A 72,089-nucleotide genomic window follows, 5' to 3' on the forward strand; every position below is an offset into this window, starting at 1 on the left:
GCCCGCCAACGCCGGAATAAGCAGCGGATGCGAGACTACAAGGCCAAACACCAGCAGACGTCCCAGCAACACCGCCTGGAAAAACCGGCACCAACAACAACCCCCTGGAAAAACCGGCACCAACAAAAACCCCCGCCCCAGACCAGTCACAGCCAGGGCCTGCGACATCAGACCTCGCCGTGGCCACGGTGCCGAAAGTGACAAACACTACAGGAGCAACCGGAACCACGGAACAATTAACAGCCGCGACCCCCCCAAACCACGGATATGGAAATATCCCCGGAAGAGGAGGTGGACCTGTTAGGAGAGACGGCCGCAGGCATGGCTGACACCGAGGACATGGAGGTCAGCCTCATTTACCTTAGTCCCCCCCCCCCCACGTCACCCCAAAACGACTAGACACCACCAGGGCCACGCCCGCTGAACACAGCCGGAAAGCTGGTGAACTGGATTGCAACACTGACTGGTTTTCGACGACCCGCACGAGACGAACTACGCACGTCCCCGCCAGTCGTTTTTTTCTTGTAACGGTTATTAATTAGTGTTCATAACCTTGTCTGTAATCGTTTTTATTGATGATACTTTCGTTTGGGTCAGTGACGCCACCGAATAAATAAAGTTAAAAATTGTATTCGAATCATTTGTTTCTATTTTATATATAATTGGTTACCTCAACACACCTCACCCACGCGGCACCCATTAGGTCCGCATCATATTTATATTTTATTTGTTACATTATGTTACATTATGATTGTGTCTTCTCCCAACAAGGTCCGCGCCTATGGGACACCTGTTTAAATATATAAATAAATAAATAAATATTAAAAACTACTTTGTAGAAAATACACGGTTTTGATTGAAAAATACAAAAAAAAACTAACTTTAACTTTTAAACTTCATTAAGTAATAAGAACTTCTTACTTATAGCCTATAGGTACGATTTGTTGATTAACTATAATTTTTTGTCGGGTGGAATTTACATGTACCTACCTTATTTTACCTGTAGTTAATTTCGGCCGGAATATACCATTTTTGGGCGGAATTTATATGCACCCTTACTACACATTAGCATCCTTTTACTAATCAAAATTACGAATATTTAATGTAGGTAAAAGTAAACAGTTTTGTAAACACAATAAATATTTGAGGCGCACTGACACGACGCGTTCATACCAGATGGCGATTGACGGTTATCGCTGAACGGTCCCCAAAGTCTGAAAGTCGAACGTGGTGTGTACCAATATTGCAGGTGTTGAGATATGCGTATAAAATCGAGTTCAAAATATTTGTTGTGGAACAAACCATGTCCATGTTAGGTCCAATTATGGTAGCCGGAAGCCGGTATGTACTCATGGCAGTAAACTATTTTAATAAAAGGTTTCCAACAAAATTTTTCACTTATAACGAAACAATTAAGTTTTAGCGTTAAGAAACAATATTTTTTTATGAGCATTTGAATACATGGTTTTTACGATTTTGTATATTTTTGTAGTAATTTATTGAATTCAATAAGAACTTAAATTATTTCCTTAGCTGGATGGCTTAAAAACATATCAAGTCTCAAGGCATTTATTATTTATTAACTCACTTACCACAGTAATCACGCGTGTTCGGCACCACTGACCTAGAACTAGGCTCACGCACCGTCTCCACTCAGAATCGATTTTTGTATCCAATGATTTATCATTGATTCAAATATAAAAAACCAAAATTACAGTGACATACTCAGCAAATACTATACAGCAGAGAGGTACCCACTTATCTAAACATTTTTTTCTTTATTTTGTCGTTAAAAAATAACATGTTTTTGCTTAAAATAGTTTTAAATTTACTTGTTTATATTCAATAAAACAGAAAATATTTGAAAGATCGGTGCTGCTAGTCTCAACTTTTAATTGTTGGATAACAATAAATTAATAATCGAGTAAATAGGTGTCTGTTTTTATACTTCAAAACATTTTGTGTTGGTGACTGAGGCACTAACGACTGATCTAGTAATGCGATAATATTTTTTAAAACTGATTTGAATTCGTTATTATGATTACTTGAGATTGGCCATTTCACTTTTTTCAATTTCACATCCATAAATTTAACATGAATATTTTGAATTCATTCATTTTGTTTACAATATTAAGTATGGCAAAGAGGTCTAAATATGTATCGTAATGGTTGTGATTTAAGTGTTGGAGTACTCACTACTCAACAATATTTTATAATATGCGGTAATTAATTTGATATTTTTATATTTTAATTTCATAATATATTTAACATAATCGTATAGGTCGGAGGAAATTAATATTATGCATAGTTAGGTGGTAATTGTATTGCACGAAAATGATAATTAACTATAAAAAGTTACAACAATAAAAATGTTAACTAAATAACTGGGTTAGTTACAAACAAAAATAATTAACATGTAGATATTTTAAAATTCCTATAATTTCACCCCCCCCCCCCCCCCCCCAACCAACATCACAAACGGATTACTCAAATTAAACTCTGTAAACGTTAAAATTAATTATTTGAGTATGTAAATCACAGTTTTTGAAAAATTTAAAAAATAATTTTTTTATAATGGAATTTGTAATAATTTATTTTTTAAATTATAGGCCATTCGCTAATTATTCATTTAACCTTTAACATTTACCTTTGAAGTATAAGTGTAAATATTTAAATATACCAAATTATCGAAATTACATCTTCTGATGTAAATTTGTTAATCTGAGATATGATTTCGTTTTGACTTCTGGTTATAACTGTTGGGTTTGTTAAATTGCCCAGTAGTAGTAAATTTAACGAATATTAAGGCATTAATAAGTCGCAAACGAAATACTCAAATTAAATTCTGTAAACGTTAAAATTATTTTTTTGAGTATGTTTATAGATTTTCGTTATCGAAAATAGGTATTGCCATTTGAAAATCGAAAGTTGATAGTGTTTTATCAAAAAAGGGTGCAAGTTAAAACTATCAAAATTTTAACACAGTGTAAAATAGTAAAACCTAGAAAGTTTTAAAAAAAATTATTTTGAAATTCCTAATATTTCCCGAGGTAGGTATTAACTGGTTCAAGATAAAAAAATCCTCATGTCTATATATAATTTGTGCACTGCCTGTTTACCTGCTCCAAATTTTCGTCATTATTCACATAATATAATAAATAGATTCAAACAATTAAAAATAAATTGGATTAATTCTATTGAATCGTTATCATAATAATATATTATATAGTCATATAATATAATGAATAGTTTAAGATTTTATAGTTTAAAAATAGTAAAGATACATATTATAGGCACGTTATATACAATATTATTATGTATATTTATAATATTATTACTTTTTAAACATTTTTCTGTGTAGTTTAAATTTTTAAATGTTTAAATATACAATTATATGCCATAGTACTATACACGAGTATTTTAAAAGTAGTCTTCATTGAATCCATAAATTGGTAAATAAGTTGTTCACTAGTTATAGTTATTACTTATTTTAACAATTAAATGCGGTAAAAAATAACGGTAACTGACAGTCTTGGGTAGTAGGTATTCCGAATAAAATATTTTGGAATTGGAATACCTTCTATAGACACCGTGCATCTGAACAGCCAGCGCTCGGAGTGGACTAAATACGTATTACTGTCGTGAGACAAATAGCGACCGGCGTATGCAGTTAGGTAGATCAGATGATGTTGTTGGCACTTTTGAAAATTTACCTTCTTTCGGTTTAAAATAAAATTTAATATTTTGATTTTTAAAAGATAAAAAAAAACCCAACGCTACAGTAAAATAATTTTTTTTTTCAAAACGCTACTTTTTTATAACTATAAAGAGCTGTAATATAATTTTTCCACCGAGCTCTGAACATACCGTGTTTTAAATAGTAACACGTGACTTGTGGTTACTACAAAAATTGTATTGTTTTACTTAGCTTGCCATGCCACCACAATATGATTATAATTATGACTTAATTGATAAACAATTATTGCACACATTTTAAAATTGTTATCAATTTTCAAAATTCAACTTATAAAATTAAATTTTGTAAACTGTAGTGTTGAAAAGTTCTAAAATGAGTGACTTGATTTTAAAGTACGGGTTTCAAACTATTTATTCAAATGTTAAATTTAATGACAAAAAAGCTTTGAACTTGGTTAAAAGTAACCATGTTATAAATGTTCAAGAAATTAAATCTTCAGATGGTCAGTTAAATTTCATTTCTGGACATGTTATTCGGCAAACATCTGTTATGTCTATGCCTTACAAAGTAAAAATTGAGGTAGGTACTATGTAATCACTTAGTAAGCATGTATACAAATTAGGGTATAGGTATTATAGCACTTAATTAGCTCAGTGTGAATTTATGTATTATTTTGTTTTTAGTTAGATGAAACTAGAACTATAAGGAATGCATTCTGTGAATGTGCAGCAGGTGCAGGTGAAAGATGCAAACACATTGGTGCTCTTTTTCATTTTATAAATAATGAAGAAAGTTATTCACAGACTGATTTCCCTCAAACATGGGGAAAGCCTTCAAAAGCAGGAGAAGAAAAATATAAAAAAGGGAAAAGGATATCAGATCTATTTCCTGTAAAGAAACAAAAACTTAACATTATGGAAGTCGATGATAAACATTTGTTTGAAAATCATGAATTATTAGATTTATATTGTCCACTAAGTATAAATTTAAAAATTGAAATGCATACAGAAGTAGATTTAATTTGTGAAAAAACCTTAAAATATATTATAGATGAAGTAGATAAAAAAATAATTTTTGAAACAAATAATCCATACTTAAACACCATAATTTTGAGGCAAAAATTATTTTCCATAATTAAAAGCCCATGTAATTTTCCTTTAAATTTTTGAGTTATCTGAATTTTACTTTAACTTAATTTTTGTTACAGAAGACAAAATAAAAACTATTTTTAATCAAACGATAGATCAATCAGATCAATTTTGGTTGAATAACAGAAAGTTTCGAATCTCAGCTAGCACAAAAGTGCATAAAATTAAAACTTTAAAAATTTTAACACACGAAAGACAGATTTCACTTGCAAAATCCTTATTAGATAGTAAACCTTTAATTGGAAAAGCTGCTAAAAATGTAAAATATGGCCATCAAACTGAAAACAAAGCTTTTGAGGCATATTCAAAGATGGTTGGGTTTGAAGTTATTAAATGTGGACTAGTAGTGCATGTTGATAAACATTGGCTTTGTGCTTCGCCAGACGGAATTGTAATAATCAATAATAGACCAAACAAAGTGCTAGAAATAAAATGTCCAATAACATGTCAGGATAAAAGTATAATTGACCCTGTAACTAACATACCTAATGTTAATTACTTGAAACTAATTAATGGTGAAATTACATTAAAAAAAAGTCACTCATATTATTCTCAATGTCAAATATTAATGTATGTTACTGGATTAGATGAATGTGATCTTTTTGTGTATAACTTATTGAGTCCTGTTTTGTTGACTATTACCAAAGATGAAGATTATTTATTGAATACTTTACCAAAAGTAGAAAATTTTTATTTTTCATATTATTTACCAGCTTCTTTTTTAAATGAAAAGCAAAAACCAAAATAGTGGTGCCCTTTGACTGCTAATTTGTATATTAAGTCTAAGTTTTTGAAGTTGTAAACTATTGTTAGAAATAAGCAAACAATTATATTCATTCAAATTTCTTAATATATTATTCTCTCTATAATATCATCAGTTTGTTTTACATTTTTATTATTTTTACATTTGTATATCTTAATTATACCTAAAAACTAATTCAAAAGAAAATATAATATTATAAGTATAAAAAAAAAAAAAAAAATTTGAATTGTCATTTATAAGCATTATTTCATGTTTCTAAGATGTAAATACAATCACTGTTTTATTATAGGTGATTGCATATTAATTAAAACACAACACATATGAACTATATTATCAATATTAGGTAAAAGGTCAATAGTTATTTTATTAAGAATTCCAAAAGTTTTCATTTTAGCGAATATTCTTTCAATATGAATTCTGACACTAGCTATATTGTGTGTCTCAAGAACTTCATCCTCAGTGAACCTACCGTTGTGAAGAAATGGAGGCATTATCACAATTGAATTCTGCCTTTCACAATCTGTTATGATTCCTGGAAACCCTTTATCAGCTAAAATCTCATCACCCAGTTCTAGTAATGACAGAAAACCACAATCGGTGGTAATAAAAGTATCACTAGACCTACCACCATAACATTTTGACAAAAAGTTTATCATACCACTGGGTGTTATACTTACTAAAAACTTAATTGTATAACAACTCTTGTACCTTGAATATAAATAGACTCTTTGCTCTGCAGTAGAAGGTTGCTCAACTCTTATTTCAGTGCAGTCTATTATACACCTACAATTTGGGTAATTAATTTCGAAAGCTTTTGGTAATAGTGATTGAACAGTTCTTTTACTTGGCCAAAAAATAAAATCTTTTGTTTGTACACTTAATATTGAAAGAGTATCTGAAAAAACTCTAGCTACAGTGGTTCTGTGTATACCAAAAAACACAGCTAAAGCTGAATAAGTGATCCCCAATTTAATTTTCATCAAGAATAATAATAAGCAATTTTCTTTGGTAATTAAGGAACGATTATTATTAGGCATAAACTTGAGTAAGATATTAAATATTTTAAATGTTGTGCCTGTTAAATCTTTTAAAGAATTTTCATTTTTAACAGACTGAAACCCATGGAACGCCTCACAGTATAAACATGATAAATTATTACTTGAGTCAACGCCACTACTTTTATCAATTAATTTTGGTTTACAATCAGAATTTAAACTATTTGAAACAGAAGGTATTGATGCTTGTGTAGACAAATTCTTACCATCAAAACAACAAGAAAATACAAAATCCTGAGTATCATTTACATCAAATGCAGCTTGAGAACCTTTATCTATTTTATAAATAATTGGTTGGTCTAAGAACTGTTCAACAGGATTTTCAATGAGCTCATTGTCCATGTGAGTAATTGTAAAATTTCTGTTCAAATGTCGTTTGTACCTATCCTCTTTTTGTACAGAATTACATTTTTGTTTTTTATAATTTTCTGGAAATATTGATGGATTATATGATGGACTTAAAGGATGATTAGATTTCTTTTTTCCAATAAAATGTTCTGAACAAATTGAACTTCGTAGTTTAGGCCACCATAGTTTTCCCTTGTCACTAAAATCAAAGAAAATTAAATCAGTGTTTTAGTATACAAGTGTGACACTATTAAGCAAATTTAAAAATATCCGAGATAAAAAAAGTACTTACTCAAGTCGATTTACAGCTTTAACCCATTGCAATTTGCGTTCTTTTTCGTATGACCTATTCGGGAAATTGTAGAACACAACATCTGATGTATTTGAATATGTTGAATTGCAATTAACGACACAGCAGTTATGGTTTGATTTTCGCACATTACTCATGCTTAGACAATGTATTAGAAATTAATTTATTGTAATAATTTAATGTAATAATTTATTATTATAAGTTATTAAATTGTGTCAATTGTGATTGTTAACATGATACATTTTATAAATTCATCATTCATTAATCATTATTATTTAATTAAATTCACAATCAAGGTAGATCCACAACAATGATAATATAATATAGTTAATGATAATAAAAAATACATCACATTATTATTTATTCGTATTAAATTACATTACAACTATAATCATGAAACAAATATTAGGAAATTAAATATGCAGAATTCGAATAATTCGATTAATCATTCAAACTTTCAATTTATCCAAAAGATTTTGAAATAAAACATATTTTATAAATAATTCCCCATAAAACCAGTAGAACAGTCTCACGACAGTAGTGTTGGTCTTCTCCACTAGAGCTCGTCATTTTTCAGCAGCTGCACGGTGTCTATAAGTATGACAATGATAATTAACTATAAAATGTTACAACAGTAAAAATGTTAACTAAATAAGTGGGTTAGTTAAAAACAAAAATAATTAACTAGTTAAGTTAATGCCCACCTTTGCATCATGTATAGCAGTGCTTTTCAACCTTTTTTGTTATAGAGCCCCCTAAATTTAATGTAAAACTGTCAAGGCTCCCTTCCATGGATGTAAAAGCAAAAAATAAATAAAAAAAGGTCATCAGTATTATTTTTTTCAATGATATACTAATATACTATACTTACATGCACTTATTTCACAATTTCACACAAATAAATTATTAAAATGTATAGGTGTATAAAACTTAAAAACATATATTATAAACAAAAAAAGAATTGGTAATAATAACTATAAAGAAATACAAAAATATTCAGTAATAATGTTGATTTGATTTCAAACAAAGGCTAGGTTAATAATAATAATAAATAATAATAATAAAAAATGTGAATTAATTTTATTAATGTGACGGTTGGGCTTGCATATTTTCGCATAACATATTTATGTCAGGTGTGATATTCGAAACTGAAATACGCAAGTTTGATTCTAAAGACTGTTGTGAAATGCAGGATCTATGTTTGTTTTTTATAATTTGAAGTTGTGAAAATGCAGTTTCACAAAGATATGTTGATGCGAAAGGTATTAATATAAGTAAAGCCGCTTTTGAAATTACAGGATACTCTTGCTGTCGTCTTAACCAAAATTCGGTAAGTTCTTTTTCATTAAACTCGGTTTCAAGAGTTGAGTCTTCTCTAATTTCAATTAATTGCTCTTTTGCGGCCCATGAAATATGATCGTATTTCAAAGAAATAGAAAATGGTTTGTTTACCCAATCGTCTTCATTATTTTTATTTAAATTTGGAAAATATTCAGATAAAAATTTTAGTACTGAAGACAAATGATCAGTTATTATACTTGAAACTGAAGTTGTCATTGAAAGCTCATTAACGGTAAGAAAATCGTGTAAGCTCGTAAACATTGAGGAATCTCCATTTTTAAATGCGTTTAACCAAGAAGACAATTTTTGTTTAAATGCTTGAAGTTTTGAGGTAAGTATTAAAATGTTGGTACTCTTACCTTGAAGAGATAGATTTAATTCATTAACTTTATCAAAAAAATCTGCTAAATATGAAGTTAAACACATCCATTTTTCATTACTTAAAAGTGCAGATAAATCGGGTTTAATATCACGAAGAAATATGCGGAGCTCATCACTTTGTTCTATAACTCTTTTCAAAACTTTTCCACGGGATAGCCAACGTACGTCTGTATGGAATAGTAATGTATTATGGTTGGATCCCATATCTTCACATAAAATTTTAAAAAGTCGAGAATTTAGGGCACGGGTTTTCACAAAATTGACCATTGATACTACGTCATTCATAATTGAATTCAGTTCACAGCCAATTTTTCGAAAAGTTAAATGTTCTCTATGTATAATGCAATGAACAAATCTTATATCAGGACTAACTTTCATCACTTCTGCTTTAAACCCTGATATTCTACCAGTCATTGCTGCTGCTCCATCTTTACATACACCAACACATTTGGTCCAGTCTAATTCGTTTATAATAAAAAAATCATTTACTTTTTTAAATATATCTATGCCTTTTGTTGTCTCGGAAAGAGTTTCACAAAAAAGTAAATCTTCATTTATTTCTAGATTATATTGATATCTCACAAATACCATTAACTGGGCATTATTTGTAAGATCTGTCGATTCATCGAGTTATATTGCAAAAGTGTCACTATTTTTAATTTCTTAACTTTCCCGATGTAATAACAATTTTATTATTATTTAATAACAGTAATCTAACATTAGACTTTATCGACAATGATTAATCATATGGTTGGTTATAATGGTAATATTATAACTGAATAACCGAAAATATTTTAAATAAAAAAAATATTTCAAGGCCCCCCAATCATATAGCCACGGCCCCCTAGGGGGCCGCAGCTCCCAGGTTGAGAAGCACTGATGTATAGTATAGAATTATATATTAACATTTAGTGAAAATCTCAAGGATCTCAAGGTTAATCGTTGTTGAAAATATAAAAATTTGCTTGTTTTATATATTTTAAATTGTTGTTGGATTGTTGCTAGCTTTCTGCGGATAATATTATGTAGAACACACGATAATATTCAAACTGTGTGTGTACAACTGTAAATTATTTATTTATTTTGTATGCATTAGGTACCTTCGTCCTACATACCGCAAACCAAAATTGTAGTTTTTTACCATTTGCAATTTACCATTGTAGTTTTTTACCGTTACAAATAACCATTACATTTTGGTACTTTTACATGTTGAACATTTTGTGGTTATTATATTCTATTTATGTGTGTGATTACAAATTTTAAAATGTCCAGTAAACACCTACTTAGATCTCATAAGTAATTTAAACATTTCACTTTTTCCAACTTCACCCCCCCCCCTCACAAGATCTATAAGCTTAGCTTCAATATTTTGAAATTTCTGAATTTTCAAACGAATTCAGATCAGTTTTTTGAAATATTATCGCATTATTAAATCGATTGGTAGGATAGAACAAACAAAAAAGCGGGAGCGGTAAGTCGTTGCGGGGGTGGAGGTCAGGGGACAGGTGTTGCGTAAAATTGTTGTTTACTTTATGTTCTAAACGCGCAATAGCTTACTTATAAGTAGAGCTGTAAATCACAGTTTTTGAAAAATTTGAAAAATAATTTTTTTGTAATTGAATTTGTAATAATTTATTTTTTAAATTATAGGCCATTCGCTAATTATTCATTTAACCTTTAACATTTACCTTTGAAGTATAAGTGTAAATATTTAAATATACCAAATTATCGAAATTACATCTTCTGATGTCAGTTTAAAACGAATGCAAACATTTCCAAACGATAAGAACTAGTTAACAAAAATTCAAACGCACTAACTACCATGACTTATAAAAACAACTTAATTGAAATAATGAATAAATTAGATATTATGTATTTTAAATGTTAATATAATTTAACTTTTAAGCACGGTCTTAGATTAAAAGCTTTTTAAGTTTTAACTGTCATATAAAAATTATGAAGTATGAAGTGACAACCATTATCAATTATCAGGTTATCAATAAATAACCACATGTTATGAAACATTTCGTAAACATCACGGATGTGTTTGGCTGGGAGTAGTGATGAAATATTAATGTCCAATTCGCGTGACCTTTGTACTTATAAGATATTATCAATTATGATCGTTACGACTTATGAATATTGTTAATCTGAGATATGATTTCGTTTTGACTTCTGGTTTTAACTGTTGGGTTTGTTAAATTGCCCAGTAGTAGTAAATTTAACCAATATAAGGGCATTAATAAGTCGCAAACGAAATACTCAAATTAAATTCTGTAAACGTTAAAATTATTTTTTTTGAGTACGTTTTTAGATTTTCGTTATCGAAAATAGGTATTGCCATTTGAAAATCGAAAGTTGATAGTGTTTTATCAAAAAAGGGTGCAAGTTAAAACTATCAAAATTTTAACACAGTGTAAAATAGTAAAACCTAGAAAGTTTAAAAAAAAAATTATTTTAAAATTCCTAATATTTCCCGAGGTATTAACTGGTTCAAGATAAAAAAATCCTCATGTCTATATATAATTCGTGCATTGCCTGTTTACCTGATCTGGCGAAACCACAGCCAAGGGCTTGTGAGTTTCGCTGGGCGTCGCAGGGTTGACAGACTGCGGCGCTCGCCGAAGGCCGGGGCGTCCTCGTCGCGGTAGATGGGTACTGACTTTTAAGTTTGCTAACACCGAGCCCTGTCCGATTTACGGCTTGTTAAATGAACCTGCCGGTGACACGAGACTGCGGTTAGGGCGATGGGCTGACGCGAGTGGGCTGACGGGGCAGGGCGGCTGGGCCTCGGCGGCGCTCCCCTAACGGGGCGCGCTGCCGGGGGGCTGCCGGTCGGTACCATCGATTCAGACTCGTCGGGACTCGACCAAGTCGTGCCCGGGCGATCATCGGCCAAGTCCCCGGAGCCCCCTCGCGGGACCCAGGGGACAAACAGCCATCGTAGCAAATACTTGTATGCCCCAGGTCTCCCGCGGTAGGACTCGCTCCGATCTCGGTAGACTGGGGAGACCCGGTGGAAATCCGGTGCGAGGGAAGCACGCTGCGCGCAGTGCAACCCACGCGGAGCGGGCGACATCGCGCCTCGCCCCGACAGCCGACCTCTCAGGTATTCAAAGACCGAGTCGGCGAGTCGACAAGACGCAGCGCGACCGGGTCGCTCACGGACGACCGGCCTGAGCAAACGAGCGGGGTAAGCCCGCGACGAATGTCTCGGGCTAGGCGTCCGACGAACGCACTTAACGGGGCCGACGACGGCGGGCGTGGAGTGGTGAACCTCGCCCGACGGAGACGGTTCCACGCTGTCACAGCGTACAACAGTTAGCTAACGAAGCGGGCTAAGTCGGAGGCGCGGCTGGGATATCGGCCGTACTCCGATTACAATAGCACCGGCAACCCGTCGCCGAAAAGCGAACTCGGAGGCGGTCCGCTACATCCATCCGATACAATCCGCAAGCTCTCTGAACGACTGTAAGCTGAGCACGGGAAGACTGTTACCCCGAGGAGAAAATATCGCTTGGTTGGCGTCGATTCCCGAGCTAGCGTCGAGCGCAACTGGTCCCCCGAGGACCCGCGAACTTCGTTCGTCGTCAAATCACTATTTGCCGTCGTAAGACTGAGACCGCAAGGAAGCCCGCGGTAATCCACATTTGCGGCGGGCGGGCAGAAGGCATCTTAGCATCGACCGGAGGAAGCGGCGTGGCGCCGGCGGGCTTGGCCGTCAACGAAACCTTACTGGCTAAAGAAACTGCTGGGACGGTGGAGCGGGCTGCCGGGGCCGACGGCGCGCCCGTGGAACCCTGAACGATGCGCATATCATGCGCTACCCGGAACTCCGTGGGCGACGGAGTGCGGGCTAAGTCTCGGGGCGCGGGCTGGAGTCCGGCCCGGGGCGCCGGGGACTCCCGCCACGAGAGCACCAACGACGCGAGCCGTTGCGAAAACTGACACAGCTCTCGCGGAGGGACGAGCCCCGGTGTCGGCAGGGTCCGGACTCCGGGCCGCGCGCTGCGGGTCACCGGCTTGGCCGCACGCGGATCACGGATACGCACGAGAAGATCCATCGGAGGACCTACCCGACCGCAAGCACGGGGAGCGCCGCCACGGGCTCACCTCGGTGGGCCAGACGGCGCTTTCCACGGCGGACCGGCCGGGGGGGACCCGACGATGCTCTGGGTGCCGGTCCCGCCCTCACCAAGACGGACCACGTTGATAACTTGCTGGTCAATCTTGCCCGAACCGCGGCCGGTGACACAGGATCTTAACGGAGCAAGCCTACAGGTTCCAAGTCCCAGGCACTATAACTGTGGTACCTTCTGGGGCAGACCGCACTGGGGAATGCCCGACAAATGTGTCGGGGTTGCCCATGACCTCCGGGAAGTTCCACACCGCACTCATCTTCTAAAGCGGCCAGACCCAGCTAGACTTAGAAGCGAATACTAGGTTAGCGAAAGGTCCCGGAGTAAGAGTGGAAGGCGTGTGGGCGTCCGCAAAAGGCCGTGCCCTTGGGCGCCCACGCGATAAGCTCGTCCTCGGTGGTACGGAACTGTGGACGGGCGAAAGAGGGCCGCGGCATCGAGACCGCTTTCGACGAGCTCCGCGTGGTAGCGGGGCTGGGTGGAGACGCGGGACTGAACAGGTCCCCCGTCTTCCCTCGGGTGATCCCCCGTCCCAATCTCTCGACGCCAGTGGAGGGCGCATCTCCGAACCGACTCACCCGGTGATATGGTGAGAACTCGGCGCCTTGGTCGCGCGCCGTTTAAAGCAGACTACTAATCTTATGACACACGATGGTACAGAATAGAGACACCCCGTCGGGCCGAGGTCCGGTAGGTGGGAATTCGGATTTCGGGATCCCACCACCAACATGTATAAGACTTAGTTCTTCAGAGGCGGAGCCGAGCAGCCCGTCAACAGATAACCCCCTATCCGGCCGAGACGCTGGTGTCACTCCGGTCGATGCCACCGTGCCGGACCCACCACCTCGTAAAAAGAATGGCAAATGGAGGAGAGGGCGGAAAACGCCAGTACGAGTCAGACCTCAAAAAGAAAGGGTCGACCCTGGCATAGGTCAATTGGCCCTCGAAAGCGATAACATAACAGACAGCCCCGAGGATCAGCCAGCTTGAACTGAAAACGGTGAGGCGCAAGGAACGGCTATGTCAGTTGACTGCATAATTAACACGGACACTAGCAGGCTTGCGGCCCTAGGGAAAGACGAGACGCTAATTAAAGTAATGCACGAAATCGAGCAATTATTGGTAAGCAAGACTATAGATATCTGTTTAATACAAGAGCCCTCAACCGATGGCAAAGGGGTCCACCTACTAGACAGGAGGCCCTTCAAGGTAATAGCTAGCGGCAGCGAACCTAATTCCGCTGTCGTAATAGTGAACCAAGCCATAAGCGTCCTGGTCCAAAGACAGATAAGTACCTCGCACAATGCCGTGGCCACGATCGCTAGGGACGATGTCCAGCTCACGCTGATATCTTCCTATTTCCAGTTCTCGGAGCCCACTCAGGAGTGCGTCGACGCCCTGGACTCTATTATGGACGGACTGGACGGCGGCGTACTTGTGGGTGCCGACGTGAACGCGAGGTCCACGGTTTGGCACGACGACCGCCGGACAAGCGAGGTGACATAGTGGTGGACTTCATCAGTCAAAGGAACCTAAGAGTTCATAACCGTCCGGGCGTACCGACGTTCAGGAACCGCGGGTCGGCGAGCCTGAATGTGACTCTGTCGTCAAACAACGTCAGAGTCGTGGACTGGTCCGCCACTCACGACCTGACGTCGAGCGACCACGCCCTAATTCGTTTCGACATCGTTACGCGGAAGAACGCGCACGTCTGTCCAGAATAGAACGCTCGAGGCTATAACTACAGCCAGACGAACTGGACCAAATTCTGTAAGACCTTAGGAGACCTGAGAGACGGTAGGAAAAGGGACCTCGAATGCCCGGACGTCGAAAGTTGTACGATAGCGCTTTCAGACGTACTGAGGGAAGCATGAAAAAAGCACATGAGAAACCCGAAGGAAAGCAGGCACAGACCCCCTCCGTGGTGGAACGATACCCTGGGCCGAGAACTGGACACCCTCGGCCGTTGGAAGGTTAGGCTCAGAAACGCTACCAACACACTGGTGCGTTGGGCTACACGCGCCAAGTTTAGAAAGCTGAAGGCGGCCCACAAGAAACATTGTTTCCAAGCCAGGCGGACAGCCTGGCGTGAGTTCGTTACGGAAACGGGGAACAGAGAACCCTGGGGCCCCGTCTTCAAATGGCTGAAAACTGGCGGCGCTAGACCCTCTGAGAGCCTTCCAACAGCCGTTCGCAAAAGCGACGGCACGTTCACCACGTCTCTGAGGGAAACCGGGGAGAGACTGATGGATACCCTGGTTCCCAGCGACAGTTACAATAACGAGAGTCCTGAGCAAATAGTGGCCAGGACGGAGACGGGAGTGAGGGTCGGCTACTTCGGTAAATGGTCTGAGGACCCCGGGCATATCGAACCCTGCAGTGTTGAAGAGGTCAAAAGGGCCATATGGCGGATGGCACCTAAAAAGTCCCCAGGCATGGACGGTATAACGGCCAAAGTCCTAAGGCAGGCCTGGCCAGCGCTCGCGGAGAACAGAACACAAGCGTTTAACAACTGCCTTCAAGCAAAAAGGTTCCCGAGCGCATGGAAGACGGCCAGGCTGGTCGTGATCAGGAAATCACCGGACAAGGACCCATCCGAGGCCAAGTCATACCGTCCTATAAGTCTCCTCCTAGTACTCTCTAAGGCGCTAGAGCACGTCATAGTAGAGAGAATCCGACGCGACACAGATGCGCACATGTCGAAAAGACAGTTCGGATTCACTAGGAACCTCTCGACAATCGATGCAATCCAACACGTACTCAACTGGTCGAAGGCTAGGACGGAAAAATACGTCTACGTGATCTTCCTGGACATCTCGGGCGCGTTCGACTGCCTCTGGTGGCCGTAACTGGTGATGGACATGGAGGCCGCTGGCTGCAGCGACGACCTCATGGAGCTCACTAAGAATTACCTCGATGGTCGCCTAACAGAAATGAGAATTGGCGACCAAGTCATACGGAAAACCCTTACCAAGGGGTGCCCGCAGGGCAGCGAATACGGCTCTGACCTGTGGAAATACGCAGTAAATCCACTCCTGTCAGAGGTGCTGCCCATAGGTACGGAACTTTTCGCGTACGCAGATGATCTGGCACTGCTAATCTCGGGCAAAAATAGAGCCGAGCTGACCACGAGGGCAAACGCACTTCTCGAGAGAGCATCGCTAAACAAATCAGCGCAAACTCACCTTCTCAGCGACTAAGTCGCAGACGTTGTGGTTGAAAGGATCACTCTCCAAACCACTAGTCCTCCTTCTTGGAGCCGACAGGATTAAGCCAACCAAGTCAGCGAAATACCTCGGCGTGACATTTGACAAAGGCTCAAATTTCAGCGACCACCTGGCGAAAAAAGCGAAAAGCACAAGAGCCCTGTTTGGCCGCCTGCATGGAGTCGCAAAGACCACCTGGGGACTGAGATCTGGAGCACCGCTCCAGGGGGTCGATTCTTGAATCTCGGTATAGCATTGTCGTGTACGACAAATCACGTTTGTCACATGAAATATGTTTTTGTCTATTCTTCAATGTGTATACGAAAAAATAATACGAAAAAGTTGTGTGAAAAAATATCGTGGGGGTATGCGTGCCACGACTTTTTCATATCACTCGACTTTTGTTATTATCATCGTTTATCTTCACCCAAATTGTTAATTAGTACATATTTTGTTGAAGTTCATGTTTAAAAATGCATAATTTCAACGATCTTGCAGCTTTATATATTTTGAATATGGTTGATGAAGAAGCGGCATATAACCCAAGATATGGGTTTACAGTTAAGTATGACCCATTTACACAATGTGATCGTTTATTTTTAAAAAATTATAGATTAAGCAAAGATTTAGTTAAACAGCTAATAGCTTTAATTACACCTTACATTGAACCAGAAAGAAGATCGTCATCTATAAAACTCTCTGAAAATGTAATAGTAAAAAATTGTAAATAAATGTAGGTATTCATTGAATGTGAAAAAATCTACTATGTTCGCCCAAGTGAAGTACATATAAAGGAACTTAATACATTAGGAACAATATGTCAACTAACAATGCATTATTATAATATAATACTTCTAAATTTATTTATGAAAATATTGATGATAAGCACTTGGCATTTCCATGTACTTGTGTGGTATTTAAGGTAGTGTTCATAAATTTTTTAATTCATACCTAAACTGAAGATCACAAAAAAATGAAATTGATAATCACTTGAGTGACATAGCTAATATTAATTACTCACTCAGTACCACAGAGTACAGTATTTGAACCGTTATTATTTATAATTTATATTAATGGCTTTCTCAACCAGTGTATTCAGGGAAAATTAATCTACTTTGCAGACAATACGGTTATTTTAGTAAAAAATTAAAACCTAAATGATTTATATAAAATGGCAGAGAATAGTTCAGTTAACAAAGCCTGGACAATTGCTCATAAACAATTAACATGGAAAAAACTAAATATATTCACTTAAAAAAAAAAAAAATACTTAGCTATCGGACAAAAATATATTGTTCATTAGGCTGTCCCTTATTTAACTATAGATCATAGAACAACAGTCATAGTTATTCCACAGATTATATAAAATAATTTAATAACAATTATAATTAAAAGTTTAATATAATCTGTGGTTATTCTACCTTATCTAAGTCTAATGTCATTGTTCCTAAAAATGAGAAAAGTTTCTGGACAACAATGTCTTAAATACAAGCTTATACAGTTATACAATTTCGTTTTAATATGATTCAAATATAAATAACTTAAGAAATCTCTATTAAAAAAAATTATATTAATACTTTATTATAGTAAGTTGATTTTAATTAATTTAATTAAGTTGATCTGTCGAATCAATTTATAATATAGTTAAAATTTGTACTTATCTAACAATATTATTACCTTATGGAAGTCTCTCCTCTAGCACAGCTATTGGCTTTTGAGGAGATCCATCTGCAGTTGTTAAATTTAATTATTTATACATAATACTTTTACAGGTGTTTTTAGCATTAAACTTTTTTGCAACGGGATGCTATCAAACACCAATTGGTAACAATAGGTATGTGGCTGTATCACAACCCACTGTTTTCAGAGCTATTAATTGTGTGGTTGAGGCATTGAACCACCCTAGAATATTAAATGAATGGGTTAAATTCCCTAACAATATGCAAAAGATCAAGCAAATTAGGAATGAGTAAGATAAATTATTATATAAAACCTTAATAACAATTTTCAATCAAAAATTAGTTTTGCCTACCAATCTCAGGATTTTACTTCTTTATTTTTTCAGGTTTTTTATTAACACTTTGTTTCCAGGAGTTGTGGGCTGCATTGATTGCACACATATTGCAATTGTACCTCCTAACAACCAGAATGCAGAAATACCCGAGTATATTTATGTAAACAGAAAAGGTTACCACTCATTAAATGTACAATTGGTAAATGTGTTAAGATTTAGTCAATAGTCAGGCATGTAGCCAAGACCCCATGGACCTTCTGGACATGTGCCTGATTGAAATAACTTACTAGCACACCTAGTTAAATTCTAATTAATAGTTAATACCTAATTATTTTATTTTATTTAACAGATTTGTGATTCTAAACTTTATATTTTGAGTGTGAATGCAAAATTTCCTGGCAGTACAGCAGATTCTCATATATGGAATTCATCTACAGATATAAAAAATGTCTTAGAGGAATTGTATAGACGTGAACACAAAGGCATATACTTACTGGGTAAAATAATATTATTCATAAGAAACAAATTCAATTTGAAGTGTTGGAATCAGCTTGATATTTAAAAAAACTAATATGATGTAGGAGATTCAGGATACGCCCTAAGACCTTGGCTTTTAACACCATATTCTGAAACAGCAACCAACGAAGAAGAAAAATACAACAAAATGCAGATGTCAACAAGAAGTATAATTGAGAGGTGTAATGGTGTATTAAAGGCTCGGTTCAGGTGAGTTTATAAAGCATGTAATACCTTTATGTTATTTTTAAATTGCTAGTTAATTTTATAGGTGTTTATTGAAGCATAGGGTATTACACTATGCGCCAACAAAATCAGGAAAAATTGTAAATGCCTGTGTTATTTTACACAATATGTGCATATTGGCTAAAATTCCAGTTCCAGACATGAATGATGAAAATGTGGAAGAAATTGATTTTGGAATTATAAATAATGATTATCCTGAAGATGGCACTCGAAGAAGGAATCCTGAATTAGTTGAAAGTAGAAGAATAAGAGACAATATAGCAAGATGTTTGTACAATAGGTAGTTAGGAACAGAAAACCTATATTTTTTATATCATTAACAACATTATAAAACTATTAAGATAAAAAAATATATCATAATTACCTATTTGTAGTAATTTTATAAAATAACATGTAACGAAAACATTCAAACTTAATAAAAATTAATATTAAAAAAAAAAAATTTGATTTTTTAGGAACTTCCTTTACATAAATAATACAAACAAACTAGTATAAACTAGTAGTAATTAAAAAAATCATAAATATATATTTTAAATTATATACTATTTAAAAAATCATAACTAGTCTTTTAGTTACTAAATTAAACCATTTTTATAGCATACATTACAATTTATGTTGTTTAGCAGCAGCTATATTTTCTAATGCTACTGTTTGCCTTTCTAAGAGGGCAATTTTTTGTTCATAGTATTTTTCTTTTAGCTTTAGTTTTTGATCTCCAATTTAACAAATGTCTCTACCAAGAGCTAGACTATTGGTTAAACGTTTTGCAGTAGATAATGTTTCGAACTTTTTTTTATCACCTATAAGAATAATAGTAAACTTTGTTATAAAAATAAATGAAAATAATTGTTATATATTATTAAAGGTGAGTAATTTGTGATTGAGTTGATTCAATGACTTTTTTAGATCAATTGATTGAAGTGAATAACTGTGCTATGTTTAGTGACTCAATGATTCATTGATATTTTTCATGTACCTACTATCATATTTAATAGAATTAGTATACTATGTATTATGTCATGTCATAAATACCATCAATGCCAGTAGGTATACACCACATTATATCTCATTGCACTACATTGTATTAAGTAAAATATCAAACTAATTGGGTAAAATTATAGTACCTAATAGTACTACCTAGTACCTAAACATTGTTGCCACACTCTATAGATTATAAGTTAATACACATAAAACAATAAAAAATAATTAAATATGTATTACATAATTAATTTAAAAACTAACATCAACAGCTTCTAGGTAGGACCAAAAAAAAAATGTATTTATTTATTGCCCATTTTATTTATTTGGTATATTATATTATTTATATTAGATAGTTTTCAGTTAAACTATAATTTATATATAATTATTCTTTAAAAAAGCAAAAAAATTAAATTGGTAATAAACTAATACATACATTTTTTTCCCACTGTATCAATGGTTACAGGCGTTATAGCACAGTTATTTTCCTCTACAGGCTGCATGGTAGGTATAGTATACATACTAATTTCTTCATCCACACTTACACATTCAATTTGTATCGGTAATTCTAAAAAAAAAGTATTCCAATCATTTCTATCTTTCTACATAAGTAGGCAGTTATAGATAATAAAAATTGACCAATTTAAATTTAAAAATACTAACTGCTTATGTCACCATACTCAAAATTAGTAACTGACATTGAAATTGTCTTATCTCCATCAATTTTGATAGGATTAACAAGATCAAGAATTTGGTTGTCGATTGGAGTAAGTGTTTGCGATATTTGTGGTCCTCCTCCTGTACCATTTACATGTCTGTTTACCATAGCTTTTTTACTTCTAACCTTACTACGAGAATCTTGCCAAGTCTTAAGATAAAATACAATAAGAATAAGGTATAAATTATTTCCTATAGTTAGATTTATGTAGAAGTAATTTAAATTATTTCTTACTCTTTTCCATTGACTCCAATCCTTGACACAGCCGGGAATTGCATTTAAAGTGTCGGCGATTGCCATCCATCTGCTACGAGCATGTTTAAATGTGAAAGTGCTTGTAAACTTCCCAGAAATCAATTGTGAATCTTTTTTCAGAAGTTCGATGAGCATCTCTTTTTGTGTTTTCGAACAATATATTTTTTTGGAGTCTTCCATTATAAAAACAAATTATTGTACCTACTTTATAAACTTGTTAGTTGTACTTGTAAGTTGTAACTTTGTTTAAAAGTAAGTATAAGTTTACATCATATATATAAACTTATAAAACTATAGAATTATAAAAACTTTAGTAACCATACTATGTTTGTAACTACGAATTACAATACATCGATAACAATCAAAATAGGTACTGCCATACCGGTGGTGTTATCACAATTATTATTTATTATAATCATGATATCGTTAGTAACCAACTTGGTTCATGTGAAAAATATTTCGTATGTGACAAAATAATTTCGTTTCACAATCATATGTCGTGTGTAGTTCAAGAATAGGCATTTCAGATGTCGTACGACATAACAGTACGGAAAATGTCTCAAGAGTGATTTTCCTAACGAGATTCAAGAATCGACCCCCAGATCTACAAAACAGTATTCATACCACAGATGAGCTACGCGGCCTCGGTGTGGGCCATGGACTGCATGTCCCTGGCGCACTACCGGGGCAGAGCAAACTCCGCCCAGAGACTACCACTGCGGGCGATAACAGGTGCATATAACACGACGTCGACGGTGGCGCTGCAGGTACCCCCACCCCCCCTGGACCTGAAACTAAAGGAAATGGCTAAAACCGAGACGGACAGGATCCTGGTAAGAAACGGTGCTATGATGGCTGTAGAGGCTGGCCACAACCTGTCAAACTATACGAGTGAAACCATTGACCTCTGGCAGCAACGATGGGTCGCCGTGGACAAGGGAAGGTGGACTAATGCCTGGTTCCCTAGCGTCCGCAATCGGTTGGAGCACACATGGTGCGTCATGGATTATTACACGTCGCAACTGATGACGGGCCACGGGGACTCTAACGGTAAACTCTACATGTTCAACCTGAGAGGCGACGCAGCTTGCGGTTGCGGGTCTCCAAACCAGACCGCCGAGCATCTGCTGTTTGAATACCCTCTTACTGACCAGGAAAGAACTAAACTGGAGCTCACGGCGCGAACGGCCAATGCGGACTGGCCGTGTGAGCCCGAATTCATGACCAGATCCGAGGTCTTGTTCCAGGCGGTTACACGCAACACTGAGCCGCTCTGAGAAAGGACGAGCCCGTTAGACGCGACTCGGCGTTAAAGTAAGATTCCGACGCGGGGCATCTGGCAAACAGAAACCAGAGGCCAGAGGGAAGAGGGATACCTCTCTAATCCGCTCGGGGCACACTCGTCCGAGTAACATATCAGCGCCGCGGAAAGCGACGTGAAAAAATGTTGCGACACACCGGTGGAGGTTACTAAGCGGGGAATATAATGGAAGGGCTGGACCAAAGCAACCGCGGGCAGGCACCTCGAACCTCACCCTGTCCGTGGACCACCAGCCACATGCCGGTACATTTCCCGCCCAACTCCGACCGAGAGTACACGGGCCCGGCCAACTCGTGAACGAACACGTGCAAGATGGAAGTCCGGCTGGGGGACACCCACCGACAAGCACCCAAACCCGAGCAATCGGTACGGACACGGCATCCGGCAAAAGAAAACCGTACCACTCAAAAAAAGGTCGCATTCCGCGGGTCGATGAGGAGAGCCCCACTGAAAACCCGACATTGCTAACGCCCGAACGGTATCAGTGCCCATCGAGCTTTGTGGCGTGCGTCCGGCCGACGCGCGCGTGTACCTCGCGTGCTCGCGCTCGCTGGCCGCGCGTTCGCGACATATGTGGATGGCCACGCGGGGGTTGTCGGGAGTAGCGCCTTAGTAGATGGGGAGCTATTTGACTGGGTCAAATCCAGCGCTCGCCGACGTGGATCAACGAGACCCAACGATCTACCTCATACGAGAGTAGCCGGCGGGGGACCGTCAGCTTGTCGCCAGGGCGCCCTGACGTAAACCCGTCGGAGGGACGTGACCGCGTCGTCCAAAGGCGTGAAGGAGCCGCCCTCGCGATAAATGGCTAAAGGTGTAACAACCCCCGAGGGAATGGTCTTATACTCCCAGATGGTGTTAAATTTGAATTCAATGATATAGTATCATTGTATAAGAAAAACGATTCTGAGCGAAAACGGTCAGTCAGCCTATGATATTACCAAGTATATTTGATGATATTATTGTGAATAAAGTAAATTATACATAACCTATTTACGTGGAACCTTGTTTTCAATTTTCAATCCTTAGCTATAAAAGTTGAACATTTTATAAATTTTTAACTACAAAATAATTATTAAATTGTAAATTTGATAAAATTTGTAAAAAATTGAACTTTAAATGCTTGTAAAAAAAAAATTGTGCATGTGTATTTTAAATATTTTTCAACTGGTGTTAGAATGATATATCAGAAGTCTTATATTAAATTTTCACGTTTTTTACCAAACAAATAAAATTTAATTGATATTCATAGAAAAAAAAACTAAGAAAATTATAATGTAATAAATAAACTAATTATAACACAAGCACGGCATACTATATACATGGGCGATTGAAAACTCTTCCAATTTTAATGACATGTTACTCTCCTTAAGGGAAAATCTTCCCAGTTTAGTCCAATACTACCTGATGAGAACATTTAAACTCTTCTGGGTCTACCCTAGTACTACCTGATGGGACCATATAACCTCTCTCGGGTCTACTTCAGTACTACTAAACTAAGGGAGCATGGGGCTCCCATCGGTCCCACACAGCATTTTAATATTTCCCGACTATGGTAAAAATATTTTCAGGAAAATAATATAGTTGTCAAAATATTTGAAAAAGTTGCGTAAATAATAAGGAAATATTTTATTCATATTTTTTGGCCAAGAAGTTCACATTTGAAAAATATTTTGTAAAAAACATTAACAAAACATTTTAATTAGATTTTTTCAAAAAACATTTTCATGGAAACATTATAAAAATTGACTGATTGAATAAAAAGTTGTTTAGAAAATTAAATTTTACAAATAAAACCATATTGCGATGAGGTCTTATTTAAATTATTTTTTATATCTAATTTTATTAATTCTTGGTTTAGTATCTAATATATGTACCTATGTACCTATGTAGTACCTATGTATTATAAAATATTATAGTTGGTATATAATATAATAATATCGTACTTACCATTGGAACTTTGATTATCACCTGACAAGTTTGGAGGCAAGTATGTATTGTCCTCATCCGTGTCATCAAATTCACTGAACGAACTTAAATCGTCATCAGACGCTTCCAACAATTCCCTAACAACACTTTCATCACCAGACTGAACCTTTTTACACGCGAATTCATTTTTAAATGTTAAAATTCAAACACTGCAACTGTCAGTTAAAATAAGTAAGCACGCCCGCGGCCGTATGGCGATTGACACTGAATCGTATTATCTGAGCGCCGTGTGACCGCCGGCGGTCGTATAATTATTATTACATATTAATAATCTACGTATAAAAATAAATATTTTGGTATTAAATTCGTATTTTTAGACCTACTTATTCAAGAGATAACAGTTCGAGCGTTTTCGTAATTCCACGCTGAATAACCGATGGCGTAATAATAATAAACAACAGTACGACCGCCGGCGGCTGTATGGCGGTCAACGTGTTAAGTCAACATTAATAATCTACGTATAAAAATAAATATTTTGGTATTAAATTCGTATTTTTAGACCTACTTATTCAAGAGATAACAGTTCAAGCGTTTTCGTAATTCCACGCTGAATAACCGATGGCGTAATAATAATAAACAACAGTACGACCGCCGGCGGCTGTATGGCGGTCAACGTGTTAAGTCAACATTTTTGTGCAGCCATATAGTCCAATATTTTGTTATCATGAGAATAAAATATTTATACAATATTATAAGTCAATTATTCATTACTCAAGCACTCCAAAATATTCACAAAATATTATCATTTCCCAAATGCGTTGTTATAACTAATAACGTTTTCCACATTGACAATTTCAATTTTTTCGCATAATGGAGTGACAAGTAAGAAATTTGTGGCTACAGAAATTAAACAAATGGGAATATTATGTATGATATAAAATAAAATTACAGTATAAACAAAAAACATATATTCGTATTATAATACACGTGAAAAATACCTCTTGTACAGAAGGTAAAGAATCGACTTTTAGTTTTTGTGATTAAACCCAATCCTTCTCTATACTTACCTCTTTAGAAAATCTATGTAACATAATCATTTTATGGATCCTAGGGACTTAGATATTAGGACAAAACAACTTGATAATGGTAATAATGATAATAGTTATAATGAAATAAAGTACAATGTTTATTAAGAAAACATACAATGTGAAATAATACTAATGAAGAATATTGTATTATACTGGGTGATTCACAAAAAAAGTCAATTTATTATATAAAATCAATGTTGCTGTGAGCAATGATATTTTAGTATTTATAATGTACAATTTAAAATGATAATCATAATCTCTGCAGTGTAGCCAGTTCACAGACACCTAGGTATATAATACGAACTAAATAAGATAACAAAAAATAAATATAGTACGTGATAATTGGTAGACAAAAATATTTATAATAAAAAACGATTCTAATTAGCTCTGGTTAATAATCAACTATTATGTAAGGATATTTTTATAATGTTAACCTAAAAGTCAAGTTTCAGATACCTACAGGAGAAGTCAAATACCAGTATAGTGGAGTTAACCAACCTAACTTAGCCAACAGTATTCAAATTATATAATTAAATATAGATTAAGGTTACTGTATTAAAACTATGATATTAATTATGGGATAAATGTTTATATCTTTTATTTTTATTTATTTTTAATATTATATTAAATTATTTCGGGTATTTGTATCATTAGACATACTCATATTGTCGATTATAACTATTAAATAGAAAAATTATTAAGTAACAAAATAAAAAATAAAATATAATCAAATGTATAGAGTGTAATACAAACACTATTTGGATAAATAAAAAGTATTGGCCTCTGGCATAGTAGAAATACTTGCAAGCAAATACTTATAATACACAAATAGTCTGCACTTTGTTAATAAAGAAATATTGTTTTGGAGGAACATCCAGTTAAAATAGAGTTTAATAATGATAATTGACAATATGGGGAATATTAGTTAAGAATAGAGATAGTAGAGTTTACTATAGTATAGTATATAGGATGTGAAAAATAAAATTTATTGTTGTAAAATATAATAAAAAAATGTAAGTTTTCAAACATATCAACTAACCAATCCATGAAGAAGCATTGTTCAATCACAAAAAAAACTTCAATCAACAGTCCACCTTCACCATATTCAATCAATCCAGTCGGACAAGGGATAAAAACAATGTTTATATTCAAAATTTCTTTTGTATTTTTTGTATTTTTTGTATTTTTTTATTCTTTTTCTTAAGGGAGGGGGTAATGTAACAATTATAAATATAAATATGCTACATGACACCTAGGTATTAATACGAACTCTACCGTATGTATGATTAACTACTGACCGATACATTAATATTAAAACACACACATAATTGTAAGGCCCATGGCCAACACACACAATGTATTAGTAAGTTAGTTCGTTGTGCACCTTAGACCTCAATACACACTACGATTACCGGACTCCGTATGACTACGATATAGTTACATAGTATAATAGAACAGAGTTGATATATTTGTGAGTATTAATATTTGTAAGTGTTTAGTATAGACAATAAAACATAATTATAACTGAAAAGGAATCCTAGTAATTTAAATATATTTAAGATCCTGATATCTACATATCCTGCCCCTGGCTACGGTATTTATATCTATAGGATCCCACGATTCTCCCTGGATATCTTATATTTAACTGGTCGTTCCCCCGACCACGTTACATATTGGTGGAGGCACCGAAGCCTGTAATAATTACAGTTATATTTGGTTCCTAGGATTTTGTTTCAGTTTTAATAAATTTATAATTTTGCATAGTTTAAAAATTTTTTTTTTTTCTTTTTTTTCTTTAGTAAAAATTTAAGTGATTAATACTGACAGTAGGTTTTAATAGGAATTTTAAGTTTTAAGAGAGACAATTGAATTTAAAGGAAAGAATTATTATAAATGAAATAAAGTTTTGAATAAAGGAAATGTAAGTGGTTAATACAGACAATAGGTTTTAAGAGGAATTTTAAGTTTTAAGAGAGACAATTGAATTTAAAAAAAAAATTTAATTTTAAGTGAGATAAAGTTTTGAATAAAGGAATTTTAAGCAATTAATACTGACTATAGGTTATAAGAGAAATTTTAAGTTTTAAGAAAGATAAACGAATGTGAAATAAATAAATTTAATTATAAACCAGAAAAGTTTGAAAGAACGTGTTTTGAGTGATAATATTAAGCATAGATTTTAAGTATTAAGGTAACAATATATTAGTATATATGTTAGAATATACGAATTGTTTATAATTTAAACATACACAAAAAATAGGTTAGGAAAGTTAACCATAGTTAATCTATTTAGAACGGGTCTTTTTTTTTATTAATAGTGGTAGATAAATAATGGAATGTGGTATTTAAAAAACAACGATAATAATCTTACTATAAATTTAAATACAGAAAATATTAAGTTGGTGTCTCAGAGTTTTAATTTATTGAAAGCCGATAGAGAAGAATTATTAGAATTTCTTAACAATTTAACGTTACAACAAGTACAGATTTTATTTAATGCTAGTAACGCAATTTGAGTAGAACATTTTGAAGGTAGGTAACATAAAAAATTTAAACGACAAAAAATTAGATATTTTTGAATCTTCCTTATCACAAGAAGAACAACCTAACCTAACCTAACCTACCCTAACCTTTTTCAGTGGTAAACTAGGACAATTACCATACATAAAGAAAGATAGGTTGCAAACTATTTTACACGAACGATTCGGCATTGTAACAGACGGTCATACTCAGGAACAATTAATAGATTTAGCAGGTAATATCATACGGAAAAATATTAAAATAAATAACGAATCAATAGATACATTAACTAATAACGTAACAGAAAACTCAGTAGTCATAAAAAATTCAGAAAACAAAGACGACCAAGGCAGTTTAAATCTTAACGACAAAACATTTATTCTAGACAAAATATTAGATAGTAACTATTTAGATATAAATCAAACAAATTGCATAGAACCAACTAAAATAATTAATAATTATAACAATAAAAACGAACTAAAATCAAAACTGGAATTTAAAACAATGATCCATCAACCACAAACTTTTTCGGGAAAAATGGGAGAGGACGTTGATTCTTTTATAGAAAATTTTGACTTAGCTGCAATAATAAATAACTGGGGCGAAACAAAAGAAATTACGTTGTTACCATTATATTTGAAAGACTCGGCATCAAAATTTTTTAAATTAATAAAAACCAAAACACCAAACATAAACTGGGAACAGACTAAGCAACAAATAAAGGAGAAATTTACTAATATTGGGAATGATAAATTACTTAGAATACAATTAAACCAAAGAAAGTTAATGGACAACGAAACTTTATATGAATTTATAATAAATATGATGGAACTTTGCTATAAAATTAATCCAAACATGATGGAGGAAGAAATTTGCGAGAAAATATTGGCGGGTTTACCAGATGAAATATACAATAAAATAGAAATTTTAGACAACACATACATAACGAAAATTACAGAAAATTTAAAAAGATACGAATTAGCAAAAATGGTTAGAAAAACAGACGAAAAACAAAATTGAAATGTAGATAAATTAAATTAAGAGATAAATATTCTAAAAAAACACATTCAACAATTAACCACAGATATAAGGGAAAAACCGGTACAAAATCAAACACCAAATTATCCCAATGGAGCTGCTAATAAAAATAGCGAAATTTATGATCAACAATTTCCAAATCAATATTTTTCACCGCCCAGTAAACATTTATACGAATATAAAACGTATAATATACGTATACATTAAACTAACCCTACGTATATTATACGTACATATTTAGTTTAAGAATAGTTTAACTGTGGCATATTTTTGGGTCAAAAGACAGATATTTCACGAATATTATACGTTTAATAAACATTAAGTTTATTGATCGTATAACCTACGTATAGATTTGACGTATATGTTTCGTATAAAATCAGTATATATATATAAATATAACACGTATATTTTCCGTGTAAAACTGGTATAAATACAAACATTTCTTACATATATTTTCGGTGTAAAACTGGTATAGATACAAATATTTACCACGTATATTTTTCGTTTAAAAGAGGTATAGATCCAAATATTTAACAGGTATATTTTCCGTGTAAAAATGGTATAGATTCAAATATTTACCACGTATATTTGCCATATAAAACTGGTATAGATACAAAATGTATATTACCCATACCAAATCTGAAATTATGTAATCAATATTATATTAAATAATGTTGTATACATTATATATAGTAAAATATTATACAGTATTGTATATCATGTCTGATACACATAGGTATTAAAATAGAAGGGATTCTAATAAATAAATAAATAATTACGTATTAAGTATTTCACTGTATATTGCAATACAGTAAATGTATTAAAATCAAAAACTTAAAAAACTTATTCCATACCTATATGGATATGTCTACATATTATATATAAAAGAAAAAAAAAAAACAATATTATGTATCACTTTCTCCTTGGTGCTTGTTTTAACCAATCACTAATTTGGTTTTTTATGAGTGGTACAGGTTCATCAGGAAATAAGTGTTTCACACTATCTATAACAGAATTGTATATAGAGATGAAAAATGTATAATAAGTTGAATAGATTTTATAATTTTGGCATCGATCAATCATCTGATCAGTATATAGTATTAATTTAATAATATAAATTAATTAACTTACCAATTAAAATAGTGTACAAGTCCATTTTAACAAATGCTAACTTTATGCCCCTTTTGCCATCGACATTTAAAAGTTCAGCTACTCTATTGTCCATTAATATTTTTAGCATTTGATAAGTAGTACGCTTGGAATCAAATGATTTCCCATTTCTGCGAAGTACTTGAGCCTATTTGATAATTAAACTGTTCAATAAAATAATAATGTTATAAACTGTTTAACTCAAGATACATTAAAGATCATCCAATTCATAATTTTATTATCATCCATACGATTCGAATTCAGAAATCACAATCACTCGCATACGTGCACGACTATATTTCCCCATCCACCACTCCACTAGGTTAGGTTAGTTTCCTGTAGGTTAGACGAAAAAAAAAAAACAAAAAAAAAAATAAAGGTCATGATCCATTATGACTCATTACTTCATCGTTCACAGAGTGTAGATGAAGTAATCTTTATTTTTTTTTTTGTTTTTTTTTTTTCGTCTAACCTACAGGAAACTAACCTAACCTAGTGGAGGGGTGGAGGGGGAAATATAGTCGTGCCCGTATGCGAGTGATTGTGATTTCTGAATTCGAATCGTATGGATGATAATTATGAATTGGATGATCTTTAATGTATCTTGAGTTAAACAGTTTAAGTATGAAATCATCATATTATGTATAACGGTTTATGATGATAATGATAATAATTATGTTTTTTTAATAAAATTACGATATTTGTAAATGGATTTAGTATGAAAATAGTTTATATTTGAGGTATAAATATGCTGATGTTTATGAGAACTAGAGAAATATAATATTTCTCACGTGGATGCATCTAATATGATTTTTGATACGAATATGAAGTTTGTATATATTTTCATTGAAAATATGATATTATTATACAAATATGTGTACCTATCAATTATTTAGAGTAAAGTCGAATACAATAAAAGCTATATTTATATCAGCATTGTAGACTGTTGAAATTATACATTTTTGCGAGATTTTTAATATTTACGTATCGTCTTATTCAGATAGTTTTATCAAGATCTGAATAGTGTCTATTTGTGTTTGAGTATAAATATGTTTATATTTGTGATCAGTATGTATACGTACGATCGAATATAAAAATATAATATTATATTATTATTTTATACCTATATAAAACCAAACTATGACTAATTATTTAATATCTACTAGAGATGGCAAGATATATCCTAACTTGTGATGGTAACATACATGTGTTTTACATTATTAGTGAAGTAAATAGGTGAACGGGTATGGTTTCAGCATAAATACCCTCATGTATTTAGCGATAATTGGAGACAAATATATGATTTCTATGTTACATTGATGGAAAATCATAAAAATATAGTGGTCTTGACCGACGTGTTATAGATTTGTGTACTTCAAGACAGGTATAGTGATGAAAATCAGTGTAGATTGTAATGAGAGTATAGGTATATTATATTATATAGCTGACGAGTGAGGCTCTATGAATACAGTTTTTATGATGTTTAAATAAAAATAATAACTTTTAGCAAAAGTATCTATGAAAATACCGGTTTTTACAGGTAATGTATTAGTTATATATACCTATTTTTATAGTGAGAATATGATAATTGAACACATTTTTATTGAATTTATGAAATGTTTACATGTTTTAACATAATATAATGAATGTGTCATAAAACTTGATATATATATATATATATATCTAATGCGATATGATTGATGGAATGATTTGCAGACTATAGTTATATGTAATTATTAAGATTTTCGATATTTTAAACATGTCCTTGACATAGAAATTATATTTGTATAAGATTTTATCGACATTAATATACCTAATATAATGATTTGGGGGAAATTAGGGTATTTTTATCAATTTTCACTAGAAAAAAAAAATATATATATATATATTTCCAAGCTTGTGATGGTAATATACACGCGATTTCATGATTATTTTACAAAGTATGCATATAGAATACCTAATACATGAAAAGTATCAGTGATAAGCATCCATGTAGTATAGATATAACTGTATAAATAATAAATTCCTATTATTTTGTATAAAATAAATGCTGGGCCATCTGTGTAAGATATGCGTTAACAATAATTGAAATATATATGGTTTACTATATGATATCATAAGTGAAAGATTATCACAGCTGGACGTAGGTACATTTTATTTTGTTTTTGCTAATATGTGATGAAAATAACTATATAATATTATCTTTCTTATTATCGAATACCATGGAATTTAAATATGATTTTGTAGGTATTATATTGCATTTAATTGTAGTATTAGTATGCACAGTGACGTAGTGATATATTTCATGTATCTACTGTAAATATATTATAATAATTAATAAATGTTTAAGAATTCAGGTATTAAATAAAATAGGTATATATCGAAAGTATTTTATATAAATTATTATTTGAAATAATCAATTGAGTCTATATGTATGCATGAATGCTGTTTAAGTAAATATGTATGCAAATGTATGTACGTGTATATGTGTGTGTATGTATGTATGTATGTATTAACTATTTATATTATAGTGCAACGATATGTTTCGGATGTTGAGACTTGTAATAATGACTCGTTATAGTGATGGTCATGCATTTAGATACATTTAATAACTAAACTGTATATATGCCTTTGATGGTAATTAGACATGGGTATGATATTTTTTATAATATTACATATATTTAATGAAATTATGATATTTTTGTCCATTTTTTACTAAAATATTGTGATGTTTCCATAATATGCTTTATTGCAATTTTGATATTTTTACTTATTTTAGCAAGATTTCTGTATTTACACACAGACAGCTATGTTTTTTTTTTTTTTTTTTATCAAAATCAGTACATTTTAATGTATATTCACATTGTTGAGTATATTTTTAGGTTTCTACATAAATTCTACCTACGTATTTAACGAAAAAATGAGTAAATTATAATATATGATCAGGTACTATATTGCATTTAATTGTTGTATATTGGATATCGTTGCATCAGTATGCACGGCGACGTTGTGATATATTTCATGTACCTATCTAATGTAAATATATAATAATTAATATATGTTAAAGAATCCAGGTATTGAATAAATTATATACCGAAAATATTTTATGTGAATTATTATTTGAAATAATTGAGTCTATGTATGTATGTATGTATGTATGTATATATGTATGCATGTATGAATACTATTTAAATATATAAGAATATCAAATATGTAAGGATATAGGTATACAAGTGTGTGCTTACTATGTAAGTAATATATGTGTATGCCTATATTATGTAGATGACTTATTGATGTGTACCTATATATATATGAATGTTTATATGTATATATAGTTATGTTAACTATAAAATATGTTTAGGCGTTTGTAATATCGAATATGTATATATGATTTAATGTGGGTTTTCATAATATCATACTAGGTATCGCGTATTCATGTAGGCAACTATAGAACTAAGTGATGGGCCGATAATAGTTGTTAGTATTATTTTTTTTTTTACTTATTAATATATATATTATAATTCTCACTACACTTGACGAATAATAATAACAATAATAACATTTAAAGAGATTTATTTTTTCTCGTATATACCTATAATCCATGTATGTATATATAAGCTATGATTTTAGTCTAATGTAATTTCATACAATATTTCAATGTACCTATGTATAATTGATTAAAAATATAAGTATCTGCAATATTATTCAGGATAGGTTAGCCTGATAGTATTGTGTATATAAACATACAATAACAAGAATGTATGTATGTTCCCACATGTATGCACATTGTAGCATGAGCCTGTATGGAAAATTACTAATAATATGAAAATTTTTAATTGTTAAATTGATAAAGATGTTGGTATGATAGGTACTACAGATGTGAAGTTAATTATTGTATATTTCTAAATTTAGGTAATAAACCGCATAAAGTATCAGCTGCTGAAATGAGAGATATTGTTAATAGTTCTTAATTTTCCGATATTATAACTTATACAATAATATATGGCGGTAGTGTTATATACCTGAATGTATGCACACGGTAAAATAAAAATATTATACAAGTTGTAACGTCACGGAATTTTCAGCCTCATAAATTATGATAACCATCCCTGAACATACCTATTGCTAACGTTGTTGACAAGTCAACGCACCGTTATTCTTATAACCATTAGTAATAAAAGTAGATATCGCGCGCTAATGCACAAACGACCGCAGTGTTATGCAATAAATGCTCCCCGACCCCCCCGTCATCATGCAGTGTCCGTCGCCGACGTGTCGCGGTTGCCCGTCACCCGTCGCCTCCGGCGCTTTCGTCGCGTCCGCCGGTACGGCCCGCAGACAATACTGTACTCCCACGATAATATGTACAATCCCGCAAAACGACGACACTGATCCACCCTACTACCACGACAAAAGCTAAAACACCAGCAACGGCCGGACGATCAGCTCACCATCTCATCGCTGGCTATTAAATTCTTTTCTGTCTGTCGACTGGTCACCACTTAAGGCACTTATCGTCTGCCGACACAACTTATCGTCTGCCGACACAGTTTTCGTCCGCCGATACAATTTTCGTCTGCCGACACAGTCTGTCTGCCGATTCCACCTGGCATCGACCCGGATCCGTCTTAAAAGAGTCAACCACGCTGTCCACAACAAAATGATGGGCTAAGACTAACCACGAGGGCCCGGGCGACGGCCGGAGCGGACACGTCAACCACGTCAACCACGCAGTCAACCAGTCGTAATATGTCATATCTTTCCCCTTATTCCCCCCCTTTACCAGCACGTGGGCCACACGTTATGCGAAATTCACGTTCGTATAACGTGTGTGCCGGAGGAGGCGTCGCAAGACAATTCCCTACAAAATGTATTCCCCCTGTTTCCCGACTAATGTAAACCCCGCACGCTTTCCCGGTAACCCTGTGAGGACATACCATGATTAATATGGCGTGTCGCCTCCCGTGGGCCGGGGAAGTATGCGCCAAACTTATATATTTATTGTATTTGCCATGTGCCATTATATACTTATTGTATTTGCCATGTGCCCTTATATTATTATTTTATAACCGACATGTAAAATATACCCACATAATTACCCTAATACTATTATTATTTATTTTAATTAACTCATATTCCTTTTTCTCTCCCAACATAAATCCTCTACATTCATTTGTAGTTGCGTGTATCAAAGCCTGTGAGTTCCACCGACTTGACCCTCGGGTCTCACGCGGTGCGGCTCACAGGTCATGACGAAAGTGTTCCCCTTTCGTCATGGGTGGTTTTCGGAGCTCAAAAAAGCGACGAACTCTCACATATGGCGACCGTGACAGGACTTGTCCTAAAATTCCCCTTATAATTCATAAACTGTTTTTTTTTTCTCTCTCTCTTCTCTTTGCCCCGTAAAAATAACTAAAATTTAAATAATAAAATCTCTTCAAAAATGGCAAAATTCATTTATAAAAACTTAATAATTAACAAAATAAATATGGCAAACACATGGCAAATTTTCATCTATTTCCATCTCCAAATCTAAAAGTCCCCTATAATAATTAAACATCTTAAATCAATCCCTCACGTCCCTCTTAGCAACTTTCCCCCAAACCCACACATTTTTTCAATTAAAATTAATTTTTTTTTTCTCTATTACTCTTGTGCAAGAGAAAGGTAAAATTAAAATTCTCACTTTACCTGTGGTAAGAAAAAAAAAAATATATTGTAACAACTAAATATGGCAAAATGATGCCCTACCAAGGTAAAATTAAATTATTATTATTTTTATTATGTTTCCCCCCATACACAATTGTTATCCAACATGCTTTTTACAGAAATTGTTCCTGCGGGTGTGTGCTGGTTCTGGATGCGGCTGAGGCGTTTGTCGGTGACGGCTTGGCGGATAGCTGCGGCATCGAAGTTCCGGACACTGCAACGACCCGTCTATCTCCCTTTGGTATGATTTTAATATTTTTCCCCTTGTAAACCCCCCCTGTTATGTTCCCTGGACCCGTTTTTTCCTCCCATGCATAACACTGTTAGGTTCGTTTCTGCTTAGGGCGCGATAACTCTTGTTTTTTCCCCAGACCACATGGTCAATTTTATATTATTATTACTTATATTTTGTCAAGACCCCATGGTCAAAAAATTATATACATTAACTTAAATCTATTGGTTGTCATGCGTGAAACCACATTATTATTATAAATTAAATTAAAATATATTATTCTTGGTAGGCACAAAAATCCATTACTGAAAACTTATTATAAACTAAATTGTCATATTCTCTATTAAAATAATAAATTAAATATTAATACAAAAAAAAAAAAAATCTAATTATTTCTTTTCTCTTGCAAAAAAGCTCATAAAATTCAATTACCAAGAAGATTAAGTTGTTTCCCCTCTATTAAATTGTTTATTTTACCAAAAAATCACTAAGTTATTTCCCTACAAAAAAAAATTTTATTATATTGCTTTCACTGTATAAATTAAATATTAAAATTGTTTCCCTTAAAAAAAAAAAAAAAAAATATTAAGATGTTTCCCTATAAATTACTAAAGTGCTTCCCTATTATGATTAATTAAAATTCTCCCCTATAGTATTCCCTATTCTTATTGTAACTCCCTCAAATTATGTAAAACGACTAAGACTGTGCTTGTAGTGGAAGGTGTGTGTAGGCAGCTCCAGTCCACCAGGGCCCCTGTTCAATTTAACATAGTATCATAAACTAATATTCTAATTTTCTTTTTCTTGTTATTATAACAGTGAGGCTGATTATCACTATATTTTATTTTATTACAACTAAATTAACTGTCTGAGGACATCCCAGCTGTTATTATATAATATTATAGTAATATAAATTGAATTTATTTCTCATTCCAGTTAAATATTAATATTAAATCATTATTATTAATCGGTACCGTTAGGTCATAATTATTATCAAGTTGCTTTGGGCAAACCAAATTAAATTATTTATTTCATTTTATTTTTTTTTCTCTCTTTAGTGAGTGTTACATATTTCTTTCCTAGCTAGGGAGTCACCTTGCTGTATAGTGCTTTATGTGCTTGGACCAGTTGTGTTGCCCCCTCTTTGGGTTAAGACTTGTGTCACTATATATATAACTTTGTTTTTTTTTCTCCCTCAGTTGAGGTCCTTATTATAATTAGTTTCTTTATTATTCTGTACTAATACTTTATTATAACTATTGTCGTTGCAATAGTACCTATATTATTTCCCCTCTGGGAGCAATAGTACTATTATTTAGCCACATTATATATTTTTTATTTGATTAGTATATCCTAAGCTGTCTCCCTGATTATTAATATTCACTCAGTGAACCTGATTGTACAAATTTTAATATTTAAAACTTATTTCATTTTCCCCTCATGCAAAGTGCCGGCAAGAGAACCACCCGACAACCTAACCGGTATAACCCTTCAGTAAATTATTCATCTCCTCTCTTACCCCCCACCGATTTCGATTTAACCATGTCCGTCGACGGAGAATGTGATGTCTCATTGACTCAAAAGATCCCCCCCACTCTCGACTCCCTAGACAATAGGCTCAGAGATATGTTTGACAATTTTGCCCTCCAGTTTGACGCTATGTCTAAGAGGCTAGTAGCTTTTGATACCCGTGTTGAGGAGTTGTGTACCCGTGTAGATGATGGTGATGCTGAGATGCGGACAAATTTCCAGCAACTTCAGGCAAATGTCAACCGTGATTTTATAAATATTCAGAACGATCTCTCTCATCAACAACTCTGCTGTCAGGAAACCCAGAAAACCAACGCCCTCACATATCACAGAATCCAAGAAACTGTCAAAACCCTCACTAGTAGAGTAAGCCTGGTCGAAGGTCAATCTGCTCGTCTAGCTGCCCTGGAAAATGTTGTTCGGAACCCTATCTCTGTCCCTAAACCCCTTTCTACAACCTCGTACCCCCTAGCCTGTTCTCAAGCCACAGCCAATATCTCCCAACCCCCTGTACAAACCGTCAATAATAATAGTACCACTATGCCTCAAACTTCAAGTCAAAATATTCAACCCCTCTTACAACACTCTTTTAATAATGCTCAGCCTTTTACTCAAAATTCATTTAACAATCTGTTCACCTCAACTACAATTACAAATTCCCTTCCCACACAACCGGCTGCCCCGTATCATACTTCAGTTTATTCGGCCCCTCAACACCAGAGTACATTTTCAAACCCCCCCTCTATCTCTGCTCATGGTACTCACTCCCTCTCCAATATATCTGGTATCAATTTGGATTCAACCAAGTTGCCCACGTATAACGGACAGTTAACACCCATTCACCCCGAAGAGTTCTTGGAACAAGCCGAACAATATTTTTTGACACAACCCCCCGTTCCCGACCAGTTCAAGATCAACTATGTGAAGGCGAAATTCGTAGATGATGCTCAGCTATGGTATCACACGTTACTTCCCCCACCATCGGTTTATAGTGAATTTCTTTTATTATTTCGAAACCATTTCTGGTCCACAAACCAGCAACGTGCCATCCGCAACGAGTTCTACCGACCATACCACCATAGTGATAACATCTCCCTCCAGAAGCATGCAATGGACTGGATAAATAAAGTTAGGTTCTTACAACCCCCGATTGATCAACCCGAAATGGTCGACCAGATTCTGTCGCACTACGCTTTCCATATAGCAGTCGCTCTCCGTGGTTTGCGCATTACCACCACCAATGATCTCATACAACAGCTTTCTCATTTTCAACAAGCCCACTCCAATCGAAACCTTCAGTCCCATCAAAATCAAGCCTCTTCCCCTCAGCAGAATTCATATCACCAGTCTTCAAGTTCACAACGCTACAATCAATACCCTCCCCGTCAAAACAATTACTCTCCTCGTTTCAATAATTACAATAGGTCTCAAACAGATAACACCCAAAATCAATCGTCACCCCCATCACCCGACCAGGCCACTTCCCCTTCGGGAAACTAGCGTTGACCAGACCCAAGAGGACGTGTCCTGTGTCCCCTAACAATAGTCCTCAAATTTCGATACTCACACACCCCTTAAATATAGATCAGGAAATCGTTCCCCCTCCAAATTATCGTCCCGAAATCCCCTTAAAACTTTTCAAAACTCACTATAATGCTCTTTTAGACTCCGGTGCTTCGGTATCTGCAGTCTCCGAAGAACTGTATCAAAACTTAATCTCTGACCCTTCACAAAATAAAGTCCCCCTCTTTCCCCTTAACGGCATACTCCTCACAACAGCACTAAATAATAAGTCAATAAAAATAAAATCTCAAATCTATTTAAACTTTTCAATTCAAAACTATGAAACCTTCGGTATTTTTCTTGTGGTCCCCCATCTCTCTACCCCTCTTATTTTGGGAACTGATTGGTTGGTGGAAAATGGGGTGACTATAGACTATAGTACTAAGGAAATTTCTCTCCCCTCACTCAAAAATAAAATACCTTTTAAATTAATTGTAGATCATGACCCCAATAGCCTGGTAAATTCACTTAAAAATATTAATATCTCCGAAGACCTCCCTCTACTCTCTGAATTCCCCTCAAACTTAAAATACAACTCTCTCCCTTTCAAAACAGAAAAAAATATCGCTCTCAATGACTTTCCCCTTAATATTTCTCAACAAAGTTTAATGACCTCACTCTTACAAGATTTCCAAGACATATTTCAAGACAAACCCGGCCTTCATAAATTCTTTTCTTATAAATTTAATGTCAAACCCCATGATCCCTATAAAATAAAACCGTATCCAGTCCCTTTCTCTTGACGCCCGGCGGTACAACAAGAGATTGATAAAATGATTCAATGGGGGGTGATCGAACGATCAGACTCACCATATAATAATCCTTTGGTCACTGTCATCAAGACCGACGGCTCGATACGTTTATGTTTAGATGCCCGTAAATTAAATACGATTATTCTCCCCACTCGAGACGCTTCTCCACCCATTGATGATATCCTAGCCAAATTTAATAATAAATCTTTTTTCTCCTCCCTCGATTTCTCTTCTGGATATTGGCAGATTCCCCTTGACCCCTCGGTACGACAGTACACCAGTTTTTTGTATGACGGCAGGTCGTACCAGTTCTGCGTTGTCCCGTTTGGTCTGAACATTTCTAATGCCGCTTTCGGCAAAGGACTTGAAGCCGCCTTAAATAATTATTCAATACCCTGTCCATCCCCAAATGACATTCATACTTATGTTGATGATATTCTCCTCTCATCCCCTTCATTTGAAGATCACCTCAACACCCTTGAGTGGATTTTTCACAAAATTGCCCAAGCAGGTCTCACACTTAAATATAAAAAATGCCATTTCAATAAAAAAAAAATTAAATTCCTCGGACATTTCATATCCCCCAAAGGTATGATAATGGACCCGGACAAAGTTAAAGCCCTTCAAAATTTTCCCGAACCCCGTAATAAAAAGGACCTCCAATCATTTTTTGGCTTCTGCAACTTCTATCGTAAATTCTCACAAAATCATTCTTCTCTCTTACACCCCCTCTCACATTTAATTTGTAAAGACACTCCCTGGACATTCACAGAACAAAATAAAATCGATTTTCAAAAAATTAAAACTGCTTTCTCCCTTCAAATATCTCTCACTCACCCAAATTTCAATGCCCCTTTCTGTATTCAAACCGATGCTTCCTATGTAGGACTCGGCGCCGAATTATTCCAAATTGACAACGACGGCCAAAGGAACACCCTTTCATTTGCCAGTAGGTCACTTTGTGGGGCCGAAAGAAACTATACGGTGACCGAGCTGGAGCTGTTGGGGATTCTCTTTGCTTGCCAAAAATTCAGAATCTATATCCTAGGACACCCCATTAAAATATTCACCGACCATAAAGCATTAACATTCTTATTCTCCTGTAAATTAAAAAATAATCGTCTGACCCGTTGGACTCTTGCCCTCCAAGAGTTCAATCTCCAAATCCATCATTGCCCCGGTAAAGATAACCCTATCGACACCCTCTCTCGTCACCCCCTCGGTCGAGATGACCAACCCCTTAAAGACTCCCCTGTCATTCTCCATTACACTCTGCCACCCCCCATTCCCCCCGACATAATCCCTCTCTTTCAAAATATCTCATTCGAACAACAACAAATTTAAAGTACAATCTCTATTCAAATTTAATATCAAAAGTCAGTTTCAGTTTAATAATCCAATAACTTAACCTACAGTTTTTTTTTATTAATCAAATCAAGGATATTCGTATCCCCATCAGGTGATCCGAATTGTCCCCGGGACTCCATAGCAAATGGGGGGTTAAAATGCGGTATACCCTGCCTGACACGGTGTATCCACCGTGAGCGAGACTCCGCTCAGCACAACTGTGTAACACAGTTGTACGAATGATATTCGTAGGTCCGGGTCATTTAATTCGTTTACTTCCGCGTTCTCCCCCCCTTTTCCCCTTACTACCCCGCCTATTTCTGTCTCTTGTAAATCTTCTTTCGAATTCGTTGTCCCCCCAGCTCGGTAGGGCCCCCGTCGTACAGGGAGTACTGATACTACTCTCTGTCCGGCAAAGAGTCTGAGACACTCTTCTTTTAATTTGACCAGTGTTGTGGTGACGCTCCGTCCCAGTGAGTGTCCGGGCTTGGTTGGCCTGGTGTGGTTGCCGTTGGGGCTTAGCGGGTAGTCTCCTACGCGTTCACATACGGCTGGCGTAAAACCCAGCTGTCCCTGTGCGCGTTTAAGTAGGGGGCCCCGGGCCACACTTACCACCATTGACCCGCGGCCCGATGATCTGGAGGGTGACTTCCCGTAAGGGGGTAAAGGAGCCACCAGACCTCGCCTCTTGACCGCTCTTTCACCACAACATGCAGGAACATTCTTGATAGCCCCCCCTTAATAATGATAGGTCCCACCATGGCTTGCCATGTGTGTAAAGTAAAATGTCCAGAGTAACTCACGCAGTGCAAGACCCTCGTTGTCTTGCCTGTACACAACAGTTTTATTTTTATTTTTTTTGTCTTCTCCCTTCTACACTAAGTCCCCATAGTGTAGTCGTACCTATTTCTGTCGTGACCCCAGTAAAGGCATAGACAGATCTAGAGTCCCTATGTTCCCGATTCCCCTGTTAGTTTTTTTTTGTCATGTGTAATACATTATTATATATTGGTAGTATCATCATCCCTGGACTAGTCCGGTCATTATAATTGGTAGGTTTTTTTTATATATTGTGGTATACACTCCCGTGTAGGTCTTATATTATACACTGATAGTGTTGCAACTTTATTATATTACATTGTGATAGCTCAAATCTATTATTATGATGCCAGTACCCTAATTAATTATGTATCACTTTATTATTATTTAATTGATATTCATTACTATATACTATATCCCTGTTTCAAACTATAACATTCCCTAAGTATTATTTGTCTATGGTCCCCAGAAAATCCCCTGCCTTTCTCTTACAACAAGTGGTTTTCAGTTCCGACTTACGTAACAACTTCAACAACTTGTTGGGGGGGTTATGTAACGTCACGGAATTTTCAGCCTCATAAATTATGATAACCATCCCTGAACATACCTATTGCTAACGTTGTTGACAAGTCAACGCACCGTTATTCTTATAACCATTAGTAATAAAAGTAGATATCGCGCGCTAATGCACAAACGACCGCAGTGTTATGCAATAAATGCTCCCCGACCCCCCCGTCATCATGCAGTGTCCGTCGCCGACGTGTCGCGGTTGCCCGTCACCCGTCGCCTCCGGCGCCTCCGGCGCTTTCGTCGCGTCCGCCGGTACGGCCCGCAGACAATACTGTACTCCCACGATAATATGTACAATCCCGCAAAACGACGACACTGATCCACCCTACTACCACGACAAAAGCTAAAACACCAGCAACGGCCGGACGATCAGCTCACCATCTCATCGCTGGCTATTAAATTCTTTTCTGTCTGTCGACTGGTCACCACTTAAGGCACTTATCGTCTGCCGACACAACTTATCGTCTGCCGACACAGTTTTCGTCCGCCGATACAATTTTCGTCTGCCGACACAGTCTGTCTGCCGATTCCACCTGGCATCGACCCGGATCCGTCTTAAAAGAGTCAACCACGCTGTCCACAACAAAATGATGGGCTAAGACTAACCACGAGGGCCCGGGCGACGGCCGGAGCGGACACGTCAACCACGTCAACCACGCAGTCAACCAGTCGTAATATGTCATATCTTTCCCCTTATTCCCCCCCTTTACCAGCACGTGGGCCACACGTTATGCGAAATTCACGTTCGTATAACGTGTGTGCCGGAGGAGGCGTCGCAAGACAATTCCCTACAAAATGTATTCCCCCTGTTTCCCGACTAATGTAAACCCCGCACGCTTTCCCGGTAACCCTGTGAGGACATACCATGATTAATATGGCGTGTCGCCTCCCGTGGGCCGGGGAAGTATGCGCCAAACTTATATATTTATTGTATTTGCCATGTGCCATTATATACTTATTGTATTTGCCATGTGCCCTTATATTATTATTTTATAACCGACATGTAAAATATACCCACATAATTACCCTAATACTATTATTATTTATTTTAATTAACTCATATTCCTTTTTCTCTCCCAACATAAATCCTCTACATTCATTTGTAGTTGCGTGTATCAAAGCCTGTGAGTTCCACCGACTTGACCCTCGGGTCTCACGCGGTGCGGCTCACAGGTCATGACGAAAGTGTTCCCCTTTCGTCATGGGTGGTTTTCGGAGCTCAAAAAAGCGACGAACTCTCACAAAGTGATATGACTGTTGTACGTATGTGCTGATAAAATATACGCATCGGTCACTTGAGTGATATGTAAGTTGTTGATGTGCAAGCACACATGCGTTTTCTCATATGTAAGCGTGAAAAAATATGTTTTGCTCGAGTCGGGAGGGTTTCGTTGGTGGTGACTGTGACTGGTAATGGTGTGTGTTTTTCCCGTGTACATGCATGAATTAATATATATATATATATATGTCGGTCAGGTTATTGATAATATGTGAGTTGTTGTATGCGCGTTCGTGTATGTGTTTTCTCATGCACAGGTATGAAAAATATAGAACTCGAGATCAGAGGATCAAGGGATCAAGAATAAGTGATAGGTAATGATTAAGGATTAGTGATCAAGAGGGGTATATGTGTAATAATAATATGGTAGGTGTGATACATAATGTAAAAAATAAATATTACACAAGTGATATGGCTTTTACATGTATGTTTTTCTCATTCGTTCTTAAAATATATCAATTGTTGATTAACAATAGTTAAGGTTTTATTAGCATACAAACATGTCAATGCATGACTAGTCTTGATGAATGTTGTTTTTCTCAGATGTATTACATAACAATTGATCAAGACGTTGTTTGATACATAATGTATTCGTTGGTTCGAAAGTATAAAGGAGATATGAAAATTAATATACCGTTGGATATATAATATGGATGAGGCATCATATAAGTTTTTATATATTATTACCTAGAAGATGTTGAAATACCGAGAAATATATCTTTGGCCTATAGTATTGTAACGTCTCCTCTTCACCTGGGCTCTTCCCCGTTCCGGTGTCGTTCTGTTTATATTAACGAGGTCTCGGAGACTCGACCTCGGTGTGTGATATTATTACTAGGGATCAGGGTTACCTTATGTGAAGCAAGTACTCAACGTAATGTATATATATATATCTGTTATTGATGTATTATTATTATTTACTACAAGTTACAATATTGAAATATACTTATAAATTATACTCCGGGCTACCGATCGGGCCATGGTGTGTCGTGGGTGCCGATGTCCAAATGTGGGTTGAGCTGGTCGTCCGCAGGTCCTCTTCAGGTCGTTGTCAGTCCTCGAGTTCCTCTATCGACCACCGACTATGACTCCTCATTCTTGACCATCCAACTATCAACCGCCGACTCTATTCTATCGACTACTTCACTGTAGCCTCTACCATAACTGACTCCCGCCAGGCGTCCAGGTCGGTTATTTACACGATGTGAGCTAAACATCGCGTCAGCATAATATATATTTCATACATATATACACATTTGTCATTACTAACACTCAGCATATTAGCCGTGCTCAACGTAGGGAGTAATGTACGATGTCGATGACGATAATCGTTACATGTACCCCTTGTCCATTTAAATCTGGACCCCAGATTTGGGAAGTCAAGCAACGGTAGCTGTGTTAGTGGTAATGTTGTATTTTCTGATTTCATGTTCATTGTTCATCCAGTAGCAAAGAATAACGGTACTCAAACCTCCTTTGACTGTATTTTCTTGCTTGGACTGTGAAACATGAATTTTTTAGGTATACAAACACCAAGCCACCAAGGCAATGGTCATGCGTATATAATAATATTAATAATATACGCTCATTGTATATTATTGCTTGATAACTTCTGGATAGTGGAGTGGATTGTCGTTGGCTCTTTCGTCCTTGAATACAGACACCCACGGCTGTCTTCCATTAAGGTATTTACCATAAAGGTATTGTCTAAAATGAGTGCAACCAAAAAACAAAGCTGATGCCTCTAGTTCTAACGCTGAATAATTTTTTTGTGCTGGTAACAATTTTTTTGCACCGAAAGATACCGGATGAATATTACCGTCGTCATCCCTTTGCTGTAAAATAACACCTAAACCCAATAAAGACGCGTCCGTTACTAAAATAGTGTCAGCATCTTCGTTGTAATGCATTAGTACTGGTGGCGCTATTAATTTACTTTTTAATTCATTAAACGCATTTTCATGATTTTTTTCCATTTTATGGTATCTCTTTTTGTTTTGAAATTACCTTTCGTTAACTCGGTCAGAGGAAAAGTGATTTTACTAAAATTTGGGATGTACCATCGAAAATAATTTGCCAATCCCAAAAAGCTACGTAATTGATTTATGTTAGTCGGAGAATTTACTTGTGTAATTGCTTTAAGCCCTTCGTCTGTTGGGCGGATACCTTTGTTATCAATTATATTTCCTAGAATTTTTAACTCCGTGTATCCAAATTTACATTTTGACAATTTTAATTTTAAATTAAATTGCTTAAATCTTTCCAGAGTTGATTCTAAAGAATATAAGTGATCGTCAAAAGTTTTCCCAAAACATGTGCAATCATGAATATAATTTACGTTAATTTTATAATTTAAATTTGTCATAATTGTATTCATAGCTTCCTGATATTTGCTTGGGCCATTGCAAATTCCCATCGGCATACGTTTAAATTGATATTTCCTGGTTGTTGTACAAAACGCTGTTAGCTCTTTAGCTTTTTCACTTAATTTAAGTTGATGGAAACCTGACATAGCGTCCATACATGAAAAAAATTTATTTCCCGCCAGACAGTCGTAAATACTTTGAATAACCAGAAGTGGAAAAGATTCTTTAATAGTTATGTCATTTAATTTTCTATAATCTAATACCATTCTATATTGTGCTGGTGATTTTTCTTTCTGTGAACCTTGTGGTTTGCCTTTGGGTACTAAAAAAATTGGAAATGAGTATGGTGAAATCGATGGTTCAATTATACCTGCTTTGAGCATTTCTTGTGTTTGTTCTTCGATTTCATCCCTCTCAAACTTACTCAATTTAAAATTTGGGAGATTTATTGGAATATTTTTGGTTAAAAAAATGTCTACTGGTTTAGTTTTTGAATCTCCTAAGTCCCATTTAGATTTTGAGAAAACTGACTCGTATTTTTGCAGCAAGGACAATAATTTACTTTTCTGTGTTTTGTCTAGATTTGGATTAATATCAAATTCAATTTTACTATTTTCGTCGTAATCGTCTGGTAAATTTCGATCGATCTTTTTAAATGTCGTATAAGGTTTTATATTTCTATCTTGGCAAGGAATATTTGGATTGTTTGAATTTAATAAAATGTGTTTTAAAATTTATAAACCTAATCAATTATTACCTGTAATAGATGATAATAATAATAATAAACATACAATAATTGAATAAATTGTTAAAAAAAACATTGACACGTTATTTTAATTATTATGGTACACTAGTCATATCATATATTATAAATATTAAATATATTATTTAAATTTCAAAATCCTTGTTTAGAAATAGTGTTACCTATATAGTTATGACTGAATAATGACGATTAAGCAAATGGTTAACAAAAAAAAATATTGTACATGAATTGTAATGGATGATAAAATAGTATGAACGATTAATATTTAATATGATAAATATTACACAAATTATGCACTAATATATAGTATTAGATGTAATATTAAAAATTTACCAAGTAATTTTCAGTCGCTGAGCCATTATTCACCATATTATTGTCTATTCAATTGGTACATTAATTATATTATATTATCTCCGTGTAGCCCTCTACCTCTGGTTCTGTTAACCATTTCCCTTGGCCCTCTCTCTCCTCTACAATATAATTTTATTTTAGTAATAATTGTATGAATTACCAAATATCCTACGAGAGCCCCTATTAAATACAATCCATAAATGTATAAATCCTGATAGTTATTGGTTACGACGTTTTCTAATTCTTTGTCTATATCATTTACAATTTCGTCTAATTTTTGGGCGGATTGGTGTAAATTTTTTAATTCTGGCATTTGAAAGTTAATCTTTTTTAAATTTGTTTTTGAATTCTGTATTTTGTCTATTTTCAAACCTAATTCAGAAACATTTAATAAGGATATGTCTGGATTTATATTAACTGATATATTTATATTTTTGATTTCCTCTCCTGATGACTTAAGTATCACTGTTGGTGTATATAACGAGCATGAATATGGTAACCTAATAGTCCCTGTCCCTTTTAAAATATGAAACGTTGTTGACGTAGAACAAACTAAGATGGTTTGTATTTCCGTAGCTACCCAATATAAAAATGTGTTTTTTGTTTTTAGTTTTTCAAAGTAAGCATTATTATGATAGATATGGTGCACAGTACATTGTTTCGGAAGTACAGTATTATTCGTCAATTTGAGAAGCTGTATTTCGCACAACGGGTATGATCCCAAATAAACCGGCATATCTAAAGCACAATATTTTATAGTAACCCCTAGAGTGCATTTATTGTATTCAATATCAGAATATGATATAAAATGTTGGTTATCAGATGAAATTGCTAGATATGGATTATTGGGCTGGATAAATATAAATTGTAAATTTGTAAGTTCTATTGGCATAGGCCATATCTGAAATAAAGTATAAATCTCTGGAGTACATATAGGAAAATTTATAATAAAAATTAATTGAAAATTTGAAAATTTAGTAGTCACTTTTATAAGTTTCATAAAACCTTCCAGTGATGAATTAGTGTCAATATTTATTGGTAAGACTTGATTTACAGGTAATTCTCGCTGTATATTTTCCAAAATTGTTTTCAACTGAATGCTATTAAGAACTAGTGGGTGTAGTGTATTTTGATGTGCTAGTAGTAAAGCATCTAATAATTCTTCTATTTCAAGGGAAAAACTTGTCAAAATGAAATTAAAATTTGTTAAGTAATTAATTAATTGCTGATTTACTTGAAGCTCTATTAGATCATTTTTCCTAACATTAATTTTATCTACCAAATCGTTATATTCTCGTTGTAGTTTTATGAAATTTTGTGAAATTGTTGATGATACATTCGATATCTGATTTAATGATGATTGAACTAATTTTACTTGCGACTTCATAGTAACTAAAGTATTTTTATTATTTTTTTTATTCGTATTTAATTCTTGTTGTATTTGTTGAAAATCGTTGTCTCCCACGACTCCGAAAGCCCAGTTTTCAAATTCTCCTATTGCATTTATTAAACCCCTCTTTATTCTTACACCATCCTGTAAAGACATAAGTGTTGTATATCGTTTCAATAGTTCCGTCTTAGTTATTTTTAACGTTGAATTAAAGTTACTGCATATATTTGAAACATTATGTTTGTTGACGGAACATAATCTATCATTGTAGTTCATTAAATTATTAATTTCATCAAATTTCTCAACAAAAACGGAAATATTTACATGTGTTAGTAAGTTAAATTCACTCGAATATACTCTCATTTTATAAATTGGTTCATAATAAATACCCGATCCATGTCCTTGGTAGTTGTCGATAATCGTCTCTTCTGTTTGCAACGTATCTGGTATTATCACGCTTAATGCTAGAACAACTGTAACTATTGCGAACATTTTACAATTTATTAAATTATAAAAATTAAAATGAAATGATTAATTATAATATAGTATAAAGATTGCCGATTAAATATTATTAATGTAAAATATTAAATTACAATTGACACATTGTTTATTGACTGTCGTAGTCACGCTCTAGGTGTGTTATAATATCATTCGCTAATGTATACGCTATATATATATCCCTACTTATAATATTAATAATATTATAATATATGCCCATGAATGAAATTGTGCTGAATTATTATTTATGTTATTCACTCATTGACCTATATTTATTCAGCTAAAATGCCAAACTGTTGAAAATTACGTTATATACCTACACTATAATATTATATTAAAATCTATCGTTAGGAAATGAAGTGATGAACACACACATTTTTTTTTTTTTTACAAACAACTTAGCTTTGTTAATATTGCTAAACAATATTAAGAAATTAAGTAGTTGTGAAATATATTATGGTGGTCACTCGACAGTAATATTATTTACAACGTGGTAAATAATATATTGTGAGATCACTTGCAAATTGTCTTTATATTTTAATATTTTTAATTACATTTAATATTGTGTGGGGACCCTAGCTTATATCTATCCGAAAATGTATTTTTTCTTGTATTAATCTTTACTGTCGTGAGGTAGATTTTGGTCGACTTTTTGAAATGCCGTATAAGGTTTTATATTTCTATCTTGGCAAAGAATATTTGGATTGTTTGAATTTAATAAAATGTGTTTTACTTCGCGAACTTTGGTCAATGGACAATTAGCGCGTTTCAAGTCGTTTTCATTGTTTATTACCTCGGTTTCGGGTAACTTGATTGCTTCTAACATTTTCCTTTCCCTTAGCAAAGCACGAGAAGTATGAAGAGAACGAAAATCATGCGTAAAAGTAACTTGTGTAATTTCTAGGTCGGGATTATCATTATTTTTGTCATAAAATCCTGGTGTCCAATGATCATTTAAAAAAAAAACTACTAGAAATTTCCTACCTGGTTTATAAAACCCTAAACCTGCAGTTTTTTTAGAATTTTCGTAATTTGGGCATATGATTATTAAATTGAAATTATAAAAATCAGCTACTGCTGCTATACGTCCTCACCGTCTAACCAAATTGGTTTTTCATGTAAATTTAAATCAAGTAAATGGGAAATGGTTTCTGCTGTTACATAAATATTTTCGTGCGCCAGCATTACTGTCAACGCATATATTGCACAAAATCCGTCTTCCGGGACCTCAATCAACTTACTACTACATCTAACAATTTCACGTAACGTTGGCTGAATTAATATTAAATTTCTCATTTTTTCAATTTTGTTGTCATTATCCGTATCCTTATTTAATGTAGTTTCATCAACTATTTTTTCAATTTTCAATTTAATATTATCTGACGTTCTACGTTTTTGATCGAATTCCAAAACAACTAAACCTTTATACCTGTTAAAACTATCTGTTTATTAACAAAATTTATTTTGGCTTGATATAATTCTAAAAAGTCTGTACCTATTAAACTAGGTCCAACTAAGTTCCTAACTACCATGCATTTAATAGGGAATTTAATATTTTCGAATACAACAACTGTATTAATAATACCAAGTAGTTCTAAATCGGAGCCGTTTGCCGTAATTAGCTTTACGCAATCGATTGCCTTTGGAGTGATTCCTACTGGTAAATTGTCAGCATTAATTATAGACGCAGTGGCCCCTGTGTCTATTACAAAATTATGTTCTACGTTTTCAATTTTGCCTACTACCTCAAGTCTTTGACCTGGTTCGAATGCTGCCGGAAGCGAGATCGGATTACACGTCGTTATACATTTTTGTGTCGTATTGTCATTATTTTTTTGCTGTTCAACAGTTACTGAATTTTTACTTAGGAATTTGTGATGAATATTATGGTCACTCATGACTGCTACTTTTTTTTCATTGAATAAACTATCTATATTATAATCGTCTATGTCAGTGTTTTTATTAATATCAATTTCATTATGCTTATCGTTAATTTTTAAGTTTTTTAATTGTTTTGGAATTGGAAATAAGGTTTCGTCATTTTTATATTTTTTCGCTATTATTGTTTCCAACAATGTTGTACTAGAAATGGTATCGTTAGAATTTTTTTGCTGGCACAGAGGGAGTCTAACCACTCTCTCTTGCCTTAATAGTTTTTTTGATTATTATGAAAATATGTTTTATTCAAATTACGTGTATCATTATCAGGCACCTGACCGATAGCGTGCTGATTCATCACGTTATTTACGTCTACATTATTTTGAATGATACCATTTGTAGCATGCGATGGATTTTGATAATTTTGGCCTACGTTTTGTTCGTTAAAATTTGCACCTTGATTACTATTAAACACATTATTTTTATAATATTGCTGACTTTTTTGGTTAGGCCTATTTTTATACCTATCATTCCACTTTGGTTGTGTATAGCCATTATTACTATTAAAATGATTTGGAGGGTTATATGTATTTTTTCGATGGAAGTGTTTATTAGGATCTATATATTGATTCGGTCTAATTTCATTATTTGTGTTGTAATTATTATTTGGATAAAAAGTATTATTTGGGTGATAATTTTGATTATTAACAAAATTGTTTGGAATAAATGAATCATTTGCATTATACATTTGATTATTAAAATTGTTGTTTGGATTAAATCAATTATTTGAATTCTGTTTTTGATTACTATAACCATTATTGTTATTATTCCATGGGTCGTAATTGCACATATTATTATTGAATGCATTGTTTGGATTATTTTGAAGATTGTAATATGGGCTAGGACTATTCACATGCATATTATTATTAAATTTCTTTTTCTGGTTAAAATTTCTATTACCATTGTTAATATTATTTAATTTAGATTTTAAAAATTCATTTTCTTTCCTAAGAGTGTCAATATCTACAGAACTTATATTTTGAAAATCTGTGTGCATCAATTTCGAATTTTCTATTTTCTTTAAATTAATTTCCAAGTTGTCTAAAGTGTCATTATTCATAATAGTTACGGTGTTATAATATTCTGGTGTTAGTGCCTCTAATATTATATCGATTTTCTCGGTCTCAGGAATGGTGAAATTTGTTTGACTGATTAAGTATAAAGTATCTGCTAAGAACTCCGATATTGTTTCTGTCGATTTTAATTTTTTATTTCGTAACTTGTTTCTTAACATACGATTCCTAGCCGGCGATGCAAATTTTTCCTTAAATATTTGTTCTATTTCATCAAAAGTCGGATTTAAGTTATTAATTTGTAATATCTTGTATAATTTATAAGCGGAATGTTTTAAATATAATGGCAAGTAAGTTGATTTTATTTGCGGAGACCACTCATTAGCAGTAGCTACCACGTTAAAGTACTCGAAAAATTCTAAAACGCATTCATCGCCCGAACCGTTGAAAATATTAGGTACAAATTGTTGAGGTCTTGCCATTTTATTTTTCGTGTTTAATTTAATTATATTATCAATTTTTGAACTCGCGTCCAATTTATTATTTTGATTTACCTCTACAGATTCAAATTTTAAATTATTCGGTTGCTCAGTATTTTTAATTGGTGAAAGTGATTGGTCTATTAAGAGATTTTGTAACTGTTGGGCCACGTCTTTAGGTCCAACCGTATCGGTACCCTTATTTTCTAACTCTACCTGTGAGCCTGGTTCGCTAATATTTTTTTCACAATGATTTTTCTGGCTATTATTGAAATCTAATGATAACTTATTTTCAGTAAAGGTAAGATCTGCAGTACTATCGTTATAATTATCTTTATCTTCAGTATCAAGAAGTCCAACTCTAAAAGTTTTTATTGCTGATTTCGCGAGATCCCTTAAGTGTAAGAGGGTTGACGATTCTTCACAATGTATGTTACAAAATTTTAAAAAACCGACTACTTCAGATTTATCTAACAAAAGTATCCACGATACCGTTTTCTGAGATATTATGAATTCAAATTTTTTTTCTATTGGTGTTAGTGCATTAAATTCATCTTTACTTAAACATTCGACTTCGTATAATGTGCAAAGCGTAAATTTTTTAACTAACTTAGCCGATAAAGGTATCTTTCCAAATTTCGAATTTTCAAAAAAATCTCCTAAATTATTCTCATCAATTTGTCGTAATATGCCGATCAATTCTGTTGCATTTATTTCTGAATCGAAGTGTTCATTTAAAAATAAAATATTTAATTTTGTTACTTTAGCAATCTGATTATTAGTATTTCGTTTAATATAAAATTTGACATCCATTAAGAATTATTAGGCCAATAACTTCACATAAGATTCACATGACACCCAACAATAATATCACAACACAAGGGGTGTACCTTAGAATCGAAATTTTTCTCGAGAAAAAACAAAATATAATTTCCAAAAAAAAATCGGGACTCCAGGGACGGGCGCCTCCACCAACTGTAACGTCTCCTCTTCACCTGGGCTCATACCCGTTCCGGTGTCGTTCTGTTTATATTAATGAGGTCTCGGAGACTCGACCTCGGTGTGTGATATTATTACTAGGGATCAGGGTTACCTTATGTGAAGCAAGTACTCAACGTAATGTATATATATATATATCTGTTATTGATGTATTATTATTATTTACTACAAGTTACAATATTGAAATATACTTATAAATTAAACTCCGGGCTACCGATCGGGCCATGGTGTGTCGTGGGTGCCGATGTCCAAATGTGGGTTGAGCTGGTCGTCCGCAGGTCCTCTTCAGGTCGTTGTCAGTCCTCGAGTTCCTCTATCGACCACCGACTATCACTCCTCATTCTTGACCATCCAACTATCAACCGCCGACTCTATTCTATCGACTACTTCACTGTAGTCTCTATCATAACTGACCCCCGCCAGGCGTACAGGTCGGTTATTTACACGATGTGAGCTAAACATCGCGTCAGCATAATATATATTTCATACATATATACACATTTGTCATTACTAACACTCAGCATATTAGCCGTGCTCAACGTAGGGAGTAATGTACGATGTCGATGACGATAATCGTTACACTATATAATATATATACTAAAATATATACTCTATACATACTATAGTATATACCTATATATACTAAAGTATATACTCTATACATACTATAGTATATACTTATATATACTAAAGTATATACTCTATACATACTATAGTATATACCTATATATACTAAAGTATATACTCTATACAAACTATAGTATATACCTATATATACTAAAGTATATACTCTATACATACTATAGTATATACCTATACATACTAAAGTATATACTCTATACATACTATAGTATATACCTATATATACTAAAGTATATACTCTATACATACTATAGTATATACCTGTATATATTAAAGTATATACTCTATACATACTATAGTATATACTGTGGTATCACCCGTATTAGACAATACGCGGTAAACCAACTATCGCCTTACCCTCGTATTCTCTAGTTAATGACACTCTCTAAAGTTAATTAGAATGGCACTATTAACTCGTTGAGGTACGATGGTAGGCGCTTGTCAATTCTTAGTTCGTTCCTATCTAGTTGAAATGACTCAAAGATTACATATACCTTGGCACTATTCAGTTTAATAAAACTTCATTGACACATAGTACGTATATCCCGGCGCTGTTCCTATAAAAGGTAAGAACGTAAGAATGACTAAAATAATGTTTAACTCGGGTTTTCAGGTCGGAAACACTTTTATTGTATTTAAACAAACATTAATAAAACACTTAGCAAATTCAGATCGCCTAGCCCGTACTACGATCGGCGTTTCACACGCACGTCGTAGCTACGTCCTCGCCGAATCACTCAGCGACAACGGGGGGCCGTGCCTGCGCGTACGGCGGTGTTATATAGAAAATATTATTGTCGCCTCAGCACATTATTGCTTCACTGGCCTGACCTATGTCAATAATTTACAATTTGAAATATTCCCACCTATATTACATATATATAAAATAATATTATTTTGACGACTGTCTGCAATATACGACAGTCCCCGTTGTTTTTTGGAAAAAATGCCCTCATTTTTTTAATGCTATTGCTACATAAAAATGTCTTATTACAAAATTAAATACTAAACTTATATAATTACTAGGTTACTGTCTCAGCCTATTCGCGTCGTTGACTATAAAATTATGCTTAAATGTTAATTTAATCTTACTATTTAATAATTAATTATATAATGCGTGCCTAAAAAAAAAAAAAATAAATATGAATATAAGGTTATAAAAATGTATTGATTGGTCCTTTTGTGGAAAAATGTTTTCTTAGAGATTGTTCACAGTTTGAAGTATAATATTTTTATTTCGACAAATAGCAATAAATTTTCGTTGTTTTTCTATGGTATTTCATTCTTTGATTCTGTGGTAGTTAATTCTTCTTCTCTTCTTGTATTTCATAAGGTAAGTATTTGAATATTATCTTGCTTATTTTCGTTTTGTCGAATTTGATTTGTAATTTTTATTCTTATATCTATATTTCTGCTTTTCAAATTTCTGTTTGGACTGTGTCTTTTTCGTGTCTTCGTATGGGACAATTTTATTTGCTGTTGTTTCTATAATTTTTGGTTTAATGCTTATTGTCTACTTTGAAAATATTATATTCGCCCTTTGTCTCAGAAGATTTTTGCTACTCGTTGACTCGTGAATTTTTGATTATGCTGAAAATACATTCTATTCTTTTGTTTTTTTTACTTTTGTAACATGTTTTTAATATTTTATTATTTTTCCTTAAATGTAATTTGTTTTATTATAATATTACAATAGTTTAGTTAGTATAAAATCTGCTAATGTCTTGCTATTGATTTTACTAATCTGGTGCTAAATTACATATTTGTTCTTAAAAGGGGTATTATATATAAAATTCTGGAGGAATATTAAAGGTAGAAATATTAAATTTTTAAGGTAGTTAAATTAAATTTATTCGTTGATTTAAAATCATTATATAATGCAAACATATATATATATATTATATAACCTTAACGTGGGTGACAGCCGGCTCGAGAAGTTGACTTAAAGTGGTAGTGTACACTGTGTACAGTGGATTGGCCTTTCGGCCATCGGTGGCCCATGGCGGTGTCCTCATCATATAGTCGTACACAACAACCGAAATGAAAATCCAGTGTCGTGAAAACGGTTAAAAGATGATACCAAACACGAGGTTAGTGTGGTTGCGTGAAAATTTTTCGTCGTGGACAGTGTTGCAATTTGCATGTCCGGGACGTAATGGAGAATGATGGTTGATGATGAATCCGTAGAAATTGAATGAAAGAACGTTGGCGGCCGGAGCGGTCTGCTGGTCTCCGACGGTGGCTTGTTGAGTGGTAGGTAAAAGGTATTACATGTTATAAAATCTTGAGGAAAGTTAAATTTGTACAGTTATATTAAATCTTGTGTTTTTGTTTAGAGTAATATTCAGAAAAATTATTCAAGGGACTTGATAAAATTTATAAGATTTTCGAAACCTTCCTGGATTTTTTTATCAATGTTTAAGGAATTTTTCTTATTCTGTCTACGTTGTTGGTGTCTGTTTTTGGGATTCTCCCCGTTCTCAATTTTTTTTATGTTTCCTTTTGTCTTTCTTATTGCTTTTTGTATTTTTTCTATTTTTATTTTCAGTGTGAGTTTTTTGGTGTCGTTCATCTGTAAATATATATGAATATTACGTGTAAGGTTATGTGTGTGTTGTTCTCCTTTTATATGTATATAGTTAATTAGGGCTGACTACGCGTTTTTTCTTTTTTTTTTATATAATATGTTGGTCTTTTTGTGTCAGCTATAATTCGAGCGTTGTTGTTTTGTTAATAATTATGATGAAAAATAATTTTATTGTCTTGCCGGAATCGGCGGGGGTTTTAGTAAGTCTATTTTTATTAGGACGGGAAATAATTTGTATGCTAAAAATCCTATTGCTATGGTTAGTGTTGTTAACCATACTAAGTATATTATATCGCCTAGAAAGTCATTTATTAAAGGTTGTGGCATTTTTTCTAGGATAACCTTCTTAAAATATTCTTCAGGATCTTTTAATTGTCTAGTTATGTGATAGTTTGGGATTTATTTGGCCCAGTTTTCATTTAGTATTTCGCTTAGATTTGAGAAGTATATATTTTGATCTTTTTGTGCCTCGTGAACGATGTTTAAAGATTTTATGTTGGTCCAGGACGTAGGTAATATTCTTTGTATGGTAAATTTGTTTAGGTTGCTTAGTTCGCATGGAAACATTTTAGGAATTAGTATTTTCCCGTTTCTTAACAGTTCATGGTTGCAGGGTAAGGTAATTTTTATTAGGCCTGGGTGTGTGTAGTTTATTTTTAGTTTCTGTGTTTCGGAGTATTCGTTTTTTCTTGATTTCCTTATCATTAGTATCGGCTGGGGGTTTGTAATCGCAAAGGTGTTAACTCCAATTTGTTTAATTATTACTTCTTCATTTTCCTGTTGTTTGACACATTGAAAGTAACAGAACTTATTTATTTGATTTAAGGGTAGATTTTTGAACATTACTTCTACACATTTCGGTGTTAACGTGATATCTGAAGTGAATTTTGGGATGTAGCATAAGTCTGTTATCGGGGGGTCGCAGTGCTGCAGCCCCATACCTGAAACTATTCTATGGTCGTCATTTTCGGTATTTACTGCTACATACGTTTTCTCCGAAAATATTAGGCAAATAGAATCTTGAAATTTAAAATGTGCCGGGATATATTGAAATAGCTTCCAATTGGTCGATTTCTCTTTAATTGGTATTTTTAATTTAATTAAGATTTTTGATTTCGAAAATTGGCATTCAACTATTGGTAGGTTATAATATGAATAAATATTTTCTAATTTTATTACTAATTCGTATCCGTCTTCCATTAATAATTTTGACAGTTTATTTAGGTCGTAGAATAATACTTCGGTACTGATTACCCGTGGCGGTATTTTGCCTAGCTTGCAGTGTAGCTGTGTACTGGAGTCTCTCTCGTAATTAATAAATTTTACTAAGCTGGTTGCCATGTTGAACATTATTTCTTGTGTGCCCTGTATTAGGTTATCATAGTTGTTTTTTTCTAACATCATGTTGTCTTTTTCTTCCTTAACAAAGTTTTTAAAGTTATTTTTTAATAATTCTATTCTGTTTCCCATGGTCATTGTGTAATTATTTAGTTGTGAGGTTATTTGTGATAGGTCCTTGTGATCTGAGACAAAAATGTCTTTAAGTTTGTCTGCCTGTTCGGCTAATCTTTCTTCATTATTATAAAAATTTTTAATTTGTTTATCCATTGCTACATTGCAGCAGAAGTTATAGAAATCTCCTATGAATTGTATTCCTCGTTTCGATCTCTTCTTAGAATCGAAGGTGTTTCTATTTTCTAGAAATTCCATTGTTTTAATGTCGTTATCGTTGATGTTTTTATTTAGATTATTTAATAGCGTAATTGATTGCTGTACGATGTTACAGTAATTATTATGATTTTTTTTGTTTTTGCAGTATTTTTCTATTTCCAAAGTTTCCCCGAAATTGTTTATATTGTCTTTTACCGTGCTTTGCGTGTATATAAGTGGTATACTTTTATCGTACATTATGGTTTCCTTGATTTCGTTGAAAAATGCCCCAGGTGATACAGTAATTTTTGTGTCTTCTCCCGTTCCTGTTGCTCCTCTTATTTTTGTAGTTGATAACAATAGTAATAGTATCAGCATCTGTACGGGCCGGGAGCCTATGACGATAATACGCGCACCCCGGACACCTTATAATCGCTCACCACTAACACCTAGGTCTTAAATATGCGAGCACTAGCTGGGTGTGTAATGGTGTAATAGTTCGAACAGCAGTGGTCGGGATCGCCGGGCAAATACTGTCGAACTACGTAATGCGTGTAGTGTAATTATGTGTATTATCTGTGTGTTAAGTGTGTATATATGTGGGTGTGTTTATAATAATTAATAATAAGGAAAAATGGTAACACAGTTGCTGGTATAAATGAGTTGCTGTATAATACAATAATAATAATAAATAACAAATAATAAATAAGGCAATAAATCACAGCAACACAATAATGGTGTAAAAAAATATAATATAATGAATCGCAGCCCTTATGGCTAAACGAGATACATGTATGCTATTATGGCCATTCTCACCCAAAACAGAATAAATTATATAAATTAGCCCTTCTGGCTCAACAGAGTTAAGGTTTAATATTATGTGCAGCTATGTGAGCTGTAGGTATATAAATTCGTTAAATAATATTACAATAATATGTAGTCCTTATGACAAATCAGAATAATGATAAATTAATAATACTATGCGGCCCTTCTGGTACAACAAATAATAATTATAATACGAAATGGGTAATAGTAAAAATAATAATAGTAATAAGAATAACTCACAATTTGTGGAGCGCAGACTGGCCAGCTGGTCTCATACTTCTGCTATAACAATAATGTATAAAAAAAGACAACACTGGCGATACGCACCGGGTAATGATAATAATAATAATAATAATAATATAACAAGAATTTTATATAATAATTCGTGGCGATTCGCGCCCACGATACAATACTATTTACTATTAAATAGCCGGCGATTCGCGCACACTCAATATATTATAATAATATGGCAATTTGCGCCGCGGAACTTAAAGTAAATTGAATTACAATATGTATAATAAATGGCCCTTATGGCGCACAATAATAAGATTATAATTAAATACTTGGCTATTCGAGCCTGCAACAAAAATCTGTAAATAACAATACTTTACCGTTTTAGTATAAAAAATATTATAATATTGCGGTACAAAAATGCATGCGTGGATACTGCTGCGAGAACGTTCGGTACGAGACAAAAATCGCGGCGGCCGTGTTAAATAATATTCGCGGAGCCAGCTCGGCGAAGTGCGATAACGCGGTGATAATAAAAATAATTATGTATAATAATACTGTAGGTACAATTACATAATAATTCACTGGACACGTTTGAATAATATATACAAAAATAAAACAATGATTACAGCGGTGATTGTGTGTGTGTGTGTGTGACCAGCTGTTCCCCCGTGGCCGATATCTTATTTCTGTTATGTTGCGGCGGCAACATTCTCCCCCGCGTTAAAAATTTATTTTTCAACTACCTCTTCGTCTGCATCTATATTTATGTCCTTGTCTGTTGGTAGTCGGCATAGTTTGACTGTCGGACGCTTCAATTCTGCCCCGGATCCGAGGCGCATTGTTACTACTCTTATGATCCCGTCATTACCAGGATGCACGTTAACTACTCTTCCCAGTTTCCATTTTGTGGGTGGTGTGTTTTCATCCCTTATAATAGCAATATCACCAATTTTTAATGGAGTTTTATTACTACTCCATTTTCCTCTAATTTGTAACTGAGGTAAATATTCGCTAGACCATCTTCGCCAAAAATGTTGCATTAACGCCTGTACATATTTCCATCTTTTAAGACTATTCAATGGTTCCTGTCTCAGGTCGACCTCAGGAGGTAACGAGATAGGACTGCCTACAAGGAAATGAGCTGGGGTTAGTACCTCTAAGTCAGATGGGTCGCTGCTCATTGGGGTCAGCGGTCGTGAGTTAAGGCAAGCTTCTATCTGGCACAATAGTGTTGATAATTCACCAATAGTTAGCTTGGCATCACTCATCATACGGGTTAAATGGTGTTTTGCACTTTTAACCGCACTCTCCCATAGGCCACCGAAATGTGGTGCTGATGGTGGGTTAAATCTCCATTCAATACCTCTCTGGGCTATCTGTGGATGAGCAGCCTTTACATGCATGTACAGCTCTCTTCTTGCTCCAACGAAATTTGTACCGTTATCGCTAAATATTGTTGAACATAAGCCTCTACGCGCCGTGAATCGACGCAACGATGCCAGGAAGGCTTGGCTCGATAGATCTTCCACCATCTCCAAATGAACTGCTCTTGTGGTAAAACATACGAAAACGGCTATCCAGGCCTTCACGCCTATCACTCGCCTTATACCGCTTCTTATGATGATTGGTCCAGCAAAATCGACCCCAGTAACAGCGAACGGTCGTGCGACTTGGACCCTTTCCTTGGGTAATGGAGCCATCAAGGGAGCATTAAATGTTGGTTTGGCTCGGGTGTATTTTACGCAACGTGATACCACGGAACGAGCCATCACTCGACTTCTTAACGGCCAGTACCTTCGTCTCACCTCAGCAAGCAAAGCTTGAGGCCCACAATGTAATTGCTCTAAATGTATTTGTTCAAATATTAACCGAGTCACCTTATGATTTGCGGGCAACACGATCGGGTGCCTTTGTAACATTGACAACCCAGAATTGTTCAAACGTCCACCAACCAAGATTAGTCCTTCCTTTATAAATGGACGTAGGGACTTCAGTTTACTTTTTAGGTTCAACTCCCCTTGAGATTCCAGAGATCGTAACTCATCAAGGAAACATTCGGCTTGGACTTGTTTCAGTATACATACTTCGGCCGCTTGCAGTTCTCTTACAGACAAATAAACTTCACTTGGTACCCCTCTTGTTCTCAAATATTCTACAAATCTTTTTAACCAAGCTGTTGCTCTCTTCAGTCGTGACCAGGAGGAGTAATGTTGGACCAACTCTTGATTAGATTGAACTCCAACTAATGCAAATTGTATTGTGCGTTGCTCAGGTATTTCTTCTTCCTTCAATATATTTCTTGGGACCTTTTCCCACAACTCGTCTGATATGCCTAACCAATCAGGTCCATCCCACCAAAGTTTAGAAGCACTTATCTCCGTTACATTAGTACCTCGAGATATCATATCAGCAGGGTTCTTATCTGTTCTTACATAATTCCATTGCGATGCATTTGTAAGCTCTAAGATCTGATTAACGCGATTGCTGACGTACACCTTTAATCGATTGGATTGTGCATTTAACCAACTAAGAACTACAGTGGAATCTGTCCACAAATGACACTTATGACGATCAATTTCCCAAGCATCCGTTAGCTTTTGGAGTAATTGTGCTAATACCAAGGCACCATTCAGTTCAAGACGAGGAATTGTTGAACCCTTTATTGGCGCTACACGACTCCTAGCACACAGCAGTCGAACCTGCCACGTATTTTCAGAACAGTGCGATCGTACATATATGCAAGCCCCATAGGCTTCTTGCGACGCATCACAGAATCCGTGTATTTGGAATTCATTTGGTTTTGGTAGAACCTTTCTTGGGATGGATATATTTTGCAGTTTCTCTAAATCCTTATGGAATGACATCCACCGATCATGAATGTCTGAAGACAAGGGACTATCCCAATCAATTTTCAAAGCCCATACCTGCTGTAAAAATATCTTTCCCTTTACGAGTATTGGGGCTATAAAACCTATGGGGTCAAACACCTTGTTCAAATCGGATAGCAGTGTTCTTTTGGTCAATTTTGATCGTGCTGGAGTTGGTATGACATTGAACCTGAACTCATCAAGTACTGGGTTCCAACATAAGCCGAGAGACTTGACCATTTCTTCATCTCCTAATTCCAAGGTGAATAAGGGGTCCCTGACATTTTTACCAATATGTCCCAAGACGTAAGAGGAATTCGAACACAACTTTCTTAGAGGTAATTTTGCTGAGGCTAGAATTGACGTTATCTCTTGGTGCAATTGAATACATTCAGCTTCGGTTTCACCTCCCGTCATAAGATCATCCATATAAAAATCCTTCGTTATCGCGTCCGCAGCTCTAGGAAAATGTTCGTACGCTTGTTGTGCCAACGTTACCAAACACTGCGTTGTCATGAACGAGGCTGGTTTTGTACCATAAGTTACGGTGACCAATCGATAGGTCCGCAAAGCTTCACTAGGATTATTTCGCCAGAAAATCCGTTGGAGATCCCAGTCTTGTTCTGCCACAGCTACTTGTCGGAACATCTTCTCAATGTCAGACGAAATCACATATTGATATTTTCTAAAACGCGTAAGAATTGAGAATATGTCCTCCTGCATCTTTGGGCCTCGCATCAATACGTCGTTGAGTGACAACCCTGAAGAAGTTCTCGCTGAGGCGTCAAAAACGATTCGAATTTTAGTTGTTAAACTTGAGCTCTTGAATACTGCATGGTGTGGTAAGTAGCATGATCGCTTAGGAATATTCGATTCCTTCACAACTTCTTGCATATGGCCCATCTCCAGATAATCTTTCATGAACTTCGTGTACTCAATTCGCAAGTCTGCATCTTGCTGTAGTTTTCTCTCCATACTGAGAAACCTAGATGTAGCTGAGTTGACACTCTGACCTAAATTAGTTAGGTCTGTTTTGACGGGTAATTGCAGCACGAAACGACCTTCCTCATTTCGTCTAAATGTGGACTGAAAATGTTCGAGCGCATGGTTTTCTTCGATAAAACACTGGTTTGCCTTTGATTGTTTGTCGTACAAAACATCCTCGTGGCCGAGAATTGCCTTAGATTCCTTTTCCAACGACCTGCCAACACTTAGCAGACATGTGTGGCTCAACTCACCTGTGACTATCCAACCCAACTTGCTGTCCTGCAGATATAACATCTTCACATCCAGCTGTATACGACTTGGCTGCAATATGTCAAAGAATGCACCACCTCCAATCAATAAATCGATTTGTTTGGAATCACAGAAATGAGGGTCAGCTAGCTGTGGTAATAGCTCACTTGGAATTGTCCAGCCTTCCACTGGAGGACGAACAGGTTGTAGTTGTGACATGATAACAGGTAAGGTATGACAAAATAAGTTGAAACTCGATGAACCAAATCTGGATTCAACATGTACATCAACATAGGTACTAGACTGGAGTGTGTTTGCTCCTATGCCACTAACTGGAATCAACGACCTTGCAGCTGGTAATTGTAGTTGTTTTGCTAGTCCCTTGGATATGAAGTTAACCTGCGAACCACTATCTAGTATGGCATGGCATTTCCTACGCACGCCTTGATGGTCCCTTACTAGAACTACTGCTGTTGACAAGAATACGTGGCCATGTCCTTGATGAACTAGTAATACCTTTTTTGAGCCAGTTTGGTTCGAAGACGAAGCTACACCTTCTTCATGCGTGTCCTCGTCACTCACAGATTTCGAAGATTCCCCTTTTCTTTCATAATGAAGTAAAGTATTGTGCTTCCCCTTGCAGACAAAACAATTATATCTTGATCTGCATTTGTCAGCTGCATGTGCTGGATGAAGACAGTTGAAACATAGCTTAGTTTCACGTACAAAATTAATTCGATCTCCGACTGAAAGGTTCTTAAAACTGCTACATGTATACAACCTGTGCATGCTTGTGCAGTATGCGCATTTTTCTTTTACTTCGGATGCTGCTACAAGAGCACCTCTTGAGTGGGCTCCGAACTTCTTATTACTCACTGATCGGGTGAGTTGAGCTTCCTTCAATTGATTTTGTTTTGAATACCATGTGCCCGAATTATTTGGAATAACCTTAGATCCCCCTTGATTTAAACTTACTGCCTCTGAACCTTCTAACGCCACACACCGGCTAGCCAGAAACGATTCGAGGTCCGAGTACTTGGGTAAATCAGTGTTTCTCAGATGTAGTTGCCATCCGTGCCCGGTGCTTCTGTCAAGACGTCCTGTAACTATAGTGATTAACCACGCATCCCAGTGTTCGATTGGTTGGTCAAGCGCGCTCAGTGCGGCAACATGAGTGCTTACATGCGAATAAAGTTCTTGCAGCGCTGATGCTGATGGTTCTTCAATTCTTGTACATTCAAGAAGCGATCGTATGTGTGACTGAATTACAAGACTAGGGTTGTCGTATCGTTGCTTAAGCCTTTCAACAACTACCGAATAGTTGCCGTCGTTGATAGGAATAGGACGCACCAAGTCTAATGCTTGCCCTTGTAAACACGAACGCAAATAATAAAACTTCTGAGCATCTGAATATTCATTTCCTTCATGTACTATAACACGGAAAATATCGAAGAATGAAGACCATTCTTGTATGTTTCCATCGAACGATGGCAGTGGTATTGGTGGCAGCTGATTCCGATGTCCTGAACTGCTGAAAATGTGCGAAGCATTGTGAACAGAAGTGTTTGATGCCTTATCTGCCTTGATAATTTCTTGCATCTGTGATCTTATCATAAAATATAGTTCTTCAAACTTATTCCTCTCGGTTTCAGCTTCTACAGTATCTTCAATAGTAATCAATTCGATTTGAGACTGAATATCATCAAACTTCCTGTTTATTTGTGGCAGCTCCTCCTGCCTGAACTCGAGTAATGAGACTGCTTGCTCACCGATAACGAAATTTGAAACAAAGGTTTGGGCACGTGTGAGGGCTGCTTTGACAACACCTCGTTTCCTTCTTAGCTCTGCTAACAATTTTATTTCCTCTTCGCTGTACATCGTTTAATCCTTACAAGAAATATTGGCACAAATGAAGGATCACAAATCAAGGTCGAATGTGACCGATACAACGAGGTAAAATTGATTTGTCAAGAGTTGAAATTTCAATTTCGATACAAATTGATTAAATATTATAATTAAATAACAATAATTAAAATGGCAATATTAGCTTGATTTTAAATTATCAATCAGACTATTATCAACTGACGTAGACAGATATTAATCACAAAATGAAAATGTAAGCAATAATATCAATACGACGGAAGATAATAAGAAATAATTAATTCTAAAATGAATTAATATAACAATATCCGTAATCTAAGAAAATAATATTATAAATCACGTCGAGGTCACCAAAATGTACGGGCCGGGAGCCTATGACGATAATACGCGCGCCCCGGACACCTTATAATCGCTCACCACTAACACCTAGGTCTTAAATATGCGAGCACTAGCTGGGTGTGTAATGGTGTAATAGTTCGAACAGCAGTGGTCGGGATCGCCGGGCAAATACTGTCGAACTACGTAATGCGTGTAGTGTAATTATGTGTATTATCTGTGTGTTAAGTGTGTATATATGTGGGTGTGTTTATAATAATTAATAATAAGGAAAAATGGTAACACAGTTGCTGGTATAAATGAGTTGCTGTATAATACAATAATAATAATAAATAACAAATAATAAATAAGGCAATAAATCACAGCAACACAATAATGGTGTAAAAAAATATAATATAATGAATCGCAGCCCTTATGGCTAAACGAGATACATGTATGCTATTATGGCCATTCTCACCCAAAACAGAATAAATTATATAAATTAGCCCTTCTGGCTCAACAGAGTTAAGGTTTAATATTATGTGCAGCTATGTGAGCTGTAGGTATATAAATTCGTTAAATAATATTACAATAATATGTAGTCCTTATGACAAATCAGAATAATGATAAATTAATAATACTATGCGGCCCTTCTGGTACAACAAATAATAATTATAATACGAAATGGGTAATAGTAAAAATAATAATAGTAATAAGAATAACTCACAATTTGTGGAGCGCAGACTGGCCAGCTGGTCTCATACTTCTGCTATAACAATAATGTATAAAAAAAGACAACACTGGCGATACGCACCGGGTAATGATAATAATAATAATAATAATAATATAACAAGAATTTTATATAATAATTCGTGGCGATTCGCGCCCACGATACAATACTATTTACTATTAAATAGCCGGCGATTCGCGCACACTCAATATATTATAATAATATGGCAATTTGCGCCGCGGAACTTAAAGTAAATTGAATTACAATATGTATAATAAATGGCCCTTATGGCGCACAATAATAAGATTATAATTAAATACTTGGCTATTCGAGCCTGCAACAAAAATCTGTAAATAACAATACTTTACCGTTTTAGTATAAAAAATATTATAATATTGCGGTACAAAAATGCATGCGTGGATACTGCTGCGAGAACGTTCGGTACGAGACAAAAATCGCGGCGGCCGTGTTAAATAATATTCGCGGAGCCAGCTCGGCGAAGTGCGATAACGCGGTGATAATAAAAATAATTATGTATAATAATACTGTAGGTACAATTACATAATAATTCACTGGACACGTTTGAATAATATATACAAAAATAAAACAATGATTACAGCGGTGATTGTGTGTGTGTGTGTGTGACCAGCTGTTCCCCCGTGGCCGATATCTTATTTCTGTTATGTTGCGGCGGCAACAGCATCTAAAAACAATAAATTGTATTTTATGAGTTTTTTTTTTTATAGTGATTCTATACTCTTGACTAGTTGGTATAATATTACTATTATAAATTTTTTCCATAGCTGGCCTTAATTGAGTGGTTTTTATATTTTATTGCTGTGGTTTCCCCTTTTTTTTTTTTTTTATTTATATATATGTCTATGTGTATACAGAGATGCCGTGATGTTTGCCTAGTCTTTGTCTCTGTTGGAATAGGCGTTCGCATTATGTTAAGTCTACGTTTCTTGTTGGCGTTTTCAGGTTGTTTATTGTGTTTTGCTATTATTATATAATTGCGTACCGTTGCTAAAACGTTTCTGGTGTTTTTAGCCCTTCTTTTATATATTTATTTTTCTTTCTTTTTTTTTTTTTTGGTGTGAATTTAGCATATATCTTATATTAACTGTATGCTGAAATCAGTATTGTGGCACTGTTGTTCGAGGCGACATCTCAACAGTTTCTCTTGGTTTCTTTTTCTTTCTCTTTCTTTTGCAATGGATCGCATCGTGAAAACGTATATTTTAAGAAATAGTGCGTATTTTTTTTATTTTTTGTTATTATACTAATTTTTCCAGATTTATTGTAGTTTCTTTTTTGTTTAGTTCGTGGTCGTCGTGACCTAACACTAGAGGTTGAGTGGCCGGAGGGGATCATCCCGCCCCCTGAAGATGAAGTGGTCGAATTTTTGGAGCATGAGGAGGGTGACGACAACGGCACCGTAACTTTGTCGTCGGACACTGATTCTGAATAATAATCTTTAATGGTTTTACAGTTCAATAAATTGGTTTTTTTTTTTTTTTTGGTTTATTTTGGTTTTTTTTTTTTATTTATTATCATTTTTTTTTTTCAGGTTATTAATTATGTATGTTTTTTTTTTTATTATTTTTTTTTTTGAATGATTGGTGAGTGCGTAATTTATTATAATTATTATTATTAATTTAGTCTAATTTTTCATGGTATGGTTTTAATCTATCTACATGTATAATGTCCGTGGTTTCTTTTTCTTTGAGTGTTAAAGCAATCTTGTAGTTTACGTCTGAGATTTTTTCTAAGATTTTAAAAGGGCCTCTATATTTGTGTGCTAATTTCTTTGTTTCTCCTTGTTTCTGAAATTTAATTTTTACTAGTACTTTTTGGCCGGGTTGGTATTCTACTTCCTTGTGGCTTTTGTCGTACTGTTTTTTTTGCTTAATTTGTTCTGCTTCTATCAATTTAGGCAGTTCTTGCCTAACTTTTTGTAATTGTGTAATCGCTTCGATTCTATTATGTTCTGTTTCAGGTGGGTAGATTTTGTTGTCTAGTGGTTGCGTTGCCTCCGTGCCGTACATTAGATAGAATGGGGAGTAACCAAGTCTTGCGTGTGGGTGTGTATTGTACGCGAATATTACCATTTTGTAGTATAGTGCTCAGTTTTTTTGGTTGTTGTCGACGTAATGTGTCAGGGCATTGCATATGATTTTATTCATTAATTCAGTCATCCCATTACTTTGTGGGTGGTACGAAGTAGAAAATTTTTGAGTTATTCCCAATCTTTCGCATATATTTTTAACTTCAATGTTTTTAAAATGTGTACCTCTGTCGCTGACGAAGTATTTTGGTGTGCCGTAGGTAGTTATTATATCGAATAGAAAATCGATGGTTGCTGCTGCATCTGCGTTTGTAACAGCCTTCGCAAAAGCCATCTTTGTTGCATTGCAGGTAGCTACTATTAAGTATTTTTTACCTTTGGATATGGGTAATGGTCCTAAATAATCAAAGCATAGTCTTGACATAGGTTTTGTGTCGATTAATGGAATAGGTTGCAATAGTCCTGGTTTTTTACCGTTTTGGTTTTTTGAAAGTTGACATGACGTACAGGTTTTTATGAATTTGTTTGTGTCTAGTGTCATTGTCGGCCAGTAATATTTTTCCTTTAGTCTTGCTAAGGTTTTTGTAATTCCGAAATGTGCCGATAGCGCTGACTCGTGGTAGGATTTCAGTACTATATTGACTAAATTTTTTGGTATTACTAATAAATTTTTGATTCCGTTCGGTGACCAATTTTTAAAAAATAACATATCGTTTTTGATTGTAAATTGTCTAGATTTTCTTTTGTATTTTGAATTGTTGTTTTCAGTTATTGCGGATATGATGCCTTTGCAAAATTCGTCATTTGATTGACTTCCTTTGATGTTGTCTATATTTATTGTGTCAAAATTTATTTCTTCTGTCTCTGTAGTTTCGAAGATTTTTTTTACTTGTAATGTGTCTACTGGGTATCGTGATAAGCAGTCCGCGGCTGTATTCCAAAGGCCGGGGCGATGTTTAATTTCAATGTCGAATTCTAATAATTTAAAAATAAATTTTGTTATTCGGGATGATGGATTTTTCATTGTTTGGTAGTATTGTAAACTTGAATGGTCGCTAAATACTATTACCTTTCTGCCCAACAAATATTCTTTAAAATAGTTCACTGCGAATACAACTGCCGACATTTCTAATTCTGTGGTCGTAAAGTTTCTTTCACCCCCCTTTAATTTTCTTGAAGCGAATGCTATAGGGTGTCGTTTTCCATCGTTGTCGTTTTGTTCTAAAATTCCCGAGAGTCCTTCTAATGACGCGTCCTTGGTTACAAAAACTTGGTGTCCGTCCTCAAAATGAGCTAGTACGGGGGCTGTTATTATGGCTTTTTTTAAAATTGAAAATGCATTTTCTTGAGAGCTATCCCAATGAAATCTGTTTTCCTTTTTTGTTAGGTCGGTCAGTGGTGTGGCGATTTTCGCAAAATTTTTTATATACTTTCTGTAATAACTAGTTAATCCTATGAAAGCTCTTACGTCTTTAATTTTTGCTGGTGTTGGGAAAAGTGTTATCGCCTTTATATTTTTTTCCAGCGGTGTTAGTCCTATATTTGATACTTTATGACCTAATAATTCTATTTCCGTACCTAATATTACGCATTTGTTAGTTTTTAATTTTAATCCGGCTTCGTCTAGTCTTTTGAGTATTTCCTCTAATCTGGCTAATGCTACCTCAAAGTTGTTTCCGTAACAGCATATATCGTCCAAGTATGCTATCATTGTTCTATATAAAAGGTCACTGAATAAATTATTGATAACTCTTTGAAAAATTGGGCCCGAATTTTTAAAACCTTGGGGGATTCGTTTAAAGTTATATAGGCCAAAATCCGTAATAAAGGCTGTCTTATCTTGGTCCTCTTTTTTTACTGGGATCTGAAAATATCCTTGGCAAAGGTCGATAGAACTGTAATATTTTGCACCCTCTAAGCTTCTGAAAAGGTCTTGTGATCTAGGTATAGGGTGTTTGTCACTAATTGTTTCATTGTTTAGTTTCCTATAATCTACTAAAAATCTGTATTCGCCTTTCTCCTTTTTAGGTATTAAAAATACTGGTGCCGCGTAATTGCTTCGACTTGGTTCGATAATGTCAGCTTTTATCATTTTATCAATTAACGTTTTTAATTTTTCTCTTTGAATTGGGGGTGTTCTGTATGGGGGTTGGAATATAGGTTTGTCGGATTTTAATTTAATCTCGCAGGGTTCCACGTTTGCACACCCTATATTTAATGGGTCGGACGTAAATAAATGTTTAAACCTTTTTATTAATTTTGATGCTTTCACGCGTTGATCATTTTTTAGTCCCTTAGAAATGTTTATTATTGTGCCTTGATCGTCTCTTATTTCATTCTCATGTATCATAGTTTCGTTATTTTGAGTTTTATACTCGATGCTTTCAGTTGTATAAATGTTTAAGTTGTGATTTATATTATGTTCGTACCATATCTCGTCCATTTTTATAAAATTATTGTCGATTTGTATGTTTTTATTTTTAAAATCGACTATTAGGTTGTATCTAATATTAAAATCGTTTCCTAATAGTAATTTACAATTTAGTCCTTCAACGACGTATACTTTGATTTGATATTGGCGTGCGTTGATTGTAATTATTAATTCTGTTGTTCCTATTTGTATCAGTTCGTTGTTGCCAGCGCCTGTTATAGTCATTTGTTCTTTGGGTTTTGTGACTTGTTTATTTTTTACTAGGGAATAATCTATACATGATATATTTGAGCCTGTGTCTATAATTGCATTTTGTTCGTTACCGTCTAATTTTATTTTTATGGATAGCACTCTTTGTTTTCGTTCAGTATCTGAATCTACGCTTATATTTTGATTGTTGATTTTGATTTCATTTTTGTGTTGAATAAGCTGGTTTTTGGTTTCTATGGCTTTCTCGTCTTCTTGTATAGGCCGGTTCCGATATTCCCTTATGTAGTTTCCGCATATTTCGCAAAACATAACGTTTCCCCCCTCGCTCCAATACTGTTCTCTGTCATCTTGGTCGTCTAGTATGTCCTTGGATGTGGACAAATATTCGCAGTCTTGACAAAATTTTGAGTACCATATTGTGGATTTGTCTGTTTTAAAATTATTGTTGGTTTTATTTTTCTCTATAGTGTTTTGTTGGGATAATTTTAAGCGATCGAAACATTCGTGTAAGAAATGGTCTACATTTTCTTCTATAGTATTAAAGTTGGGAAAAACTGTGTTTATTGTTATGTTATTGAATTGACGAGGGTTATATGTTTCTGTTATGATTCCTGGTGTCCAATGGCAATTTTTATTGAATATCCCTATATTTTTC

The 72,089-nt window shown here is 34.8% G+C and overlaps 4 protein-coding genes across 4 annotated transcripts; 1 reads left to right on the forward strand and 3 right to left on the reverse strand.

Annotated features, from left to right (window-relative positions):
• Positions 1–8,404: 8,404 nt before the first annotated feature.
• Positions 8,405–9,634, reverse strand: LOC132945599 (zinc finger BED domain-containing protein 5-like). The gene has a single exon (XM_061015370.1). The coding sequence runs from the start codon at positions 9,632–9,634 to the stop codon at positions 8,405–8,407; it is 1,230 nt and encodes a 409-aa protein (XP_060871353.1).
• Positions 9,635–16,903: 7,269 nt separating this feature from the next.
• LOC132945600 (putative nuclease HARBI1) lies at positions 16,904–19,448 on the forward strand. Its single transcript, XM_061015372.1, has 6 exons — positions 16,904–17,095; positions 18,161–18,357; positions 18,454–18,601; positions 18,752–18,899; positions 18,984–19,128; positions 19,190–19,448. Exons 1-6 carry the CDS (start codon positions 16,904–16,906, stop codon positions 19,446–19,448), a joined length of 1,089 nt encoding a protein of 362 aa, XP_060871355.1.
• A 436-nt stretch (positions 19,449–19,884) lies between these two features.
• On the reverse strand, positions 19,885–21,295 carry LOC132944372 (uncharacterized). Its single transcript, XM_061013677.1, has 3 exons — positions 20,806–21,295; positions 20,579–20,710; positions 19,885–19,964 (listed from the first exon to the last, which is right to left on the reverse strand). Exons 1-3 carry the CDS (start codon positions 21,293–21,295, stop codon positions 19,885–19,887), a joined length of 702 nt encoding a protein of 233 aa, XP_060869660.1.
• A 39,129-nt stretch (positions 21,296–60,424) lies between these two features.
• LOC132945601 (uncharacterized) lies at positions 60,425–65,677 on the reverse strand. Its single transcript, XM_061015373.1, has one exon. It carries the CDS (start codon positions 65,675–65,677, stop codon positions 60,425–60,427), a length of 5,253 nt encoding a protein of 1,750 aa, XP_060871356.1.
• Between the last annotated feature and the right edge of the window lie 6,412 nt (positions 65,678–72,089).

This window comes from Metopolophium dirhodum, chromosome 5 (genome assembly GCF_019925205.1).
Source record: "Metopolophium dirhodum isolate CAU chromosome 5, ASM1992520v1, whole genome shotgun sequence".
Taxonomy (NCBI): domain Eukaryota; kingdom Metazoa; phylum Arthropoda; class Insecta; order Hemiptera; family Aphididae; genus Metopolophium; species Metopolophium dirhodum.

Excerpts from the sequence above, each read along its gene's own strand:
- LOC132945599 (XM_061015370.1), bottom strand. The coding sequence starts at position 9,634 with ATGGTATTTGTGAGATATCAATATAATCTAGAAATAAATGAAGATTTA.
- LOC132945600 (XM_061015372.1), top strand. The coding sequence starts at position 16,904 with ATGGTTGATGAAGAAGCGGCATATAACCCAAGATATGGGTTTACAGTT. Across the intron at positions 18,358-18,453 it reads ATCAAGCAAATTAGGAATGA|GTTTTTTATTAACACTTTGT; the intron begins GTAAGATAAATT and ends TTATTTTTTCAG. Across the intron at positions 18,900-18,983 it reads CAAAGGCATATACTTACTGG|GAGATTCAGGATACGCCCTA; the intron begins GTAAAATAATAT and ends AATATGATGTAG.
- LOC132944372 (XM_061013677.1), bottom strand. The coding sequence starts at position 21,295 with ATGGAAGACTCCAAAAAAATATATTGTTCGAAAACACAAAAAGAGATG. Across the intron at positions 20,711-20,805 it reads TGAGTATGGTGACATAAGCA|AATTACCGATACAAATTGAA; the intron begins GTTAGTATTTTT and ends CTTTTTTTTTAG. Across the intron at positions 19,965-20,578 it reads TGATACAGTGGGAAAAAAAT|GTGATAAAAAAAAGTTCGAA; the intron begins GTATGTATTAGT and ends TTATTCTTATAG.
- LOC132945601 (XM_061015373.1), bottom strand. The coding sequence starts at position 65,677 with ATGTACAGCGAAGAGGAAATAAAATTGTTAGCAGAGCTAAGAAGGAAA.